The sequence below is a fragment of the Ceratotherium simum genome, chromosome Y, assembly GCF_057802395.1.
Source record: "Ceratotherium simum simum isolate JZ-2026a chromosome Y, ASM5780239v1, whole genome shotgun sequence".
Classification (NCBI taxonomy): domain Eukaryota; kingdom Metazoa; phylum Chordata; class Mammalia; order Perissodactyla; family Rhinocerotidae; genus Ceratotherium; species Ceratotherium simum.
Window position 1 is genome coordinate 10,776,974 of NC_141941.1, and position 72,089 is coordinate 10,849,062.

Sequence of the window (72,089 nt, forward strand, 5' to 3'; positions counted from 1 at the left end):
TACCTTGCAATAAACTTTGTCATTTTTATTTAGAATTGTTCTTTCCTTTATTTTTGTGGACATATTTTATATATTATGAATGTTAATCCCTTCTTGCTATATATAATACAAATATCTTCTTCTTTTTATAGAAACCAATCCTTCCATTTTTCTCAGGACTTTCCAGTTTTAACACTAGCAGTACTGCACCCTGGTAACTTCCTCAGTCCCATAGCAAAGCATAACAGTTAGTCCCAGGACCACAATTTGTCTTTAAGTAGTTTGTCTAAGATACAATTTTTCAGATTGAAATCAGAATCACCAGGAGATCTTTTTTTTTTTTTTTAAAGATTTTATTTATTTATTTATTTTCCCCCCAAAGCCCCAGTAGATAGTTGTGTGTCATAGCTGCACATCCCTCTAGTTGCTGTATGTGGGACGCGGCCTCAGCATGGCTGGAGAAGCGGTGCGTCAGTGCGCACCCGGGATCCGAACCCGGGTCGCCAGCAGTGCAGTACGCACACTTAACCGCCAAGCCACGGGGCCGGCCCCAGGAGATCTTTTTAAAAATACTATTGTCCTTATCCAATTTCCAGAAATTCTGATTTTATCTGTCTGGCTGGAACCTCAACCTAGGTATATTTTAAAAGCTCCACAGGCGATATTAATGTATAGCAAAGTTAAAAAATCACAAATCTGGGCCGGCCCCGTGGCTTGGTGGTTAAGTGAGCGCGCTCCACTGCTGGCGACCCGGGTTCGGATCCCGGGCTCGCACCGACGCGCTGCTTCTCTGGCCATGCTGAGGCCGCGTCGCACATACAGCAACTAGAAGGATGTGCAGCTATGACACACAGCTATCTACTGGGGCTTTGGGGGGAAAAAATAAATAAATAAAATCTTTAAAAAAAAAAAAATCACAAATCTAGTGTGTTGCAATTAGAAGTGTTTAAATGTAACAGAACATATCAAAGTACATATATAGTATACATGTATATATTTTCTCTTACAATGAGTAGAGAAACTTTTGAAAGCCACTGGCCTATGGTGAGTTGTGCAGTCTTTAAATTTCATATAATCAAATCAATCAATTTCCACTTATATTCTGTGTTTCTCTTTTCTTCATCTTGTTCAAGAAATCCAGAGCTTTCCCAGGACCTTTAATACCAACTCCTTAATCTTATATTAAATTTAGTTGTTTGTCACTTCGTTCTGTCGTCTATCTTGAATTTAGTTTTGTGTATATGAGGTAAGGATTTCATTTCATTTCTTTCTACATAGAAAGCCATTTGTTTTAACATCATTTGTTGAATACTTTACCCTTTCTCTATTTGTGGTGCCAATTCTATCATATACTATGTTTTTATACTTGTATGAAAATGTTTCTTTGTCTCTGCTCTGGTACACTGATTTATTCATTTATTCCTACATAAAACCATACTTTTTGTGTGTGTGTGTATGTGTAAGGAAGACTAGCCCTGAACTAACATCTGTTGCCAATCCTCCTCTTTTTGATGAGGAAGACTGGCCCTGGGCTAATATCCATGCCCATCTTCCTCTACTTTATATGGGACTCCCTACGCCACAGCATGGCTTGACAAGTGGTACGTCGGTGCGTGGCCGGAATCCGAACCCACGAACTCTGGGCCACAGAAACGGAGCCCAGGCACTTAACCACTGGGCCACCGGGCTGGCCACAAAAACCCTACTTTTTAAATTACTATAGCTTTATTATAATTTTTTTAGGTTAATTCCTTCCTCACCTCAATTTTAATCTCAATTTTATTTTGGTCTTAGAAACATGAACATAAATCTAAAATAAAATTTTCATATATCACAAGATATCCTAATGGTATTTAATTCTTTGATAAATTGCTGCAATTAGTTCATCTATGGTTCTTACATTTTTCCTTAACAAACACATGATGGTTGCTTATAATCTTCTTTTCACGTGAGATCTAGTTTTGATACTGAGTTTAGTTCCTTACATGAATTAGGTAGCATTCCCTTTTTAACTTAACATTATTCTTATGTGAATATTTAGGACAAGAATCATTGTTTTCTTATAGGTGGGCTAAGCTCTGCTATAAAGCCTGCTGTGTGTGTGTGTTTGTGGTAGGGGATTAGATCATTTTTCTATTTACTTCCATTAATAAGTTGTTATAGTTTTCATTTTTATTTCTTCTTGGTTCCATTCAGAAATCTATATTTTTATATTTAAAATGGCCTCTTTGTCAATTTCAAATGTATTCTTTTGTGTGTGTGTGTGTGAGGAAGATTAGCCCTGAGCTAACATCTGTTGCCAATCCTCCTCTCTTTGGTGAGGAACATTGGCCCTGGGCTATCATCCATACTCATCTTCCTCTACTTTATATGGGACGCCACCACAGCATGGCTTGATCAGTGGTGCATAGGTCTGCACGGGGCTCCGGACCTGCTAAGTCCAGGGCGCCCAACTGGAGTGTGTGAACTAAACCACTACGCCACCAGGCTGGCTCCTCAACCATGTTCTTTATAAGGTGATTCAAAATATTCATGAGTTTCTGAATCATCAAATATATCTATTACTATTATTGTCTTTGAATTCTATTTTTTTTTTTTTAAAGATTTTATTTATTTTTTCCCCCCAAAGCCCCAGTAGATAGTTGTGTGTCATAGCTGCACATCCTTCTAGTTGCTGTATGTGGGACTCGGCCTCAGGATGGACGGAGAAGCGGTGCCTCGATGCGCACCCGGGATCCGAACCCGGGCCACCAGCATTGCAGTGCGCGCACTTAACCACCAAGCCACAGGGTCGGCCTGAATTCTATTTTTATTAGTCAGTCCTGTAAGCAATTAGTCCATTTTTATAATTCTTTTAAAATGTTAATGTTCAGTCTTCTTGATTATTTTTGTTGTCTATTTTATATATCTCTGCTTTATATCTTATTTTCATCCTTAATGTCTGCATCTTTTGTTGTTTACAGAAGACTGTTAATTGTCTAACATCTTTTTCTCTATAATTTTATCTATAATTTTAACAGAATCGTGTTTGGACACATGGCTTTGTAACTAAAAGTCATGTTTCCCAGTGCCCTACACTACTTATTGTCACCATAAAACACAGTTCTAATAGAATGCAATAAGAGCTATTATGTGTCTTTTCAGGGTCTTGCCTTTAAAATAATTGTGCGCACAATCCCTTGAGTTCTTTTATACTTTCTGACAGCTGGTAGGTGATAAGAGCCTTTTACAACTGCCTTAGAAAGGCAAATAAAAAGGCTGAAATTGAGTTGGGCATTGCTGCTCACCAACTTTGGACAGTTCATCTATCAGGCACAGATTTGTGGGGGAAAATAGAGCTATTTTTCTATATGTGTAAACAGTTTATCTTTTGATAGATTCGGCAGTATGTTTAATAGAGGTATGTCGCATCCTAAATTAGTATTTTTCAACTCCCAAGTGTTCTTGCTTTAAATAAGAGAGCTGGAAGGCTGGATAAATCATACACGTCGTTTACATTTGGCTCTTTCTCTCAACTATCTGAATAATCTTAATTCAGCTGTTTTAAATTAGATTAAGAAATATGCTGCATTCCTAGGGGAAGATTTTTTTTTCTCCTGAGTTCACCGTAGTTGTTTCAGCTATGGTTCTAAGAAAGCAGCTCATCCTGGACTTCAATCAAATGCTGTATTGTCTTTTCAATATCTGAGTCATTTTAGAGTTCTTGCTTTTCAGAATTTTGAACATCTGGACTTTTTAAATGCATTTTCATAAGGTCTTCTTTAATTTATTGATGTTTTCCTTACAAATTTAGATTCTTTGTTTAATACTCAAGAAGGTTTTCTCAAATGTAGACAAAACAACATCTAACTCCATGATGTCATTGATTTTCTTTCTTTTAGACACCCAACATGTACACAGAAATATCTAAGCCTATGGCTTCATTTCTCAATTTCTTCCTTTTGCCACTAGTCGTCTCATTTTTCTGAGTTTTCTGTTGACTTTCTGTTGCCAAGGTCTCTTTTTCATCAGAGGACTCAGCACTAAGGGGCCCATCTTTTTAGGAGTAACTAATTCAGCTGTTTTCTCTACAAAGATGTAGCTACAAAGATGTTGTAGCTTCAGGTTGTTGTGTAATTTTCTGTGTTGTTTTAACTTTTCTTCTTACATCACTTTCTTCAGTGCTTTCAGATTCATCACTAGTGGGATTGAGTTTTCTTCCTTTTTTTGTGCTGCTTCTACAGACTTGTTTATATTTGCTTCATTTTCAGAAGTGTTCAAATTTCATTTTGTTTCTTTTCCTTGAGGAGTTGAAGTGATAGATGATTCACAGTGTTTGGAGAATTCATCATCATCATATATAGCAGTGGTGTGTAAAGGAAGATCTGCTTAGAATGCAAGAGTAAAAGGAGACAACTCAGCACACTGGGCTGGGCATATGGCAGGAGTGGAGAATCTGTGGGAAGGGATGTAGGTGCCCAGTAGTGGCAGAGTTGAATTGCTGCAGTGGGGTCAAAGGTTTCATAAGGTTCTTCATCTTTCTCATTTTTACTGTCTGCCCAAGCTTGAGATATCATTATTATCAGAAAAATCAAATACATGAAAAGGTTTATGCTTTTGGACAGATTTGTCTTCCATGGAATGTATTCTTTCTAAAGTGTTCTTTGGATACTTTGCACCTGCACACCCCAGGGACAACATGTGTTTATCTATTTCAATCTGTGTAAAGATTCCATGCAGGACTCATGCAAGGTGCTTGCTTCATTTAACTACTATGTCTCAGGGCAGAAAACTGGTTAGGTAGTACCCAAAACATTGAAAGTCAAATGAACATGCAATGTCACCAGGAACAAAAGATTATAGTTAGGACAAATAACAGATAGGCTGAGAGCCCGGAAGCAAAACCTGGGAGTTACTTTCAGAAATAGGGCTTTGGAAGGCTCCCATATATAAAAGAATCTAGAGGCCACGTGCATGCCCACAACATAATAAACACTCAGAAAGAAACTAAGAAGACCCTAGGCTTTGACTTTTGGTTTGATCTTTAGACTCAAAATAAATGAGGAAAGGCTAAGACAAAGTTGTAAATGGCTTGCTGAATATTGAATAAGTGCCCCAAAACAGACCCAATCAACACCAGAGAGTATTTTCTTTTTGTTCATTTTATTGTTTTGCTTTTGTTTTAGTGTTTAATGAAATTTCCGTCAAATCACCATGTAGGCACACAATAAATATTCGGGAACCACACAAAACAAAAATATACAGTCTTTAAAAATAGTATTAACAAGTCACTAAACAGGGGCCTGCCCTGTGCCCTAGTGGTTAAGTTCTGCTATGCTTCGGCAGACGTGGTTTGATTCCCGGACACGGACCTAAACCACTTGTCAGTGGCCATGCTGCAGCTGTGACCCACATACAAAATACAGGAAGATAGGCACAGGTGTTAGCTCAGGGCAAATCTTCCTCAGCAAAAAAAAAAAAAAAAAAAAGCCACTAAACAAACAAGTACAATAAAAACACAAATAAAAACAAACTTGAACGAGACACAAGAATATGACTTCCAGAGTTACCACATCATAATGTTAAAAATGTCCAGTTTTCAACCAAAAATTACAAGGCATGCTAAGAAACAAAAAAGTACAGAAAAAACAGAAATTAACAGAAATTGTTGTTAGGGAAGAACAGACATTGGAATTACTGGACAAAGACTTTAAATCAACTACATTAAAGGTGCTCAAAGAGTTATAGAGAAACATGGACAAAGGACTAAAAGAATCAAGAAGAGCAGAGTCTCACTGGGTAAAAACTACAAATGGAGACAGAAAGAATAAAAAGAAAAGAAATAAAAATTTTAAAGCTGGAAAGAATATTAAGCAACAAAATCAGAAGACTGACATTATCCATTTCAGGACTTACCATAAAGCTACAGTGATCAGGACCATGTGATATTCATGAAAGAACAGACAAGTGGATCAACAAAACAGAATAGAGTGCCCAGAAATACACCACATAAATAGTTAACTGATCTCTGACAAAGTAGCAGAGGCAATACAATAGAACAAAGAGAGTCTTTTCAAAAAACAGTGCTGGAACAATGGAACATCTACATGCAAAAAAATTAATCTAAACACAGATCTTACAACCTTCACAAAAATTAACTCACAACGGATCATAGACCTAAATGTAAAATGCAAAACTAGAAAACTTTAACGATAACATAAGAGAAAAACTAGATGATCTTGGGTACGGTGATGCCTTTTACGTACAACACCAAAGGCACAAATCACGAAAGAAGTGATAACCTGAATTCTATTAAAATTAAAAATTTCTGCTCTGCAAAATACAGTATAAAAAGAATGAAAAGAGAAGCCATAATCTGGGAGAAAATATTTGCAAAAGACATTTGAAAAAGAAAATTTGTTATCCAAAATACAAAAATTCTTTAAAACTCAACAATAAGAGCAGCCGGCCCCGTGGCGTAGCGGTTAAGCGTGCACACTCCGCTGCTGGCGGCCCAGGTTCGGATCCCAGGTGTGCACCGACGCACTACTTGTCAGGCCATGCTGTGGCAGCGTCCCATATAAAGTGGAGGAAGATGAGCACGGATGTTAGTCCACGGCCACACACACACACTAAATAAATAAATAAATAATGAATAAAATAAAACTCAACACTAAGAAAATGAACAAGGGTCTCATTAAAAAATGGGCCAAAGATCTGAACAGACACCTTCCCAAAGAAGACATAAAGATGGCAACAACCATATGAAAAGATACTCCACATCATATATCATCAGAGGTATGCAATTTTAAAAAGATGAGATACCATAACACAACTATTAGAATGGCAGAAATCCAGAACACTGACAATACTAAATGCTGGTGAGCAACAAAAGTTTCATTAACTGCTGATGGGAATGCAAAATGGTACAGCTACTTTGCTAGAAATCTGGTCAGTTTCTTACAAAACTAAATACACTCTTACCATACGATCCAGCAATTGTGGTCACTGGTATGCACCCAAAGGAGACGAAAACTTATGTCCACAGGAAAACCTGCACACGGATGTTTATAGTAGCTCTATTTATAACTGCCAAAACTTGGAAGCAACCAAGATGTCCTTCAGTAGGTGAAAGGCTAATAAACTGTGATAAGTCCAGACAATGGAATATTATTCACTGTCAAAGTGAAACGAGCTACAAAGTCATGAAAAACATGGAGGAAACTTAAATGCATATTACTAAGTGACAGGAGCCAATCTGAAAAGGCTACACACTGTATGATTCCAACTATATGACGTTCTGGAAAAGGTAAAATCTATAAAGACAGTAAAAAAATCAGTGGTTGCCAAGGAGTAGGGAGGAGGGATGAATAGGCAGAGCACAGAAGATTTTTTGGGCAGTGAAACTGCTCTGTATTCTGCTACTGCAATGGTGAATACATGTCATTATATATTTGTAAAACTGGTAGACTATACAACACCAAGAGTAAACCCTGATATAAAGTCTGAACTTTGGTGAGAATGATCTATCAATACAGGTTCATTAATTGCAACAAATGTATCCCTCTGGTGCAAGATGTTGACAATGGGTAGGCTATGCCTGTAAGGGGGTAGGAGGAATATGTGGAATCTACCTGCCTCTCAATTTTGCTATGAACCTAAAAATTATCCTCTAAAAATACAATATATGTAAGAGAGGAAAAAAGAACAAGAACTGAAATAAAAATTAACTAGAGAGCTCAAGAGAAGAGTCATCAAACTGGAGGACAGGTCAATTGAAATTACACAGTCTGAGCAGCAGAAAGAAAAAAAGAATAAAAATAAATACCTAAGAAATCTGTGAAATACATCAAGTATACCTACTACATATAATAGGAGTCTAAGAAGAAAGGAGAGAAGAAAAGGAAGAATATTTCAAGAAATAATGGCTGAAAAAAATCCAAAATTTGACGAAAGGCAGGAATCTACACATCCAAGAAGCTCAAGAAACACTAGATTGAATAAATGCAAAAAGATCCTCACCAGATACATTATCATAGAAAAAGAGGGGCAACTCCTCACTTATAAGGATCCTCAGAAAGATTAGCCACCACTTTCTATTCAGAAATACTTTAGTAGGATGACATATTTAAATTACTGAAAGAAAAAAAAAACCTGTTAACAATGATTTATAACCAGCAGCTATTGTTGAAAATGAAGGAGAGATTAAGACATTCCCAAATAAAGAAAAACTGAGCGAGTTAAATGCTAGTAGACCTGTCCTACAAGAAATGCTAAGAGAAGTCCTTCAGGCTCTTATAAAAGGACACTACCAAGTAACCTGAAGCCATACAAAGAAATAATGAATGCTTGTAAAAGATAACTACATATGTATAACATACAGTGTACTGTCTACTTGGTTTGTGTTATTTTTCTTATATGACATAAAAACAAGTGCTTAAAAATAAATATAAATCTACGTTAAAGGGCATATAATGTATAAAGATGTAATGTGTGACAACAACAACATGAAGACAGAGGAGAAATGGAGCTGTTTTATAAAAAGAAGTTTTGTACACTATTAAACCTAAGTTGAGGGGACGGCCCCGTGGCTTAGCAGTTAAGTGCGCATGTTTCCCTACTGGTGGCCCGAGTTCGGGATCCTGGGCATGCACCGACGCACCGCTTCTCTGCCATGCTGAGGCAGCGTCCCACATACAGCAACTAGAATGATGTGCAACTATGACATACAACTATCTACTGGGGCTTTGGGGAGAAAAAGGAGAAAAGACAAAAGGAGGAGGATTGACAATAGATGTTAGCTCAGACCCAGTCTTCCTCAGCAAAAAGAGGAGGATTGGCATGGATGTTAGCTCAGGGCTGATCTTCCTCACACACACACCCACAAAACCTAAGTTGATGTTAAATCAAACTAGAGTGTTATAAATTTAAGATGTTAATTATAATCCTCAGGGTAAACATCAGAAACATTATTTATATATAATATATTAGTATTATATATAAATATGTAAATGAGAGGAATTAAAACACAAGAACTTAACTAAAAAGAAGGCAGTAATTGATAAAGTAACAAAAGAGGCATAAAACATTTAGGAAAAAATGGCAGAAGTAACACCTTTTAAATTGGTAATTAATTTAAATGTAGATGAATTAAACTCTCTAATTAAAAGGCTGAGATGAGGGGCTGGCCCAGTCGCATAGTGGTTGTGTTCGGTCACTTAGCTTTGGCGGCCTGGGGTTCACAGGTTTGGATCATGGGTGCGGACCCACACACCGTCCATCAAGCCGTGCTATGGCAGGAGTCCCACATACAAACTAAAGGAAGATTGGCACAGATGTTAGCTCAGGGACAATATTCCTCAAACAAAAAGACTGGCACAGACGTTAGCTCAGGGACAATCTTCCTCAGCAAAAAGAGGAGGCTTGGCAACAGATGTTATCTCAGGGTGAATCTTCCTCACAAAAAAAAAAAAAAAAAAGCGAGGATGAGCAGAATGGATACACATAATAATATATGGTCTATTAGAGATTCAATGTAGATCAAACATACAAATAGGTTGAGAGTAAAAGGATGGAATAAAACATTTCATGCCAGTAGTAAACACCAGGGAATTAGAATGATGATACTAGTATCAGACAATGTAGTCTATGAGAAAAATTGTTACACGCGTCAAAAAAGGACATTACATATGGATGAGTCAAAAAATCAAGAATACATAACAATTATTAATTTATACATATCAACAGAGCCCCAAAATAGACGAAGCAAAATTGGACAAAACTGAAGGAAACAGATAGTTCTACTATAATAGTTGGTGACTTTAATACCTTACATCCCAAAGTGGTTAGAAGACCCAAAAGAAAATCAATAAAGAAATAAAGGACTTCAACAAAACTATAAACCAACTACACCTAAAAGCTACATATAGAACACTCCACTGCAAACAGCAGAATAAACATTCTTCTCAATAGTACATAGAACATTCTCCAGGATAGACTATTTGCTAGACCACATGAAACTATCAAAAAATTTTAAAATAGTGAAACCATAAAAAAATCTTCTTGTACTGTAATACAGAGAAACTAGAATAGTTCCATTTCATTGTGGTCAAAAGAATATATTGCTTAATTTCATTCTTTTAAATTTATTGAGGGCCGGCCCCATGGCTTAGAGGTTAAGTGCACGTGCTCCGCTGCTGGCGGCCCGGGTTCGGATCCCGGGTCCGCACTGATGCACTGCTCCTCCAGCCATGCTGAGGCCGCGTCCCACATACAGCAACTAGAAGGATGTGCAGCTATGACATACAACTATCTACTGGGGCTTTGGGGGAAAAAAATAAATGAATAAATAAAATTATAAAAAAATAAATAAATAAATTTATTGAGAGGTTTTTTTTTTTTTAAGAACCTAGCTTAAAGTCTGTCCTAGAGAATATTCCACGTGCACTTGACAAGAATGTACATTCTTTTGTTGGGTGGTGTGTTACGGAGATGTCTATTAAGTCTATTTGGTTTATAGTACAGGCAGACCTGACAGATACTGCAAGTTCAGCTCCAGACAACTGCAAGGAAGTGAATACTGCAATAAAGTGACTCACATGAACTTTCTGGTTTCCCAGTGCATATACAAGTTACGTTTACACTACACTGTAGTCTGTTAAGTGTGCAACAGCATTAAGTCTAAAAAAATAATATGTATACCTTAATCAAAATACACTGTATTGCTAAAAAATGTTAACCATCATCTCGGTCTTCAGCAATTTGTAACCCTTTTGCTGGTGGAGGGTCCTGTAAAAAAATACAGTTATCTGCAAAGTGCAATAAAGACAAGCACAATAAAAGGAGGTATGCTTGTATTGTTCAAATCTTCTATTCCTTTGTTGACATTCTGCCTAGTTCTTCTATTCATTACTAAAAGTAACGTATTGAAGTCTCCAAATGCTATTGTTGAACGAGTTCCTCCGTCATTACTGACAGTTTTGTTTTTTTTGTGTGAGGAAGATCAGACCTCATCTAACATCCATGCCAATCTTCTTCTTTTTTGCAGAGGAAGACTGGCCCTGGGCTAACATCTGTGCCTATCTTCCTCCACTTTATATGGGACACCACCACAGCATGGCCTGGCAAGCAGTGCATGGTGCACACCTGGGATCTGAACCATCGCCACCAGCAACGGAGCACGCGCACTTAACAGCTATGCCATGGGGCCGGCCCCTGACAGTTTTTGTTTAACTTGTTTTGTGTTCTGTTGTTAGATATATACATATATATTTATAATTATAGAGAATGCAGCAAAGGCAGTGATCAGAGGGAAATTTTTACCTGTAAAAGCCTACATTAAAAAAAAAACAAAAACCCAACTCAAGTCAATAACTAACTTTATACCTTAAGGAATAAAAAATGGAAGAGTAAACTAAACCCACACCTGGCAGAACAAGGAAAATAACAGAGTAGAGCAAAATATATGAAAGAGTATATAAAAGCAACAGAGAAAACCAATGAAACCAAGAGCTGGTTCTCTGAAAGTAAACAAAATTGACACAGCTTTAGGTATACTGAAAAAAAGGAAAAAAGAAAGAAGAATCAAATGACTAAAACAGAAATCAAAATTGGAACATTCAACTTTTCCAAAAAATTGAGAAACGTCATAATTCATACCACAATGCCTGCAGTACCACAATACCAGTCAGACAAAGATACCACAAATAAATGACAAATCAACATCCCTCATGAATACGGATGCAAAAACCTCAATTAACCTAATCTAGCATCATATTAAAAGGATTATATACTATGATCAACTGATATTTATCCAAGGAATTCAAGGATGGGTCAAAATATGATATCAATCAATGTAACATACATCATTCTAGGCTGAATTATCCACCACTCCCTCCACATTCATGTTGAAGTCCTAACCCCCCCAGTGCCTCAGAATGTACTGTATTGGGAGATATGGCCTTTAAAGAGGAAAAATTAGAGCAAAATCGGGCCATTGTGTGGGCCCTAATCCAGTCTGACTGCTGTTCTTATAGGAACAGGAAATTTGGATACCAGGGATGTGGATGGGAAAAAGAAAACAGCAGCAATGCACACAAACAGAGAAAAGATCTGAGGACAAAGCATCACGTAGCCATCTGCAAGCCACGGAGAGAAGCCTCAGGAGACACCAAATCTGCCAAGACTTGGATTTTTGACTTTCAGCTTCCAGAACTGTGAGAAAATAAATTTTTGTTGTTAAACCACCTCATCTGTGGTACTTCATATGGCAGCCCCAGCAAACTAATACAATCTTACATCAATTAATGCAATATATCATATCAAAATAAAAAACAAAAATCACACAACCACCTGAATAGATGCAGAAAAAGCACATAACAAAAGCCAAGACTCTTACGTGACAGGAACACTCAAAAGACAGGAATAGAAAGGAACTTCCTCAATCTGATATAGAACATCTATAAAAAAAATACTAACATTATACTTAACACAAAAGATTGGATAATTATCTTCTAAGATTAAGCATAAGAAAAGAAGATTTACTCTTGTCACTTCTATTCAACATTGTACTGGAATTTCTAGGTAGGTAGGCAACAAAAGGTTCCAGTTATTATACAAGAAAGAATAAAAGCAGCATGATTGGCAAGGAGGAAGTAAAACTTTATTAGAACATACTTTATATTTAGAAAATCCTAAAGAATCTGCTAAAAGTCTGTTAGAATTCATAAATGAGTTCAGCAAGGTTGCAGGATACGTGATCAATATATAGAAAAAATCAACTATATTTCTACTGACTAGCAATAAAAATCCAAATATGAAATTGAGAAAACAATTCAATTTACAATAATCATCAAAAATAATAAAATATTGTAAATAAATTTAACAAAAGCAGCACAAAATTTATACTCTGAAAAATATAAATTATTTTTTTAAGTAATTAAATATCTAAATAACTGAAAAAAAACATCCCATGTTCACGGATAGGAAGATTTAACATTGTTAAGATAACAATACTTAACAAACTGAGATAAACTTAATGTAGTTCTTATCTCAATCCCAGTTGGCTTCTTTGAAGAAATTGACAAGTGTATACAAAAATTTATATGAAATTGCAAGGACCTAGAGGAGCCAAAACAATCTTGAAAAGAACAAAGTAGGCGGACATTCACGAATTTAAAACCTACTATAAGCAACAGTTATTAAGACAGTGTGGTACAGGCACAAGGAAGGACAAATAATGTCTTAGACTTCGCTTTATTTGTGTACTATTAAGGTATGAAATAGAATTGAGAGTACAGAAATAAAGCTATATAGCTATGGTCAACTGATTTTTGACAAGGGTACCAGCACTATACCATGGAGAAGGAATAGACTTTTCTTTTTTTTTTTTTCTGTGAGGAAGACTAGCCCTGAGCTAACATCTGTTGCCAATCTTCCTCGTTTTGCTAAGGAAGATTGGCCCTGGGCTAATATCTGTGCTCATCTCCCTCCACTTTATGTGGGACGCCTGCCACAACGCGGCTTGGCAAATGGTGCCTAAGTCCACACCCAGGATCTGAACCTGCGAGCCCTGGGCTACCAGAAGTGGAGTATGCAAACTTAACCACTATGCCACCAGGCCGACCCCAGCAACAGACTTTTCAACAAACGGATCTGAAACACCTGGATACCCAAATGAAAAAGAACTGCTGGACTCTCACCTCAAATCATAAACAAAAATTAACTTGGATGGATCAACAACCTAAATGTAAAAGCTAAAACTGTAAAACTCTTAAAAGAAAACATAAACTTAAGTCTCCATGACCCTGTATATGACAAAGGATTCTTAGATACGCCACCAAATGCATGAATAACAACAAAAATACATAAACTAAACTGCATTCAAATCAAAACTTCTGTGCTTCAAAGGACACTATTAAGAAGTGAAATCAGATGGGCCCCCAGGTGTAGTGGTTAAGTGCACACGCTCAGCTGTGGCAGACCAGGGTCTGGATCCCGGTTGCCCACTGATGCACTGCTTGTCAAGCCATGCTGTGGTGGTGTCCCATATAAAGTGCTGGAAGATGGGCATGGATGTGAGCCCAGGGCCAGTCTTCCTCAGCAAAAATAGGACTGGCGACAGATGTTAGCTCAGGGCTGATGTTCCTCATAAAAAAAAAAAAAGTGCAATCAACCCACCAGACAAAATATTTGCAAATCTTACTACTGCTAAGGCTCTTGGAACCCAGAATGTGTAAAAAACTCTTCCAACTCAATAAGACAAATTAACCAATTAAAAAATGAACAAATAATCTGAATAGACATTTTTACAAAGAATACATACAAATACACAATAAACACATCAAAAGATACTCAACATCATTAATCATATGATGGAAAATACAAGTCAGCACCACAATAAGGTTTCACTTCACACTTAACTAGGGTCAGTAAAATAAAAATGTAAGATAACAAAGAAGTGTGGCAAGGACAGGGAAATCAGAATTCTCACACACTGCTGGTGGGAATGTAAAATGGTGCAGCCACTTTGGAAAAAGAGTCTGATAGTTCCTCAGATGATTAAACATAGTTATCATGCCAAGTGATTCCACTCCTAGGTAACTAAAATATACATCCACTCAAAAACGTGGAGATGAATGCTTGTAGCATCATTATGCCTAAGAGTCAAAAGTCTGAAACAATCCAAATGTCTCTCAAATAGCAAATGGATAAACACAATGTGGTGTATCTATACAATGCAATACTTGGCTATAAAAAAAAAATGAAGCAGTGGTACATGCTACAACACACAAGGATGAAAACATGCTAAGTGAAGATGCCAGTCACAAAAGACCACATATTATATGATTCTGTTCATATGAAATGTCCAGAATGGGGAAATCTATGGAGATGAAAAGTGGATTAGCGGTGGTTAGGGCTGGGCAGGGGTGTATGGTATAGGGAGAGGGTAATAGCTAAAGAGTGCAGGGTTTCTTCTTAAGATGATGATATGTTCTAAAACTGATCGTGGTGATTGTTCCACATATCTGTGAATACACTAAAACACCACTGCATTGTATACTTTAAATTGGTGAACTGTATGGAAGTTAATTATATTTCAATAAAGCTGTTTTTTAAAAAGCCTCATATGTCTTAAAGCAGAAATACACAAACACGCAACTATAACTGGAGATATTAATAACCCTCTCTCAAACTGATAAATAAGTAAGCAAAACATCCATAAGGATATAGATGACTTGAGCAGCACCCTCAATTTGGACCTAATTGATAAAGAACATTCTAACAAGAGCACTATATATATACCCACTCTTTTTAAGTGTATACAGAACACTCACCAAAATGTACCATATTCCGGGCCACAAAATTAACACTAACAAAGTTTAAAAATATAAATCATAAAATGTGCTTTTGTGGACTATAAAGAAATTAACTTATAAACCAAGTAACAGAAAGATATCTGGCAAACTCCCAAATACTTGGGAATTAATCAGCATACCTTAAATACTCATCCATCACAGAGTCTTTAAAGGTATTTCCTTTGAGACAATCTCAAAGGAAAAAAATTACATAAATTCAATATGAAAATGGTACATTTCAAAATATATCGGATGCAACTAAAGCAGTACTTAAAGGGAAATTTATAATACTAAATGGATATGTTGGGAAAAAACTCTTAGCTTCCAACTGAGGAAACTAGAGAAAAGAAGAGCAAATTAGAGCTAGACAAAGTGGAGGGAAGAGATTTCTTTTTAAACATAGGAATCAATATTGACATAAGAAAACAGAGAAAAAAATAAAAGCTTACACTTTGATAAGATGATTAAGTTCATAAACCTCTAAGCTAGCTGAGTAGGGAAAAAAAAGAAAGAACATACAAATTACCAATATCAGGAATGAAACAGGTTGTAACACTATAGACTGTACTATACCAAAAGGATGATAGAATCTCAATAATTTTATTCCAATACATTTACAACTTATATCAAACGCACAAATTTTTAAAGACAAAAAACTTCTAAAACTCAAGAAAGCTGAATAATCTGAATAGCTTTACATCTAGGGAAAAACCATAAATTGTAGGTAAAAATGTTTCCACATTCACAAAAAAAAAAGGGTGTGTGGGACTTGGATGGCTTATGTGGCTTTCAGTGAATTCTTTCATTCACTTAAGCAAGAAGTAATACTAATTCTACACAAATTCACCAAAATGTTGAAGAGGCAATACTCCCCAACCCATTCTAAGAAGTCAGCATTAACTGATACCAAAATGAAACTAAGTCAAAAAAAAAACCCAAAAAACTAGAGACCCAAAAAACGCCAATAATGTATTAAACAGGTACATCAAGTATGCTGTTCCAGGAATGAAGGGCTGGATTAACATTAAAAAAATTAATCAACATAATTTGAAAAACTAACAAATAAAAAAAACAGTCTGGATAGACGAAAACCCTCAGCAAACGAGAAATAAAAGCAAACCTAACCTAAATTTAGTCTAACCAATCGTTTAATTTACACAGATTACTCCTGATCCCTTTCCTCCTCTCATTAACATTTCAAATTCTACATGAAGTAGATTTAGTTTCCTATTCTACAAAAGTACTTTTTTCCAGGAAGAATTTACTTCTAAGATCTTGTCATTTGAACAACTATAGGACATTCAATTAATGTATTTGAATAAACAAAGGTGGTTACAGTTTTTTAGAAGAAATAATCCCTTTCTGTAAAGAAGGAGAAATAATAACTACAGTTTAGGCACATTAACACATGAACAAGCATTTTTTAAATTGTCACTCCTGAACATGGAGGGACAGAAAGGTCAGTGAGAATATAATTTCTTATCCCCATTGTTTCCATTCCCAGATCTAAAATTCACAGCATTTTAGATTTGTTTGTAGCATTTAAAAGCAAAATGAAACAAAGAGGTGCCCCTTTGTGAAACTTGGTCATCTGGCACGCTTAGAATCCAAATAATTTCCACTGCTACCATTAGTAGTAGTAATATCCTCAATCTGTTAAAATTTTCCTTTTAAGTAAAAATCCTTTTATCTTGTAATTAACTTTTTGTTTGGGCCCTTTTGCTCACTTCTCTTACCCATGAGTTCTAAAAAGTTGATTTTACTTATGTCAGAAAGAGGTCCACATTGGGCCGGCCCTGTGGCTTGGTGGTTAAGTGCGCGCGCTGCAATGCTGGTGGCCCGGGTTCGGATCCCGGGTGCGCATTGAGGCACCACTTCTCCGTCCATCCTGAGGCCGAGTCCCACATACGGCAACTAGAGGGATGTGCAGCTATGACGTACAACTATCTACTGGGGCTTTGGGGGGAAAAAATAAAATAAATAAAATCTTTAAAAAAAAAAAAAAAAAAAAAAGAAAGAGGTCCACAATGACAAATAACTGAGAAAAACATCACCCAGAGTACTACCTTCACTGTTTATGACTTTTCAATGAGAAAGTATTGAGAGAAATGATAGGAAAAGCTAATATTTTCTTAGTCTCTGCTTATAATTTGAAACCACCACCTCCGTCCAACACATTCCATTTTTGAAGATTTAGACCCTTCCATGGTCATAATCACAGAATGAGCAACAGATCTTTCACTCCCCATAATTCAGTTACATAGTCTTTCGCACAGAAATATTTTATACAAAGCTAAATTCAAAAGTATTATTGAATTCTTAGGGAAGATTATTTAAAAACCTCTAAATGTTCTCCCAATGATCTTATCGTGGGCTAAGTCCTACTTTAAATATGAATTTATGATGTGTAGCATTTAAGTGATTTGTTAGTAAAGCACCAATAACACATCCTAGGCTGTGTCCTAGTTACAGTGTAGAAACCAAACTTAAAAGTGCTGTGTTCATTGTATTCTGTGCTCATACAAACATAAATATTCCCTAATCTCCTATAGAACTAAAAAATTTTAATTGCAAATGCTTTATTTTAACCTTGGCTAAAATTACAGTTGAAACCAAAGGCCAATGATTAAAAGATTTGCTAGGCAGATACCAACCAAATTTAAGCTGGTATAGCTACACTAATAACAAGTAAGTTTCACTAGCCAAACACAGATATTTACTTCATTAGTATAAAAGACACAGTCTGCCCAACTTATTTTCAACATATGAAAAGAAAAGACTGATACAACCAAAAAGTGGAATTGATGAGTCCTCCTATTATAGAGGGAGATCTCAGTAAAAGAACAAGCAGTACTACCACAAGCAGGACAAAACAGTAAGAGCACAAGTAATAAAACAGGCAGGAAAAAAAAAGTCAGGACAAATGAAAAGCTTTTGAATGGCACATCTATGAAGCTTTATCTCATAGGCAAATATAAAGCACTACACCCACCAACTGGAAAATACATTGTCCAAAAGAGGCAGTGTGATTTCACAGTTAACAGTATAAACTCTGGAGCCAGATGACTTAAGTTTGAATTTCAGTTATGTTGCTTATTAGCTGTGGGACTTGGGCAAACTTATCTTCTTTGTGCCTCTGTCTCTTCAACGGTAAACTAAGGACAAAAGTGCCTAGTTCAGTGGGGTTTTGGGACAAACACACTATATATAAACAACTTAAAAGAGCGCAAAGCACAAGGTAAGAACTCAATAAATGCTTAATAGTAGTTTCTTCAGGCACAGGTTAGATTACAGGAATTCTTACTGTGAAATTTATGGAAGGACTACAGTGGCTCTGTGAAGCTCCTGAAATCATATGGAAAACTGTTCAACTAAATGCATTTTTACAGGGGAATAAAACCACATTTTTCTTCTTAAAATAAATTTATGACCCATATGACTCCAATAGCCTTAAGGTTACAACTGTCTTTATGCTTTTTAAAAAAAAAAAATATAATCAATACCAGAAAAGATTTATGTGAGTCTCTGTGTATCATATCATAACAAATTATCCATTTTTAAACATATGTTATTATAGACTGGCTAGTTCATGAACAAGTCATTTGTGAGTGGATTCACAATCATTCAATATATGTGGAATAACAAAAACAGATCATTAAATACAATTACAATTTACCTTCCTTGGCAAATTGCTTATAATATCAGCATCTTGTCTTCTGGAAGCTCTTATTTTTTTGAAATGTGGATCACAATCACCAATATGCCCACTTTGACAACTGCTAATAACTTCAAGTGAGTGTTTTAAGAAAGAAGACAAAAATACTCAGTATATGATAGCAGCAAAAAATTACTAGTGCTACAATCCATGTTATGACCATATAAATTAAAGAATTAAGATAAAACAATATAAGATTCAGAAGGATCTTTCTTACTTATCCAGAATTAGTTGGTAAAACCATATTTTCCAATAGGAAGAGACTTTGGCTCTAAGGAGTAACCAATGAAAAATAAGTACAGGGCATCAAAGGCAGAGGTAAGTAAAACTGGTTGAAGCTTCCTGTGTTCCAGGCTAGGAACTGTGTTCCAAGTAAGGGACAGGAAATGTTCATCCATGTAAATGAGTACTCATGCTCTAAAAGATAATTTAATATGAATCTATTTATTTTCATTCTAAATTTTAAAGAGAAGGCAACATAAACATGGGGTAAAAAGGGAGCTGATTTTCAGAGACTTTGTGTCTTCAAGTTTTTACTGGTGCAACAGCCTTCAAACCTGGAAATACTCAAAGAATCATGAAAAAATAAGAAGAAAAACTTTATTTCAAACAGGTTCAGTGGTATGTGTACTATAGCAAAGGTGGTGTAACAGCACTTTCATTTCAAACCTGAACTGATGTACAAATTTGACACTTTAGCAATTATTCATTTCTGCTAAAATGCATATTAAATGCATCAATATGCCCATTTTCACAGTTATTGTAGACCCTATTACTTATTTTAGTAATAAGAGGTTAAATTTTCATCACAAGAAAATAAAAATAACTTTATAGTTTCTACTAAGGTAATGAACTGTGAAATATTACATGCCCAGGTTCTTAAGAGATACGCCGACTTCATCCAAATGTATTATTTAACTCATATTCTTCAGTCATCATCTACTGTTGGCTTGATGGTTACTCCTCTTCTTATCTGACCCCAACCAATTAAACTGCAAAATGAAAATAAAAGAAATTATGAACTTCCAATCCATTTCATTAGCATTATCATAAAATCTTGACAACTGATTTTACTTTACTCTAAATTCAAACTTGTTCCTATAATATCCCTCTATAAAGAAAAGTCCATATTATCTTCTCAGATTCCTAGAGCCTTAGACATGGGTTTTGTCCAGCATGAACAACAAGAAAAGGAAATAAGTTGCTGCCATAAGTATGCTCATCTTTCTCTAAAAAAATATACCCACAAGGGGCTGGCCCCGTGGCTTAGCGGTTAAGTGCACGCACTCCGCTACTGGCGGCCTGGGTTCGGATCCCGGGCGCGCACTGACGCACCACTTCTCCGGTCATGCTGAAGCCGCATCCCACATACAGCAAACAGAAGACTGTGCAACTATGACATACAACCATCTACTGGGGCTTTGGGGGAAAAAACAAAGGAGGAGGATTGGCAATAGATGTTAGCTCAGAGCCAGTCTTCCTCAGCAAAAAGAGGAGGATGACCATGGATGTTAGCTCAGGGCTGATCTTCCTCACAAAAAAATAAATAAATAAAATAAAACTGTTTAAAAAAAAAAAAAAACATATATATATATATATATACCCACCAAATCAGAATCAGCAAATAAAGCACTTTAGGTCCCCTTAAGGAACCATGCCTATAGACAAAACACATCAGCCTAATTAAAAAAAAATGTCATTATAAATCCTTTTTTCTTTGAAAAACGCCTCTTACAACAGATTATAATGCCTTTAGAGGGAAATAAGCAAAGGAAACTAAGGGCAGAATTAGAACATATAGCCAATAAACAGAAGACTTTGGATAGCAGAGGAACCAAAAAGTCTGCTCTGGTGATCAGACTGGATTGCTAAAACTTTAGGTTCTACAACAAAGAGGACCTAAACATCAGTAAAAACTACAATTCTTAAACAATACAATGGAAGGAAGAAAGATAGCAAAAATGTGGAATTTGAAGTTTTCAGGCCCTTGTTCTCCCACAGAAACAGCAAGTAAAGAGCATACTAACCAAAGCAGTTTTGCAGATCTGCAGCAACCAAACACATAACCAACAAAAAAAATACACTCGAGTTGGAAGGAAATTTTGTGCGATTTGCTTACACAGTGCATCATAGTGAGAGGAAGCTAACCAATCCCTGGTTCCTTCCATGAGACAGAAGGGAAAAAGTAAAACTCGTTTTCAAACTTCTATCTTGCCCAGGGACTGCTCAAGGGATTAGTTTCTGTCTTGCCTGTCTCATAGTGCTGAGACAACTGTGCAACTGTTGTTTATCAGGTGCTAGACTCCTGAAAGCAGTAGTGTAGTAGTACCATGGTGAGTAAAAGCTTCAGAGGGACTGCAGACTGTGGATGTCTTAGGGCAAGAGATTCTGAGCAGAGGAATACAGTAAAAGAAGCTCAAATGAGAAGCAAGGGTGACACCTGGGGAAATTAAGACATTTAAAGTGGCTATGTATACAGGAGAATTGGGAAGAACAGACACCACTCCAGAAAAAATGCATGCCCAGAAAAGGCCTGAGAAGACCACAAGCCTTCATACTTGGTTGATTAGCGAAGGTCTTTTCCTGCATGAAGCTAGTCTGCAAGGACTGGGAGAGGTGGCCGTTTTTTCAAATGCCCAATTTTAAATAAAAGACAACAAGGCATACAAAGATACTGAGAAACATGAAACGTTGCCCATTCAAAAGAAAAATCTTTAGAAACCAACCCTAAAGAAACACAGGCCTTGGACTTACTTGAGAAAGGCTTTAAAACGAGGGTCTTAAATATGCTGAAAGAGCTAAAGGAGAACACAGAGGGCTAAAGGAAATAAGATAAATAATATATAAACAAAATAAGAATTAAACAAAGAGAATTTATAAAAAACTAAACAAATTCTGGAGCTGAAAAATACAGAACAACTGAAAAACTCACTAGGAAGGTAAAACAACAGACTGTAATAGAATCAGCAAATAGATTGGTGACCTTGAAGACAGGTCTGATTTGAAACTATTGAGTCTGAGAAGTGAAAGAAAAAAAGAATGAAGAAAAAAGTGAACATCAACTGAGGAACTTATGGATACCATCAAAAGGATCCTACATATATATGGGAGTTACAGAAAGAGAAGATAGACAGAGGAGCGGTACTGGGCTTACATAAAGAAATAATGACTGAAAATTTCACAAAATTGAGGGAAAAAATGAACGGATAAATTCAGGAAGCCCATAAAACTCCAATTAGAATAAACCCAAAGAGAACCACATCAAAACACATGGTGATATGTCTCAAGTAAACAGAGAGAGACTATGAAAACAACAAGAGAAAAAAGAATCAGTATATATGAGGGAGCTTTCACAAGATTATCAGTGGATTTCTCAGCATTTACCTTGCAGGCTAAAGGACAGTGGGATGATATATTCAAAGTGCTGAAAGAAAAAAAAAAATCAACCAAGAACACTGTATCTAGCAAAACTGCTTTCAGAAATGAAAGATAAATGTAAACAAAAGCTGAGCAAATTCATTATCACTAGACCTGCTCTATAAGAAATGCCAAAGAAAGTCCTTTAAGTTGAAATGAAAATTGATGGACAGCAACACAAAGACCTATGAAAACAGAATGCTCACTTGGTAAAGGGAAACAGACAAATACAGTAACCTGTATTACTTAATTTTGGTGCATAGAACCTAAATCACAAATACATTAAAAGTAATGATAAATCTATGTTATGTTAATGGGTATAAAATATGTAAAGATGTAATTTATTTGTGACATCAGTAACAGTAACTTCATAGATACATCTTTAAAAGGAGTAGAGTTTTTGTAGGTGAAGTTTTTTCCAGCTGTTAGCAGTTTTGAATCGGTTATAATTTTAAGATGTTATATGTAATCCTATAATAATCCCCACAAAATCTATCTATATTCACAAAAGGAAACAAGCAAGCAAGCAAAATGTGTTACTACAAAAAAATCAACCCAACACAAAGGAAGGCAAGAAGAGATGAAATGAGAAACAAAAAAGCCACGTACAGAAAACAAATAATAAAATGGTAATGGTAAGTCCTTCCATGTAAGTAGCTACTTTAAGTGTATACAGATTAAACTGCACAATAAAAAGACACAGATTGGTGAAATGGATAAAAAAACAGGATCCAACCACATGCTGTCTACAAAAAGACTCACTTTAGAACATGCACAGGTTTAAAGTGAAAGAATGGAAGAAAATATTTCATGCAGAAAGTAGGGGTGTGGGGGGTGCCCCGTGGTGTAGTGGTTAAATTTGGCAGGCTCCACTTCAGCAGCCCAGGTTTGCAGGATCAGATCCTGGGCAATAACCTTCAGCACTCATCAGCCATGCTGTGGAGGCGACCCACATACAAAACAGAAGAAGATGGCTGCTAACAGATGTTAGCTCAGGGACAATCTTCTTCAAGCAAAAAAAGAGGAAGATAGGCAACAGATCTTAGCTTAGGGCCAATCTTCCTCAGGGGAAAAAAAAAAACATCAGTGATTATGATAATATCAGACACAATAGACTTTAATGTAAAAACTGTATGAGAGACAAGTACATTAGATAATGATAAAAGGGTCAATTCACTAGGAAGATATAACAATTAAAACATATATGCACCAAACACTAGAGCTCCTAAACATAGTAAGTAAATGTTTACAGAACTTAAGGAGAAACACACAGGTCTACAATAAGAGGAAACTTCAATAATGCACTTTCAATATGGACAAAACAAGGAGACAGAAGGTCCGTGAGGAAATAGAGGACATGAACAACACTATAAATTAACTGGGCCTAACAGACATACACAGACTACTTACTACAGCCAAGAAAAGCAATACAGTCATGCATCACTTAACAACAAGGCTACATTGAGAAATGCGTCATTAGGGGATTTGGTCATGTAAACACCACACAGTGTACTTACACAAACCTAGATGGTATCCCCTACTACATACCTAGGCTACATCATATTAATCTTATAGGACACCTGTAGTACATAGTCCTTCACTGACTGAAACACCTTTAGGCGGTGCACTTTTTTCTCAAATACCTACGGTATACTCTTCAGTACAGATCATATGTTAGGCCATAAATCAAGTTTTAATAAATTTAAAAGGACTGAAGTAAAAAATTTCCAGTTCCATTTCTGATAACAATGGAATAACCTAGAAATGAAAAGCAGAAGAACAACTGAAAAATCTACAAAAGTGTGGAAATTAAAACAACACAGTCTTTGACAACAAATGGGCCAAAGAAGACAGCACCAAATACATTAGAAAATATCTTGAATGAAATGAAAATGAAAGTATAACATACCAAAACTTACTGACAGCTACTATGAAAATTGGTATGTGTACGGTTCCACATAAATTAAAAACAGAATCACGCTACAATCCAGCCAATTCCGCTCCTGGGTATATATCCCCAAAATTATTGAGAGTAGAGACATGAAAAGATACAGATATTTGTATACCTACAGTCGTAGCAGCATCAAGCACAACAGCCAAAAAGTGGAAGTAATTCTCGTGTTCATCCATGAATGAACTAATAAACAAAATGTTTTATTTACACAAAATAAGCCCGTAACAAAAAGACAAATATCGTATGATTGTACATTTATGAGGTATCTAGAGTAGTCAAACTCAAAAAGCCAGAAAGTAAAATGGTGGTTGCCAGGACTGGGTGATAGGGAGACTGAAGGCATTGTTCAATGGGCACAGGGAGTTCTATTATGCAGGATGAAGAGTTCTGAAGATGCACGATAGTTGGCAGTTGTACAACAATGGCAATGTACTAAATACCAACGAATGGTACTGCTACTTAAAAATGTTAAGATGGTTAATTTTATATGTGTATTTTAGCACAATTAAAACCAACGTAAGGAGATTATTCAGATGTTTACTTATTTCTTTTAAGCAATATATTTTAGAATTTCAAGCCAAGTGTGAAATTTTATTTGGATAGAATTCTCTTATAATATAGTGGGCAGACAGAAAAAGATTCTGTTTTCAAAACTTGTCCTAATTCAGGAAATGTGCCATTCATGCTAAATGATAGATCTTTGAAAGTTTTATATTATTTATACTTATTTAATACTGTGGAAATCATGTTCATAATAGAGGAAACAGTAAAGTCAAATGAACATAAATCACAACAGAGCAGGACTACTTACTTAAACGGTAACAAAACTTCACTTTTTAAATATTCCTACTAAGTTAGATAAATCTGCTAGATGATAAATGATAAGAGATCATCATGGGGCATAGTATTCAGGTAACACTCAATAACTAAGGTAGGTAGTGCAAAAAGAACCAAGAGCCAAGGGTGACTAATAATTATGGGGCCTCTCACTTTGAGTTTACCTATTTTCTCTTATTAGAAGAAGTACGAGAAAACATTAGACAGATTGAAGCAGGCTTGTATTGTTTAAACATCAATTCACATTAAGACAGAGAGGTAAAAGAAGTTCCATATTAAAGAGACTATAGAAACAGAAAAAATAAATGAAATGTGTGAACCTGAGCTGGAGCACTGAAAATGCAATAAAGGAAAATATTGAGACAAGTGACAAAATTGGATTATACGGTGCAGGTTTTAGTATTTTATCAATGTTAAAATTCCTGAACTGGGCCAGCCCAGTGGCATAGTGGTTAAGTTTGTATGCTCTGCTTTAGTGGCCTGGGGTTTGCAGGTTCAGATCCAGGGTGCAGACCTACACACCACTCACCAAACCATGCTGTGGTGGCGTCCCACATACAAAACAGAGGAAGATGGCCACAGATGTTAGCGCAGAGACAATACTCCCTTAAGCAAAAAGAGGAGGACTGGCAACAGACATTAGCTCAGGGCCAATCTTCCTCACACATACAAAAATTACTGAACTGGTTTATAAAAGAATATTCTTATTAGGAAATACTCACTGAAATATTCACAGGTCCAGGAGACCTAACCTATTCAGTAGCTTAGAAAACAACTAAGTTACATGTTTATATATGCACATGTATATGAATATGAATACTGTATATAAATAAAAAGTCAAAGAAAACTGAAATATTGATTCTAAAAACTTTATATAGATGTGTCTGAGATTGAAGGAAAGCCAGCTGCAGTAAAAAAGTGAACTGTAGCTTTTACAAATCAGGTTTAGAAATACAGGTTTCAGTCTTCCAAATATATAGATCAGAGTGAAAGCCACCAGAACTACTCAATTCAAGGAAAACTGTGTGTGTGTACATTTACCATCAAGAAATAATACACCACAAGAAAATATACCGTTTTTCTGAATTAGACAGTGGTAAAGCTGAAAAACTTACCGCCAATGTTTCTCAACTCTTCGGCTGAGGGCAATTTTTTCTCCTACTTCTGTGCATACAGGATTAGTGAGAACTATTTTACCCAAGTCAGCCTTAACTGCACTAACTCTTCCTCCGGTCGACAAGGATCCTATGTTCACCATAAGCACTTCATTCTTAGACAGCTTCTGCACCTGGGGGAAATAAATTGAGAAAAAAATAAACCCTTAAATTAAGAGAATGCTTTCCAAAATAAAGTTAGAATTACCAAATACTGTTGGAACTAAGCAAAATATGAAAAAAAAAAAAAAATTCTGCAGAAATTACATAATGGGATTTGAATGATATACATCTTACAAGTATCAAAAGAAAGGTTTATTTAGCACTCATTGAATTCATACAAGGTCTACCTCTAAAATAAGCTACTGAGCATAGCAGAGATCAATCAACATAGCGCTTAAAAAATTCTGAAGAGGCTTATGGCAGAAAAGGTTTACAAAATTCCTGAAAGATGCAGTAAGACAAGAAAAATACAATAGTTAAGTGGGCTCTGGAGGTCTAATTCCATTGATGTAATGTAAACTAGGTACTTCAATTTTCTGGCCTCTGTAAAGTTCAGTAATACCTACCACATACTTATTAGCTGTTATACTTCTAATAATGACCATATAATTACTAGAACTATTAACTGCTCTATTGTTTACTGCTGCTGTCTACACTGACAGCCTAATGCTCAAATTCAGATAGGTATTTTTAAGGGCTTCCTGTTTCATTAAAAGTGAAAGAATAAGAAACATAAATCTTTATTTAAAGAACTCCAAAAAATGCCAAACAAGTTTTATAAGTACATGACTCACAATCAAAACAATTTCTTTCGTATTGCTTTTTCATGACCATGATTTTTTCCTAATATGAAAAGGACTTTATGACCACATACACACAGAATTTTGAGTACTGTAATGGGAAGAATATATTCAATCTGAAGGTGCATACATGAAGGACAGGTTAAATTTTAAGCACCACATCAACCATTAGTAAGAAATAAAGAAAAACTGAAGAATAGAATTTGATGGTGGTAATAAGGTAGAGAATAGACTTTGTTACTATAAAAAGCCCAGTATTAAAAAGCTAATATAGAACGCTATATTGCTCTTTTGCCACTTCTCTCCCAAGCTTATCATATCTTCAGATCTTTTAATGTCAAATATGTTTAATGTATCTCACATTCTTTTGTAAACGGTATTTTCCTACCACTCTCAAAAAAAAGACCTCTGTAGTGCAATTGCTGGGACAACGGTTGCACATTTAAAATTAGCAAATTGATCTACAAAAATATGTTAGAGGGGCTGGCCTGGTGGCCCAAGCGGGTAAGTGCGTACGCTCTGCTGCGGCGGCCTGGGGTTTGCTGGTTCGGATCCCAGGCACGCAATGATGCACTGCCTGGCAAGCCACGGTGTGGCGGTGTCACATATAAAGTGGAAGAAGACGGGCACGGATGTTAGCCCAGGGCCAGTCTTCCTCAGCGGAAAAAAAAAAAGAGGAGAATTGGCAGATGTTAGGACAGGGTTGTTCTCCTCACAAAAAAAAAGAAAATATGTTACAAACTTATACTTTCTCAGAAACTATGAGTGCTTATTTCCCTTCTTTGCCAAACAAATCTTAAGTATTTTTTTAGTCACATGTATAGTAGGAATAGTAAATCTTTATATAGTCACATGCTGCATTAATAATGTTTTGTTCAAGATGGACCACGGTGGTCCCGTAAGATAAGTGCCATAGGGGTAGCCTAGGTGTGTAGCAGGCTATACCATCTAGGTTTGTTTAAGTATGCTCTACAATGTTTGGACAACAACAAAACTGCCCGACAACACATTTCTCAGAAGATGTCCCTGCCGTTAATTGAAGGATAACTGTTATATGTGATGCAAACACTTTTTTCATTAAAAAAAAAAAAATCTGACTTGGTTTATAGCTGGTAGCCACATAGAAAATTTCAAATTATTGACCTTTTCTTTTTTTCCTAATTCCATTTTAACTACAAAAGAATGAAACAAAACTGACTGAAACATCGTGCGCTCTGTTTGTGCTTTTGAAGCACAAAAAGCAATTTACCTTTGCTGCTTTTTTGTCTCCTTCTGTGCGTACACCAAGAAGCCGTCTAAGTAGGAAATAGGAAATTTCTAATTCTGTGAAGATCTCTGGCAAAGCTCCAACTGCACCAAGTACCTGCCCCACCATTCTGTCAGCCCGGCACAAAGTGGGGTCTATTTTTGTTCCAACTCCTAATATAAAATAAGATATATTATATATTCCATCTTCTTATTCCTCAAAATGTTTGCAAAAGTAAAGTTAGTCCAATCAGTACAACATGTATCTACACACTTTAACCCAATTATATTATGTTCACATCATATTAATGGTTACATAATCAAAACCTCATAAAACTCCCATACAAAATCCTTGCTTTATCCAAAAAAAAACAAGAACATTAGAAACAAGTGTTGCTGGAAACTTAAGAATAAAAATATCCTCTTGATTTAAATTATAAATAAAGGCAAATGAGATACTTGCCTAACTCAAAATCAATTTCATTTAAGATAGTCCACCTTAATGAGGACTGAACAGTTACAAAGTTCATAAAGACTAATTTGCAGAAATAAAACTGCTAAGTGTTGATGCTGGTTGGCAAACATACAGGGTTGTCATTGCACTGTTTTACCTATATGTTTGCAGACTGGTGCAATAAAGTTACATGAAAATGTTCCCTGAATTTCTTTGTGCATAAAAAAATCATCCACGTTCACACACACTAAGCTTTTATTACGAGAACAGAATGCAGAAAATAAATATATAGCAAATAAAACGTCAATAAAATGGCAGAGTAAAAGCCTCCCAAAACTGTCTTCTCCATAAACCCAAGGAGAAAACTTGACAAAAATGTCGAATCACTTTCAAAACTCTGGAATTTAACCAAAGACTTACTGCAATTTGTGGAGCATTTATTAAAGAAAAGTGCTGAATCTCAGCAAGAACAGCAAGCAACATTTTAACTTGTCTTAGTCCCATCTCTGTTCAGCAGCCCTGTGACAGCACTGTAAACAACCTGCATTTGTGGTGACAGCCAGCAGGCTAGCAGCCACTGTAGAAAGCACAACAGGGCTGGAGCCCTTTTAAAGCCTCATGTCCCAAGGATTATCACTTGATTTGTCTGACGCTTCCCTGAAAGATTCCACTTTCAAGGCTGTCTACATGACTAGTGTGAACAGTCTTTTTCCCAGGGAACTGAAGGTGCAACAACATCCTAACAAGCTTAAAAGGAAACACTCTGGGGGCTGGCCTGGTGGCACAGCTGTTGTGTGCACACTCCGCTGCCACAGACCAGCATTCGCAGGTTCAGATCCTAGGCGCGCACCAATGCACTGCTTGTCAAGCCATGCTGTGGTGGCGTCCCATATAAAGTAGAGGAAGATGGGCACGGATGTTAGCCCAGGGCCAATCTTTCTCAGAAAAAAGGAGGATTGGCAATAGATGTTAGCTCAGGGCTGGTCTTCCTCACAAAAAAAAAAAAAAAAAAGGAAAAACTCAGGATATCCATGGGAGCTTTGAAAAGTCTGACATTCTTACAAATCTAGAAGATAATGTGCATGTGTAGGGCTGTGCATATGCTCAACAAAGTACTGAGAGTGAGTTAAGCTATTCACAGGTGGCCTGAAGCCGGAAGTGAAGGATATGGCAGAGTTGTTAACTGCCTGGCTGAGTGCTGAAGGCATGCATCAACATACACACACATCCGTTTAGTAAAGACCAAGAGACATCACTAAGTCTGCTTCTAGGCATTAAGGAAATCTCTCTCTGTTCAATCACTAGCTAAGCACTAAGCTAACCAAGTATACAGTTCAGTGGGCACACATGAAAAGAGACAGATGTTACAGAATTCGTTCAGACAGGACACTAAATAAACAGCGACTAGTAGAACGAGGAGCAATAAACCCTCAGAAGAGAAGAAAATCTAATTTCCACAGTTGCCACTGTTTTGACATGAGTTCAGCCATGTTTTGCTGCTCCATTGACCTACACCCACCAGCACAAAAAGAAATATAAAAGCTGCTTTCTGCATGGTAGAAACTGGCCCTTCTCCCATGGAGATATTTGCAGTGTAAAAATTTCAAGGCCTTTCGGGCACTGCAGCCTGGGGCAGACTGGCCATCTGTGCCGGACTGGGACGATAAGCAAGGTAAACAATGCACATACACAACTACTGGGCTGGGACGACAGCCGGGGTGGGGCTCAGTACACGTATGCCACTGATAACCATTTGTGCATGGAAATACTGGATGCTTGCTCTGAAATAAGCTCTGTAACTGCTTACTCTAGGAACTATTGATGCTATAAAAACTACTGGAGACTGAGACCCAGTGAGAGTTCCACCTGTGGAAGGGACACCTTGCCCAGCATGTGTGATTCCCGCCCAGCCGTGTCAATTGACAGGACTCTCCCGGCAGTGGGGCGTGGATGTTGTTGAGTAATTGATTACTGTGAAGTAATTCATCTGATGTGTTCTCTTTTCGGTCAACCTGGTGTTTCTCTTTCCGGCTGATTTGTGTCATTTCCCTTCAGTCGATCTGGTGTTTCCCTTTCCGATTGATCTGATGTTTTCCCCTCTTATTATATGACCTATTCGAATCTGCTGCTATCTCAGCCGATGTGCATGTTTTCCCTTTCCAGTGGAGCTGCTGTTTTTTCCCTCTTATTATTTGACCTAATGGGGTCTGTGTGCAGACCATCACATCACCTGTACTATCCTCTATATAATAAAATATACCTTCAGTCCATTTGCTTGGAATGGAAAGTTTTTTTTACATCTCTGATTGAATCCCCAAACCTCTCATAACAGCCACATTGTATAATTTAAAATGTTCTCAACAGAAAATTATGACATGCAAAAAACACTAACTATGGTCCCCATAAAAAAAGAAAAGCAATTTTCAATAACTGTCCATGAGGAACTAGAGATCTTAAACTTACTAACAAAGCATTTAAGTCAGTTTATTTTAAATATATTTTAAGGACTAAAGAAAACTGTGTCTAAGGAACCAAATAAAAGCAGGAGAACGATGTCTCACCAAGTAGAGAGCATCAACAATGAGACAGAAAGTATAAGAGAACCAAATAAACATTCTTGAGTTGAAAAGTATAGTAAGTGAAAAAAACACTTCAACAAAGAAGCTAAACAGCAACTGTAAGCAGAAAGAAGAATCAGCAAACTTGATGTCAGATTGAGATTATGCATCCTGAGCAAAAGTAAAAACCAAAAGTGAACAGTCTCAGAGACCTGTGGAACATCATCAAGTATACTAACAAAATCATAATAAGAATCCCAGAGAGAGAGAGAAGAGAAGGGACAGAAAAAAAGATTTAAAGAAATAATGGCTGAAGACATCTGAGATTTGATTAAAAAAGGAAACAACAAATGTTAATTTATTCGTTCAAAAAGCTCAACAAACTCTTAAGTAAAATAAATTCAAAGGGATCTACAGTAAGAAATATCACAAGCAAACTGTTAAGTAACAGGAGCAGCATCCTGAAGATCATTGTGTTCTGCAAAAAGTGATACAATTTTGGAAAAGATTGGTTTACACATGAGTTTTCCTTCACCATCTTTGGAAATAATACCAGGTCTGACATCTATCTCCTGGCCCACCTGAAACATATAAGTGAGCTATTACAACACTTGGGACAACACAAAAACCATTTACATGTTAACAGTCCTAAGTGGTAGACTGCTAAACCGAAACGGCCCTCCTTCTGTTTGCAAAAATAACTTTAAACATTACTTTAAAAAGAATTAAAATAAAAAATGTAGAAGAAAGTTACAAAGTAACAATCACTCAATTATTAAGCAATTACCTATAAGAGATAGGAGACACAATGAAAATATACAAAGAAGCCTGAATAATATTTACAGCTGATTTCTCATCAAAAACCAGAGCCCAGATGAACTAAGATGATATTTTCAAAGCTTACTAAGAAATATATAGCTAAAACACGTAAAACCAAAAGACAAATTCTTTACCCAACATTTTCTTCCTTAATCCAAAGGAAAAAGACAATAGAACCTCTCTCCCAAAGTCTTGACTTTACTGGACATTGGTAATAAACCAAATACTAAGAAACTAGAAAATCCATAAATTACTATAGCAATTCCTTAAAAAACAGCAGTTATCTTATCTTTTATTGTCAGCCCCAGCAAAAACATGATCTCATGTTATGGGTACCTTTCCAGTTGTAAAGAAAAAAGCAAGCAAAAACAATGTAAATAAAGACTACAGTGATATATTTTAAATTCTAAATCATAAAACTTTTTTACAGTTGAACTTACCTATACATGAAACCAAAATGTATTCTTTATAAATATAAGGTTTGTCACAAATGTAAGAATATCTTATAATCTAAAATCAACAAGTTAATATATGTATATCTGCCCATCCCACTTCTTCATGTCGAATTAAAATATCTAGAGACATATATTCTTAATCCATTTCACACAAAAAGTAACATGAAGAGCCACTACTAAAGGTTACAGATGAAAGTAAAATTCTTACCAATAAGACCCCCAGGAGCAGCATACTGAAGATCATTGTGTTCTGCAAAAAGTGATACAATTTTGGAAAAGATTGGTTTACACATGAGTTTTCCTTCACCATCTTTGGAAACAATACCAGGTCTGACTTCTATCTCCTGGCCCACCTGAAACATATAAGTGAGCAATTACAACACTTGGGACAACACAAAAACCATTTACATGTTAACAGTCCTACGTGGTAGACTGCTACACCAAAAAGGCCCTCCTTCTGTTTGCAAAAATAACTTTAAACATTACTTTAAAAAGAATTAAAATAAAAAATGTAGAAGAAAGTTACAAAGTAACAATCACTCAATTATTAAGCAATTACCTAAAAGAAATCTTAAAAGACACATTAAAAAACAAAATGGTAAAACAACATATCTATTTTTAAATTAATTTTTAGATTTTGTTTTACCACATTTTTTTCTGGTTAAGAAGACAAATTCAAACAAAAGTTTACCTTTAATACTCCTTTTAAAATACTACCACCAGCCACACCACCTTTAAGGTCATCAACCTCGCAACCAGGTTTGTTGACATCAAAGGACCTAATAACTGGGAAGAGAAAAGGAAAGAAACCATAAAGCTTATCCTGTTATTTTAATTAGAAGAAATATTATTCAAGTTAGCTTTTCTACAGGAGTAGCCACTTGAGATCTGCACCTTAGAGTTGACTTTGTGGGAAAATATTATTATTCCAATGTTAACTATAGTCTTACTTACAGTGGAAAAGTGAAAATAACTTGATTAGTAGGTGACACGTTTATCCTCTGTCATAATATGGAGTACAATGTAACTATTACAAAAGAACACAAACATTGTACGTATATAATTATGTGAAGTATGACTGTTCTGGGATAATCATGCTCCCCCAATCTCCCAATTCATGCTGAAGTCTTAATCCCTGGACTCAAGATACCTGAGAATGTGACTGTATCTGGAGATAGGGCCTTGAAAGAGGTAATTAAGTAAAATGAGGCTACTGGTGGAATCCTAATCCAATATGGCTAGTGTCCTTATAAGAGATCTAGACACACACCAAGTGTGCACACCCAGACAGGAAAGATTATGTGAGGATAAAGCATCATGTGGCCATCTGCAAGCCAAGGAGAGGCATCAGGAGAAACCAAATCTGCCAAAACCTTGATCTCAGACTTCCAGCCTCCACAACTGTGATGAAATAAATTTCTGTTGGTTAAGCCACCCATTAGGTGGTATTTTGTTATGACAGCCCTACCAAACTAGTAACAATGACTCTCACATACTATTAAGTAAAAAAGTAGCTATAAAATTAATCTCTAGGGTACAATCCCACTGTCATTTACAGTAGACTGTACAGGGTCAGATAGGTTTTGATTACAGAGATGGTGTGGAAATATACACATTTTCATCAGTGCTGTGGGAGTGAAATTTTCTTTATATATCTCTATATACCTTCTACGACTTCTGTAACAAATATTTAGTTTTAAAACTACAAAAATAATTCTAAGACTATGTAACCTACAAGAACAACAGAGATCCTTAAAAAATGGTGTGCATCACGATCACTCGATAGAACATTTCCCCATAAAACACACAAGAGGTCTGGATGAAAGCCCAGAAAGGCTGAAACATTTCTTTCAGACAGGCTCCTATAAACTTGTGTGCAAGAACCACAAACTTACTCAAATCATATCAATACTGGTACAGTAAAATTAAGGTAAAAGGAGCATCAAAATCTTTATTACAGTATGCTGAAATCATTTGTACAGAAGTTCTCATATCCTATTCCTGATTAAACCATAACTCTCCATAAACAGTACTATATTACTCAAATCTTGATCACATAATATACTATATACATAGCAAAAAAAAGTTAATATTTCTATTTTCTTCAGGATTCTGTTTCTCATCCACTATAGCAGTGCCAATAAAATCTTAGAATAAATCACTGTTACTGATCCAATATAGCATTGCCAACACAATCTTACAATAAATCTATCTTAATATAATAGACATACTTTCATTTCACTTCACTGAATTCAAAATGGAATGTTGCCCTTGGTTTTCATAAACTCATTCTCTATTTTAAAATTCAAAAAAGCATATGAAGATTGTAATTTATTATCACCTCTACACAAAGAGCAAATAATAATAAACATCCTTAAAAGTGAATCAATAATGTGGAAAGATCGAGTCAACAGTTAAAAGGCCCACAAACAAGTAAGTCCTTACCAATAAGTCGGGGTTCTGAAGTAAAGTCTCTTAGAGGCACTGGAATTTTCTTTACTATATACTCACAGACAACTTCAATATTATATTTCAGCTGAGCAGAAATTGGGATAATAGGAGCTCCTTCTGCTACTGTACCTATACAACAAAATTCATAAAGATCGAAATATATCAGTTTTTCAGAAATTGTTCTGCACATCTGTTTCATAAAACTGTTAAGATTACTAAAATAGCTATCTAAACACCCCTATTTAAATGTTAGCAACATAAGGACAGTGATCATTCTATTTAGAAAAATAACAAAGTTTTGTTTTCCCCTCAGAAAGTGAACACTACATTATTCTCTTTAAGTAAAAAATTATGGAGTTATATCAATATCTATAATACAAGGACAAAACTGTTTAACAGAATAAATACCGGCACAACTGGGAAAGAAACTTTGACAGCTGAAACGATTTCCAATATCATGTAATGTATCCCCCAATAAACATCAAGAGAAAAAACAGACCCTTTGCTTATCAAAGATTGCTGGCACTATAAAATTTGCTCCTTATGAATTAAATGACAAACTGGTCCAGGAATGAACCAAACAGAATGAGATTTTGTAGTAATCTTTTCCATATTATCACAAAATGAGATTTTGTTGTAATCTTTTTTCTTACCACAAAATCTGATTAATAGAGCCAAACTTTCTAACAAGTAAAAAAGACAGGAAATCAAATGTCAAAAATAATACATATCATGTCTTATCCAAGATGAAAACATGTTTTAGAGAAAAGGACACTATAAAGATTAAAGAAACCATTGTCAGTTCCAGTTCTGGAAGCAGAATAATTAGAAAACAAACTAAAAATAAGAAAGACAGTTTCATTAGTTTTACTATAACTGACAAAGGGTTTTTAAAACATCTGATTGGTGTTTGCTTCTGCAGCATATACTCTAACACTGGACCGATACAGAGAAGATTACCACAGCCCCTATGCAAAGGTGATGCAAATTCTTGAAGTGCTGCACGTTTTTATTATCATGATAAAGAAGTTGTTCTATCGTACAAAAGAAAAAAAAAAAAAGCAGCAATGTGTTTATGTTTGAAGAAAAACCCATTTGGTATTTGTTTATAGACTATAACTTCTTTTCTAGCTAATATGTACTTTCAGCATATCAAATTCAGAAACAGATTTCACTGCCTCTATCAAATGGCTAAAAGCAACAAAAGTGTTAGGTAGTAGGCAAGAATAGGGCTCACAAACCACAAATACACTTTGTTTTCAAAAATTACATTAAGGTATCTGGATTTAATGCCTCTCAAAGCAGTTCATACATTCATTAAATATTACAGCTTCTTACCTTGTACAAATGCAAGGATCTGTTCATACTGTTCTTTAGCCTGACTTTCTTTTACCAAATCAATTTTATTTTGTAAAATCAAAATATGTTTCAGCTTCATAATTTCTATGGCAGCCAAGTGTTCAGAAGTCTGAGGTTGAGGACAAGATTCATTACCAGCTAAATTGATGATGAAGAATTAAAACAAACAAACAAGATGAGTAAGAAGATTTAGCTGGCACCTAGTAAACAGACTTTTGGATGTCCTACTCAAAGCAAATTCCTGGACACCACTGGCAGGTGCCTTTGTGCCCCTGTTAAACCTCCCCTGATTCTCTTAGCCTTTTATCTCCTATTCCTGACCCTAAGTACAATGCTTGGAATTAACCAATCTGGCTTCTTTCAGAGTCTATTCATGGCTTTTACTCAGGCATAAAATATACCCCTCTGGTTCTATCCAGTCCTCGGATATTCTGGCCCCATCTAGCTCCAGAGCAGTTAAGAGGGGGTAGTTGCTTAATGCCGTCTATGAAATATAATTATCCAAGACTACAGATGTAGACAACCACAAAGATGGCTCCCAATGAACCCCAAGTTCTGGTATTCACACAGTTGTGAAATCTTTCCCTTTAAATGTCGAATGGATCTAATGAATTACTTCTAACACAGAGAATATTGCAAAAGTGGTGGGATGTCACTTCTCAAATTAAGCTACAAAGACTCTAGCTTTCAACGTGGAAGCTCTTTGTCTCTCTCAAAACTACAGCTGTCATGTCACAAGGTCAAGTTGGGCAACTCATGGAGAGGCCAATGTGAGTAGAAACCAAGGCCTGAGGGAACTTAAAAGCAGACTCTCCAGTCCTAGACATGTCTTGAGATAACTGCAGCCCCTGCAGACACATAACTTAACCTCATGAGACCTTGAGCTACAGACAGTAAAACTCCCGAGCCACAAAAACAAGGATTAAATGTTTGTTATTCTAGGATACTAGGTTTGAAGTAATATGTTACACATCAATAGACAGCAAATGCAGCTATTTATTAACAAAAGGGAAAAACACTATCTGCAAAAATAACAATGTATGATAAAGAAGTATGTTTTGTTTAGTACCCCAATGATTATCTTCCCCAAGTTGTGATGTTCAGTTACCTTCTACGATACTCATGTGGCCTGTTTCTTGAAAAGTATAGCCTTCTGTAGTAAAGCATTTGGCCTTCCCCAAAATGAAGTCTAGCATTTTCCTTGGGATTCTTGAATATAAGCCATATCATCCTAAAAGAAGTGTCCTTATGCAGGGCAGGGGCTAACTACACCAGATTTTAGGGTAGGGCTGCCACACTCAATAGTCTTAAAGAGGCTGGCAATACCAGAAAGACCAACCACGTGATTTAGGGTGAGGGACTGGGAACATGAGGTCTCAGTCATCTGGAGACTAAAATCAACCTATATGGGCATTCAATCACTCATGCCTATATGATGGAATAAAAACTCTGAACACTGAAACTCAGATGAGCTTCCCTGGTTGGCAATATTCCATGTGTAATGTTACACACTGATAGTGAGAGAATAGCCCCTGCCTGTACAGAGAGAGGACAATGCAAGCTTCAGGTCTGGAACCTTCTTGGACTCTGCTCTACGCCTCTTTCTTTGGCTGACCTAAATTTGCATCCTTTTCCTGTAATAAATCATCACCGTGATTACAACAGCTTTCAGTTACATCTGTGGGTCTAAAAAATTATCAAACCTAAGGATGTTTTAGGGAACTGTCTGAACTCTCAGTTGGTGTCAAAAGTAAAGGCTGTCTTATGTGGACAGAGTACTCTCTCTGTATTTGGCCCTGAACCCCACAAAGATTCCAATAACCAAATCTCTTAAGAGCTCAGGAAGAAAGCACAATCCTAGCTTTGAAAAACTCCACACAGGCCTTGACTTCAACCTTTCATATGAGGTTTGCATCTAAAAAGCCCCATTATGTCAATATTGCAGAGGAAAGCCTAGAGACATTAAAAAATAATGAAAAAAAGGGAAAAGAAACCCCAAAACTCCCCATATAGTTCTATACAATAAATTCTAAATAAAACAGTAAGAAAAATGCACTGTTGACTTAATGATTTTTTCTGCAAACTGACCACAAGAATTCTCACAAGATATCAGCTCCAGGTTCTCCTTGTTTAGTATTATATGATAGGTGGCAGGCATAGATGTTAACTGGATGATCTGTTATTTTCCATTTAGGGCCCCTAAAGGCCCTAGTTCCCCTTTAAATATTCCATCTTGGATTGGCTCCACATTAATTTGTCAAACCAATTCGGATATTATTTACCTATCAACAGAAGAGCTGCATCCATCACTGCGGCACCGTTCAACATAGTAGCCATCAAAATATCATGGCCAGGACAGTCAACAAAGGAAACATGTCTAACAATCAAGAAACAACAACCAGCTTTAAGATCAATTAACACTTAAAACACACAAGTCACAAACTTCCTAAAGTTACATCACTTCGAAAGTAATTAATCTTGCTGCAAAGTAAAGTTGCTACAAAAGTTGATGCTTCCAAAATTTGAAATGAGATTACCAAAATGACTGAAGATCATTACAAACCAGTTAGTAATGTGCAAATACAACTTCTCTAAAGACAAGACTCTAACAAGTGAGGGAAAACTCCCAAACCCAATAAAGTCAGGAAGATATAGAGACCTTATAGAATATATACTGCAAATACCATTGATTTGAAAACTAAACCTAATGAATTCTAAGAACTGTGTTTATTTGCCTACAACATAGGCTCTTCATGTCTTTTCCCCATTTTCTACTTAGATCATTTGTTTTTAACTTGAGTTTTTAAGATTTCTTTATACACTCTAGTCCCTTATCGAACATACAATTTGCAAATATTACATTTGGGGCAGTAGCTTTTCTTTTGATCCTCTCAACAGATCTTCTGCAGAGCAATTATTATTAATTTTGATGAACCGCAGCTTACCAATTTTTTCTTTTATGGACTGCCCGTAGCATACTAGCTAAAAATACCTCAAGTCCTAGGTCCTAAAAATTTTTGCCTACATTTCTTCTATGTTTTATAGTTTTATCTGATCCATTTAATATTCAGATCTGTATATACTTTGGGCATGCACGCAAAATCTATGAGTATACACAATGTTGAGTACATTGTGAATACAAGATGTTAGGTTTGAAACCAGCGTCATTTTTTTGCCTACGGACATTCAAATACTCCAGTACTCTTTGTTGAAAAGCCTAACCTCCTCCTGTAACTGCTTTGTACCTTTGTCACAAATCAGTTGGACATATTTGCCCGAATCTATTTCTGAGCTATTTCTGTTCCTCTGATGTATCCCTCTCTTCACCAGCAATACACAGTCTTGAAATCAGGTAGACTAATTCTATTTTATTCTTTTTCAAAATTGCTGTAGCTATTTCAGTTTGTGATTCCAAATAAATTTTAAAACAATTTTATCTACATCATCAAAACACTTTGCTGAGATTTTGATAGAAGTGCATTAAACCTGTGTATCAATTTGACCAGAATTAGCATATTTACTCTGTTCAGCTTTCTAATCCATAAACACAGTACATCTCTTAGATCTTCGACTTCTTTCACAGACATAATTTTCAGTTTAAGTATTCTATGCCTTTTACAGCTAAGTATTCCATCTTTTCAAGAGATTCAAGTACAGTATTTAAAATTTTGGTGTGTATGCATTTATTGCTATTATATAGAAAAACAATTAATTTTGTATATTGATCTTGTATCCTGTGACCCTGGTAAACTTGCTTACATTTTTTGCACATACCTTGGGAATGTCTATGAACATAACCATGTCATCTGCAAATGAATAAAATTCTCTTTGTTTCTAATCCATATGTCTTTTATTAACTTTTTTTTTGCTTTATGGCAGAACTTCTAGCACTCCTGCATAATGAAAATGGTAAGAGAACTATCTTTGCCTTGTTCTTGAACTTAGGATTAAACATTCAGTTTTTCACCATTTTGATGTGAGCTGATGGTCTGCTGCAGAGGTTCTTTATCAAGTTAAACAAGTTTGCCTGTATTCCTAGTTATCAGAGTTGTTTTTTTTAAAATCAACTTATGAGAATAGAACGTTTTTTCTTTAGTGTGCTGATAAAATGAACAACACTGAACGATTTGCTAATACTAAATCTGCCTTGTACCCCTATAATAAACCCTCATATAACTCTTTTATACATTACTGAATTCTATGTGCTAACATTTTCTCAAGAATCTTTGTGTCTCTATTCATTAAGGATATTGGGCTGTAGTGTTTTCTTTCTTTTCTTTTTTTGTACTGTGTTTGCCTGATTTGATACTGGGGTGATATGGCTTCATAAGATCATTGGTAACTGACTGCTCTCTCCTCTTCTGTTGTGTAGATTTCATTTTAATTCTCATATAAGGGCCGACCCTGTGGCTTGGTGGTTAAGTGCGCACGCTGCGATGCTGGTGGCCCGGGTTTGGATCCCGGGTGCGCATCGAGGCACCACTTCTCCGTTCATCCTGAGGCCGAGTCCTGCATACAGCAACTAGAAGGATGTGCAGCTACGACATACAACTATCCACTGGGGCTTTGGGGGGAAAAAATAAAATAAATAAAATCTTAAAAAAAAAAAAAAAAAAAATTCTCATATAAAGTTTAGCAGAAGTCTGCATTGAAACTATCTGGCCTGGAGATTTCCTTCCTGAGAGTTTTTAAAATACAAATTCAATTTCCTTAATAGCTATAAGGCTATTCACATTACATAATTAACACTGGGTGAGTTGTAGTGGTTTGTTCTTCGAGGAATCAGTGCATTTATCTATGCTAATTATTTGTGTAGAGCTGCTTGTATTATTCCCTATTTTCCTTTTGATATTGGCAGAGACTCTACTGATAGCTACTGTATCATTCTTGATATCAGTAATTTGTGGCTTCACTCCTTTCTTTCTTAGTCTTGCTAAGAGGTTTGCCAATTTCTAGATGTCTGAAAAACAATCTTTTTGTTTCACTGATTTTCTCCATTTTTGAATTTCTGGTTTCAATTTTACTGATTTCCTTATCATTACTGTTTTCCGTCTTCTGATTGCTTTGCATTAATTCTGCTTTCCTTTTTCTCAATCTTCAATTAGGAGGTCAAAAGAGAAATTTGAGATTTTACTCCGTTCTAATGGAAGCTTTCAGTGCTGTAAATTTCCTTCTCATAGCACTGCTTAGATATATCCCACAAATTTTTATGTATTGTACAGTAGCCCCCTTATCCATGGATTCATTTTGCATGGCTACCTGCAGTCAAGTGCAGTCCAAATATATTGAATGGAAACTCTCAGAAATAAACAATTCATAAGTTTTAAATTGCATGCCACTGTGAGTACCTTGATGAAATCTGGCACCCTACCACTCTGCTCCACCCAGGAAGTGAATCATCCCTCTGTGCAGTGTACCCACATTGCAGCTGCTACCCACCTGTTAGTCACTTAGCAGCTGTCTCGGTTATCAGACTGACTGTCTGGATGTCACAGTGCTCATGTTCAAGTAACCCTTATTTTACTTAATAATGGCCCCAAAGCCAAATTTATCGTTAGTTATTACTGTTAACTCTTACTGTATCTAATGTATAAATTAAACATTAATATAGGTACGTGTAGGAAACAACATAGTATATGTAGGGTTCGGTACTATCTGTGGTTTCAGGCATCCATTTGCAGTCTTGGAATATCCTGCATGGATAAGGGGAACTACCGTTTTTTCATTTTCCTTCAGTTCAACAACACTAGTCCTTAGGGAAATGCAATATCACAGCAACACACCACGAAAATCTATTACAACAGCTAAAAAAAAGTTTTAATCCCAAATGTATGTGCGGATGAGAAACCAGATCTCTCATATATTGCTGTTAGAAATGTAAAATGGTATAGATGCTCTAGATAGATAGTTTAGCATGTTTTTAAAAAACTAAACAAACACTTACATTATGACCCATTAGGACCCAGTAGGTACATATGCATATGTCTCAAAGAACTGAAATCTTACATCCAGGTAAAAATCTGTATATGATTACTTTTAGCAGTTTTTTGTTATAACAGCCCAAAATTGAAAGCAACCAAAATGTTCTACAATAGATGAACGGTTAAACTGTGCTGCTTCCATATGAGGGAATATTATTTAGCAATAAAAAATTACTTAAATCAACGAAATTGGAAACAGGAAATTAAGAGATAAACTAATGAAACCAAAATTGGTTCTATGAAGAGATCAATAAAATCAATAAACCTTTAGCCAGGCTAGGAAAAAAATAGGGGACACAAATGACTAAGATCAGAAATGAAAGAGAGGATATCACACTATGAATCCCATGAACATTAAAGGATAATCAACAAATACTACAAATAACTTTACACTTACAAATCTGATAACCTACATGAAATAGATCAATTTCTTAAAAGATACAACCTGGCAACACTTACACAGGAAGAAACTACTGACAATTTGAATGGGCCTTTAGTGATTACAGAAATGAATCAATAATTAATAACCTTCCAAACAGAAAGCTGCAGGCCTAAATGGGTGAATTCTACCACACAGTTAAGGAAGATATTATACTAACTTTCTACAGTCTCCTTCAGAGGATAGAAGTAGAGAGAATACTTCCTAACTCATTCTAAGAGGCAAGCTTTACCCTGTACCAAAGCCAAAGAAAGAGATTATAAGAAAGGAAAACTAGAGAAAAATATCTCTCATGAAGAAAGAGGCAAAAATTCTCAACAAAATATTAGCAAATCAAATCCAACAATGTATAAAAGAACTATATATTATGACGAAGTGGGATTTAAATCAGGTATGCAAGGCTGGTTCAACATTTGAAAATCAATTAATGTAATCCATCATACCAATAAGCTAAGAAAAAAATTGCATGATATCAGTAGATGCGGAAAAAGTAGTTGAAAAAATCCAACACCCATTCATAAAAAAACTCTCACCAAACCAGGAATAAAGAGTAACTTCCTCAACTTGATAAAGAATATCTACAAAAACACCTATAGCTAATGTTATATTGAATGGCAAGAAACTAAATGCTCTCCCACTAAGATAAGGAAAAGGCAAAGATGTCTCCTCTTACCACTGCTTTTGAACATCATAATGGCAGTCCTAGATAATGCAGTAAGACAAGAAAAGGAAATAAAAGCATACATAATAAGAATGAAGAAACAAAACTGTCTTTGTTTGCAGGTAACATGATTGCCTATGTAGAAAATGCAAAAGAGGCAACAAAAAACTCCTGGAACTAACAAGTGATTCCAGTGAGGCTGCAGACTCAAGGTTAATATACAAAAGTCAATCACTTTTCTATACACTAGGAAACAACAAGTGGAATTTGAAATGAAAAACACAAACTATTTACACCACTCCTAAAAATAAAATACTTAGGTATAATTCTAACAAAATAAGTACAAGATCTATATGAGGAAAACTACAAAATCTGATGAACAAAATAAAAGAACTAAATAAATGGAGAGATATTCCGTGTGCAAGGACAGGCAGACTCCATATTGCCAAGGTGTCAGTTCTTTTCAAAATGATCTACAGATTCACTAAAATCAAAATCAAAATCTCAGTAAATTATTTTGTGGATATCAACTGATTCCAAAGTTTACAAGGAAAGTTGAAAGACTCAGTGCAGCCAACAGAGTATTGAAGGAAAATAACAAAAGAGGACAGACACTATCCCACTTCAAGACTTAGTATAAAGCTACAATAATAAAGACAGTGTGGTATTGGCAAACAGACAAGGAACAGAATAGACTCCAGAAACAGATCCATATAAATACAGTTAACTGATCTTTGACAAAGGAGCAAAGTCAAAGATAGTCTTTCAACAAATGGTGCTAGAACTGGATATCTTCACGCAAAAAAATGCTGAATCTAGACACAGACCTTATATTCAGCACAAAAATTAACTCAACAAGTACCACAGCCCTAAATGTAAAATATGCAACTCCTAGAAACAACAGCATAAGGGAAGACCTAGATGACCTTGGATACAGAGATAATTTTTAGATATAAGACCAAAGGCATGATAAATGAGAGAAAATACTGATAAGGTAGATTTCACTAAAATTAGAAATTTCCGGGGCCAGCCTCGTAGTGTAATGGTTAAGTTCTAGCCCTCCACATCAGGGGCCCTGCGTTCATGGGTTTGGATCGCAGGCCTAGTCCTACACACTGCTCATCAAACCATGCCGTGGCTTGTCCCGCATACAAAACAGAGGAAGACTGGCACGGATGTTAGCTCAGGGACAATCTTCCTCAAGCAAAAAGTGGAAGACTAGCAACAGATGTTAGCCCACGGCAAATCTTCCTCACAAGAAAAAAAAAAAAAAATTTTTCTGCTCTGTGAAGACACTGTCAAGAGAATGAAGACAAGCCACAAACTGGAAGAAAATACTTACAGAAGACATATCTGATAACAGACTACCTACAATATACCAAGAACTCGATTATAACTCAACAGTAAGAAAAGGAACAACCCAGTTAAAAAATGGATCACAGACCTTAGGAGACAAGTCAGCAAAGAAGATAAACTGATGCAAAATAAGTACATGAAAAGATATTCCACATATGTCATTAGGGAAAGGCAAAGTAAAAAAAAAGATACTACTACCCTTTTATTAGAATGGCTAATGGCTAAAAACTGACAATACCACATGCTACAGCATGTGGTATTGTGGAACAATAGGATGTGGAACAATAGGAACTCTCATTTCTGGTGGGAACGCAAAATGGTCTAGCCATTTTTAAAGAGTTTGGTGCTTTCTTATGAAACCACACATACTCTTATCATCTGATCTAGCAAACATACTCCTAAGTATTTACTCAACTCAGTTGAAAACTTATACCCACACAAAAACCTGCCTGCAGATGTTTACAGTAGCTTTATTCATAACTGCCAAAACCTGGAAGCAACAAATATGTCCTTTAGTAGATGAGCGGATAAATAGGCTGTGATACATCCAGACAAATGAATATTATTCAGGGCTAAAAAGAAATGAGCAACCAAGGCTTGAAAAGATGTGGAAGAAATTTAAATGCGTATTACTAGGTGAAGGAAGCCAATCTAAAAAGGCTAATGCTGTATACTTCCAAGCATATATTTTTCTGGAAAACACAAAACTACGGAGACAATAAAAAGATCAGTAGTTACCAGGAGTTAGGAAAGAGGGTGGGATGAACATGCAGGATATAGAGGATTTTTAGGGCAGTGAAAACTATTCTATCATAGTTAAATGGTGAACACATGTCATTATAAACTTGTGCAAATCAACAGAATGTAGAACATCAAGAGTGAACCCTAACATATACTAGTGACTTTGGATGACAATAATGTGTCAAAGTAGGTTCACCAATTTAAACAAATGTACCACTCTAGTCGGTTGGAAATGGGGGGGGCTATGTACACGTGGAGGCTGAGAGTATACCAGAATCTCTGTATCTTCTGCTCAATATTGCGATGAATCTAAAACTGCTCTAAAAAATAAAGTCTGTTAAAAACAAAAAAAGGAAATAAAGAATGAACATACTGACATGCTCAACAACCTAGATGGATCTCAAATACAGTACGAGTGTTAAAAAAGTCAATCTCAAAAGGCAATATATTGAATTCAATTTACATAACATTTTAGGAACAAGAAATTTATAATTAGATAACAGATTACTGGTTGCCAGAAATTAGCAACAGTGGAAGAGAATGGTTACGTGAGCATAAACAACTAGCATGAAAAATCTTTGTGGTGATGTAATAGTTCTGTATTTGAAAGGCAGTGGTAGTTACAGGAATGCACACGAGATAAAATAAGGTAGTTGTACATAGGCACTTTAAACCCATGTCAACCTCCTTGTTTTGATGTTGCACTGCAGTTTGATACAATACTGTAACTAGGGAGGAAAAATGGGTTAAGGGCTATATGCTATCTTTCCAACTTCCTTTGAGTCTGTAACTATTTCAAAATGAAAAATAAAAAAAAAATAGAGAGTAGAGCCTTTGGAAAATGAAACATAATATTACTTGTGCCAAGATTTACAATTTTAGGTTCCCGGTGCTTACAACAAAAAAAGGCAATATTTTAACAACATACAGGTGTTGAGTTATTTTAGTTTTTAAGCTTTTAAAATTTATGGGAAAGAAGCTTAACAGATTTTTGATATGCTTTCTGTGGTAAAACCGCGATCAACTGAAGTAAATTAGATTGCTTTGCACAAAAAACACAACCGTATTATCAAAATTGGACAGACACACAAAAAAGAATTTGCTTAAGGATCTCTAGCATCTTAAAAAACTAAGTGCATTTGCCAGCCTCGTGCAGAGAAGGAAGCACTCAAAAACAAACAAAAGTACACTACACATTCAGAACTGTTACCATTTTCAAAAATTGTATGTTCAAGTTCTCATTGTCTGAACTTTCCTTGGGTAACCCTAACACCCATATATATCACTTGGTGGATGTAACTCTTCTCTTATGAAGAATCAAGACACGCAATGACATTCTAAAAATAGATGGAGACAATTCAACGGATTAAAAAGAAGAGCAGAAACAACAATGGGTGAAAACAAAAGAAACCTGGGAAAAAGAGACCACCAAATGTAATAATTTCATTCCATTAATATGGCAATTCTTTAGAGAACCCACACGCACATCTTTTAATTAGGTTTAAATAAGTGGTCTTTCAATTTATCTTTACTCTAACAACATACACTTAAAAAAAGTTATTAAGCAACCATTGTAAACTGTAAATCTCTAACCCTGCAAATATTTTCTACCAGCTTTGTTACTCACATTTTGGCAAAAACGGACCTGCATCAAGCTTAGGTGTAAATCACTGTTTAATATCTCCATTAAATACCTCAGAAAGCACAGAGAAAAAAGTGTGTTTAGCACAAAAACGATCACCTGACTAGTCTGAAGTTCCCTTTGGTCCCTGGAATGTCTGTAGGAAATTCATCAGGAGTACTACTTCCACAGGATCTATAGCATTCTGGCCGAGGACAACTTGCATCATCAAGCTTATAAATCTAAATTTCAATGAAAAGACAGAATGTGTCATCTGAATATTTGACAACTAAAGTAAAGCATTTTCTACTTCCACAGTATATTATGTACCTTGGCATTAGCATATCCAAGCTTGATAGTAATATTTCTTTCCAGTTCATTTTTGAACCTGACAGTGTGAACTCCAGAAATAGCTTTTACAACTGTAGATTTTCCATGAGCAACATGACCAATTGTACCTACAAAGAACAAAAAAATTAATTTACATGCATCCAATTACATGAATTATTTTATGTATAAACCCGTATTTTATGTATAACAAACCCGTAACTCACTGTAAATATTTCAATCTATAACCAAGAGTGATTTCATTTTTTCCTTCCACGTATCCTTTTCTACATAAAACATCTTCTGAAACATGATTAAAGAGAACTTTCCATGTACCTAATCACCTTGTCTAAAAACCATACTTTGGGGCTGGCCTGGCAGCATAGTGCTTAAGTTCGTGGCCTCCCCTTCATCGGCCTGGCATTTGCCAGTTCGGATCCCGGGTGCAGACCTACCCACCGCTCCTCAAGCAACGCTGTGGCAGCATCCCACATACAAGGTAGAGGAGGATGCCCGCAGCAGTTAACTCAGGGCTGATCTTCCTCAGCAAAAAGAGGAAGACTGGCAACGGATGTTAGCTCACGGCCAATTTTTCTCACCAAAAAACCCACAAAAAAAAAAAACAAAGAAAAAAACCCCCATACTTAGTGTAACACGCTATCCAACTTATTAATCTCAAAAAAAGATTTCCTTCAATTCAAGTAAATACTCACTGATAAATATACAAAATTCTGTATGCTAAGAAATTTTCCAAGTTTGTGTAAAGTAAGTATGTATGAAAATCCAATACAAAAAAGGAACCCATGAAAATTCAAAAACAAATCCAGTTTAATTACAGTAATTAAATATACTTTAAGAATGCCATAACGTTTTATATTTTTTTCATAACTCTACAAGTCTTATTTGGTTTTACTGTTCATACACACCCTAAAATATGTGAAGTTTACAATCAGCAACTAACTTCTGAATTACAAAGAAAGCAATTAAGCAAAATATTTACTTAATAGCTTATACATCAAATACTTTTACAAATCCTGTTCTTAGAATAATCCTGTGCAACAAACATTTTCACCTCTTCCTTAACCTTCTTGTATGCATACATAATACTGCGTGTTTATGACACCCAGTCCTTGAGACAGGAATGGAGAGCAGTTTTGTGTTTCCCAAGAAATCTAGAAGGTGCTTTACTCATTAGTGATCAAATCTATTTCTTATACATCTGAAGCCTCCTTTATTCAATTAATTGTACAAGAAGAGATGAAAACTCATTGTCAGAGAGCAGCCAGGTCAGGCCTCCAGAACTGCGGTACTCTACGCATTCTTACCTATGTTAATTGTAGCTTGTCTGCTGATAACTTCGTGTGAGAGAGGAGTCAACTTGGTAACATCCTACAATGAAACATTTTAAATTACTACTCGTAAGACAAATCAGAACTTTTCATTTCACGTTTTGCATCTCGCCACCATCTATACAGCTCTCTACTGTTTACCAAAAACAGCACCTTTCCTGTAAAACCTGTCTTTATTCCAGAGACAGACTTGCAGGGTTAGAAGTCCTAAAATGTCCACTACCATCCGTACTCACCGTAGAACACCTGGAAGACGGAGTCCCCAAGTTTTAGAAGAATTAGCATGGAGAAGAGTGTAAACAGTTCCTTCCCAGACCTTTAAAGGTGCAGATCTTAATATGTTTAACAGACGTTTTTCCCAGAACTTCAGAGGTAAAGACCTTAACAACATTTAACACAATGATTTTCCAGGCGAATCCTTTGGGGGCTCGAGGCCCCAAAAATCTCCCATTCCCACACCCAAATCGCAGACTTCGGGAGGTGCAGGCGGCAGCGTCAGCGCTGCTTAGGGCGCCCGACTCCCTCCTAACTCCGGGTTCCGAGAGCCTGGCACTACCTCGTCTCAATGACTCCCGGGAGATTCGGTCATTCCCACTCCTGAGCTCACTTCGCATCCTCCCAGAACGAACACTTACCAAGTTAGCGAGATCCTGGCGAGAAAGATGCGGCTGTCCCACAGCCATTACACCTTCGCCCCCCGCCATCTTGTCCAAGGAGAAAAAAGTTGCCCCGGCTGCTGCCTGACCTTACGCAGGCCCCCTTTGTGCGGGGCGTGGCCTCAGAGGCGGGAAGGCTGACTAGACCCTAGCACCGGAAAAGGAGAAGGACCACTACAATAGGGCCTCACTGCTTGGATTTCTTTCTTCTGGGTTTTCCCGACAGGCTGACTAGAAAACACGAGACAAAGTTTTGGGATGTATTCGTCGCAGATCTCTTGGCTATTTGTACAGGCAAGGCTGAAGACAGCCCTAAAAAAAGCCCCCTTCTGGGAGGGAGCTGCAACCGCCGTGTGCGCTGGTGAGAGAGAAGCAGTTTCCGGTGGGGGTGGCCAGGAGCGTGTAGCGGTGGCTTGCAGTGTGAGAGCTTTAAGAGGAAATATTCTTTACCACTTTTCGTAACTTAATAAGGCGAGGTCAAGTGGTGTCCGGCCAGCCCTTAAAGGGGATCTTGGCTAGCCACGCTCACGGCGTCGCGCGCCCCTTGACGGGCGGCGTGGAGAGAGCCGTAGCGGGGAGGTTTGGTTAAGTGCTCAGCTGCCCAGGAATGGCAAGAGCAAAGTCCTTAATTTGTCCTAAAACTTATAGGGCAAGGCAAGTGTTTGTGGTGACATTAGACTGCAGTTAAAATGGATTTACCATAGCTGTCTTAAGAGCTCCGAAAGAAGGTTTTTAAAACGTTGATTCAAGAAATTCCTCTTCTTTATTGGAAAGATTACCAATAAGGCGGCGTTTCTTATTTTTTCAAGTCAGACTGCTTCTTCCATTGCATGTTTAAAAAGAAAAGATGAAACAGTTCAAAAGTAGCTGTCGCTGGGTGGCAAACTCGTGATTGATATTTGTTTCCCAGAAATTTTGCACTGTAATGTACCAAAAATACTTGGAAGAGCCCAGAACTGGCTTACCTAAGGTTCCTTGCAGTCTTGTATTGACACAGAAACGTCCCAAGGTAGTAAGGTGATCGCTGTTTAAGAACTTAATTTTAGAACAATAAATAAGCTCGGAGCCTAAATTAAATATGGTCTCTATTGCTAACCATAGGTCCAACACCCTGAAGATGTGCTTCTGGTAACATAAATTACTGGGGGCTTTCTCTCCATTTCTTTTGTGGTGCAAATAGTATATAGCGGCTCTTCACTGTCATAGCTTACTTCAACACTAAGGCACCCACAGTTACGACTTGTGTGCCTATATGTGTATGCATGTACTTGGTTTGTCTCGAGTTTTAAGTATAATGTTACCTTCAATTGTCTATAGAGAATACAAAATGATTTTATTTGAATTTTTCTTTTTATTTTATTCATTTGCAAAGCAACGTTATCTACGCTGTTTCAAAGTAAATATATTCAGTTAAAATGGTAACATTCATTTTTTTACTAATAGTTAATGTTCAGTAACTTGCAGTATCTTTCTGGCTTCTAGCATACCATACTCTTGTTGGCCTATGTTCTCCTGGATTACTCCCTAAGGTTGGTGTATGCTAAGGACGATTTCTTTTACTTTCTCTTTTGTTTATGTTCAGCCTTTGGTGATCTCATAAATAACCGTCCGTATGCTAATGAATTCCAAATTTTTACATCTCCAGCCTTGATCTTTTGACTGATGTGTCCAAATGCCTACTGGACAGCTCCACTTGGATGTTTAATAGGTATCTCAAAGAACATAGCCCAAACTGAATGCCTGATTTTCCTTACCCACTGAATTCTGCTCTTGCAGTCTTCTCCATCTCAGGAAATGACAACTCCATTCTTCTGATTGCTCAGCCAGAAAGTTTGCTGTCATCCTTGAAATGTCTCTTTCCTTACTCCTGCGTCCAGGAAACTCTGATCGCTCACTTTCAGAATATTTGTAGAATCTGACAACTTCTCACCATCTTTGTTACAGCCAATACATCTCACCTGGATTGTTGCCCTGTCCTCCTTATCCATATCCTTGCTTCCACCCTTGTCTGCCTAAATTCCATTGTTAACCCTGCAGCCTGAGAGTTAAATTATAGGGTACTGCTTCTTAAAACCTTCTGGTGAAAGGTCAAGGTCCTTATAATGGTCTACAAGGCTTTACACAAGTCTAGTCCCTCTTCTCTTTCAATAAATATTCAAAATACACCTCTTACTGTGATCTTCCAAATTAAAATGGAATCACTCTTCCCTCCTAATCCCCCTACTCTCCTTTGTTATTTCTCATGCTGTTTATCACATTCTAACAATCTATCTATTGTGCTAATTTATTCTCTAACTTCCTCACTAGAATATAATCTCTAAGTACTTAGATTAGTATTTGGCATGAATTAACTGTCTATTGCTGTGAAAAAATCACCCCCCAAATTTAGCATCCTAAGGCAAAAAACATTTATTATCTCAGTTTCTGTGAGATGAAGAATCTATGATTCTTCTGGCTCAGTGTCTCCTGTAAGGCTGGAATCAAGTATCAGCCTGGGCTGTAATTATCTCAGGCTCAGCTAAGGGAGGATCCACTTCTAACCTCACCTACATGGCTGTTACTAGGCTTCAGTTCCTCCCTGGCAGTTGGTCAGAGATATTAGTTCCTTATCATGTAGCCTTGGCTGATGTGAAGTTGTTCTGTGAAGTTTACTTATTAACTCATAGCTTAGTGTTCAAACTGTGCAGTGCTTTGTGTATTCTGGGATTTAAAAGTTTTTTTTTTTTGTTATGCATGATATCAAATCTACCAGTATGTGAGTGGAAATTAAGATTTTATGTAATATTTCTTCAAATAAATATCTCCTATAAACCAAAAAAAAAAAAACACCCCACATTATGTGTTACAGGGTAACACATAAGATAGCAACTGGCTTGCTTCAGAGAGAAGGAGGGACAGACCAGCAAGGAAGAAATCAAAGTCTTTTTGTATCCTAATGTCACTGTTGCCGCATTCTGTTTGTAATAAGCAGATCACAGGTTCTGCTACACTCAGAGGAAGGAGATTACTTAAAGGTTTGAACACTAAGAAGCAGAGACATTGGGAGCAATTTAGAGCCTGCTTATTTAGAGTGAAGTGTAAAAACCATCCTTAGGAACACTCCATTCAAACCCCTACACTAAGAAACTTCATCAAACTGTAGCATGAGTTCTGGCAGTCTGAGGCTGCATCTCTGGGACAATTCAGCCCCCTTTTAAGTTCTTATCTGTAGAAGCTCAAGGCTGTGGAAAGAATTTACCATTTGTTCTAGCCAACACCTGAAAACAGGCCGGTAACCTGCCTTTGTAAGAGCATTTAGTGAAAAGAGTCTATTTACAATTGTGAACTCTCCCTCTGTCCCTTGAGATGTATCTATATCTCTTATAACCTAGGAGTGTCTTTCTCCAGAAAGCTGTTCCTTTGAAATTAGTCATTGGGAGAGATAGGGCCACTGTCTCCCAGTCTTTGTGGGAGGATAAAATCCTAATTTTGATAATTGCCAGCTAGTAGGACATCTGGACTAATCACACTTAGACTCACCAATTCTTTGTAATTTTTTACTCCTTGACTCTGAGTTTACACTTGTTCAGCACCTCTTCTCCCTCATTTTGTCTTTAAAATGCCCCTACTCATCTCTGCACAAATCAGAATGGAGCTTACCTCTTTCACTTACAGTCAGTGGTTACTGAATAAAATCTGTTTTCTCAGTTTAATGTTCAGCTTTGTTTATCTTGACAGAGGGTTTCATAAATACTCTGGAATGAATAAGTTAATTACTACAGTAGTTTACAAATTAACAATTTATGGAATTGTCTCAATATGAGTAAACAATGCAACAAATTGCAGAAGAATATTTAGTATGTTAATCAGTGTAGTTACATGGTGTAGTGGAAAGAGCATAGAATTAGAGACACAAAGGAGAGTGAAAGCACTGATTGCCGTGGCATGGTCTTTTGTTCTTCCTTTTCTCCCCTCCTCTGTCCTTAGATTCCAAAGGTATCCTTCTGTCGCCTCTACTACTGGAACGCATTTTTCTAAATGTGCTCTTTTTCTCTCTCCCTTTTTTTCTTCCTCTGTCTTCCTTTGGATTTAGAGATTACCAACTATGAACAGCATTCCTTGACACTCCAAAGGCTCTCTTCTTTGAACGTGTCCCCATGGCCTCCCAAGTTCTCTAAGCGTGTTATAATGTGTTGAGAACTGTGTATCCAAACATGAATGTTTCTGGATCTCCTGCAGGCAGCAGGGGCAAAACAATTATTCTAACAACTGCCAGGCAGATATTTGTTGGTTTGTTGGACTCTAAAGGTAAATGTGAAATAGTCTGTAACCTTCTTTCCAGGAGGAATCTCTGGACAAGTAGCTCTGTCAATTACCAATTTATTTTCCTTAGGTAGCTCCATTCATTGGTTATCTAATACAAGTCAAAATATTTCACAGTCTTTTCAATAAGGTTAATACCTATCTCATGAAAGGTAGTCTTCATGTTTTTTTTTTTTTGCACAGATATTTACAGGTTTCTTATATTTTCCCTGTCCTCCCCATCACTAGGCTAAAGGATGGGATTAGGGCCCATGAGAATGGAAAAGAGAGGAGATAAAAGGGCAGATTGGTAAATTTAATGAGCCCCTGCCAATGGAACTAGCCAGCCCTGGTGGTCAAGATTCAGTGCTTTCACCACGGTGGCCCAAGTTTATTTTCTGGTCAGGGAACCACACCATTTGTCTGTGAGTTATCATACTATGGCAGCTGCATGTTGTTGTGATGCTGGAAGCTATGCCACTGGGATTTCAAATACTAGCAGGGTGGACAGGTTTCAGTGGAGCTTCCAGACTAAGAGAGACCAGGAAGAAGAACCTGGCCACCCACTTATGAAAAAATTGGACGTGAAAACACTGTAAATAGCAGCGGAGTATTGTCTGATAGGGCACTGGAAGATGAGAGGTTAGTGCAAAAAGACCAGGCAAGTTCTGCTGTGCTGTACACAGGGTTGCTAGGAGTTGGAATTGACTAGATGCACTAACAAAAAACCCAGTATGACTATTTGACTCAAAAGAGATGGTCAAGAAAAGAAGTCCCTATGATATCACGCATTCTACAATATTGTATACAATTGGATCCACTAGGTGTTAAAAAAAACCTAGTCTGATAATCTTTGCCTTTTGAGTACGTAATCCATTTACATTTTATTATTGATATGGTTAAATCAATATCTGCCATTTTACTATTTATTTTTTATACGTATCAATCCTTTTCTTTTTCTTCCTTTACTGACTTAGGCTGCCTCAAAACTGTTGTTGAGTCAATCTTGTGAATTTTTCGTTTTACAGTAGTCTCCCCTTTTCTGTGGGAAATATGTTCTAAGACTCCCGGTAGATGACTAAAGCCATGGATGGTAACAAACCAAATATGTACCATACTTTTTTCCTATGCGTACGGTAAAGTTTAATTTATAAATTAGACACAGTAAGAATAACAACAATAACTAAAAATAAAATTAAATAGTTATAACAATATACTATAAGGAAAGTTATGTGAATATGGTCTCTCTCTCTCTCTCTCAAAATATTCTGTTTTACTGTACTCACCCTTCTTGTGATAATGTGAAATGATACAATGCCTACATGATGAGATGAAGTGAGGTGAATGTTGTAGGTGTTGTGGCATAGTGTTAGGCTACTGTTGACCTTCTGACTATACATCAGAAGTAGGATCATCAAGCCATGAACATGTCAGTGGTTGGATGTCAGGAGCAGACATTGTTGATGGTTGGGGATCCAACAAAGGGATGTTTCATATCCTGGGTGGGACAGAGTGGGATGGCACAAGATTTCATCATGCTGCTCAGAATTGTATACAACTTAAAACTTATGTATTGTTTATTTTTGGAATTTTCCATTTAAGATTTTTGGACCAAAGTTGACCATGGGTAACTGAAACCACAGAAAGTGAAGCCACCGTTAATGACTGACTACTGTACTTATTGAAATCCTCAACTCCAAAATATCTGTTTGGTTTTATAATTTGTGTCTCTTTATTGATATTTTTTATTTAATGAATTGCTGCTCATATTCCTTAAATCTTTAACTTGATTTCTTTTACTTCTTTGAACATATTTATGACAGCTGTGTTCAAGTCTTTGTCGTCTAACTCTATCATCTGTACCCTCAAGGATGTATTTCAATATATACCATAGGCTAGTCATAAAAAAGTCTCAGTAAGTTAAAAGGATGGGAAGAATACATTTTTTTTTTATTTCTAAAATCAATAATGTAAGGAAATTTGGAAAAACCACAAATATTTGGAAAGCAAATAATACTTTTCTAAATAATCTTTGAGTAAGGAAGAAATCACATCAGGAAATTATAAATTTTTTTGAATGAAATGAAAATAAAAACAAAATGTTTCAGAATTTATAGGGTCCAGCTAAAGCAAGAACTGAATAAAAATTTATAGCATTAAATGGCTATAAAAAATCTCATATCAAGAATCACATATTACATGTTAAGAATCTAGAAAATTCATAGTGAGGTAAAACCAGATCAAGCAGAAAAAAAGGAAATAAACAGTGGAAATAAATGAAAAAAGGAAATTAAAAACAAAAGAGAGGGGCCGGCCCGGTGGCGCAAGCGGTTAGGTGCATGCGCTCCGCTGCGGCGGCCCAGGGTTCGCTGGTCGGATCCCGGGCGCGCACCGACGCACTGCTTGGCAGGCCATGCTGTGGCGGCGTCCCATATAAAGTGGAGGAAGATGGGCACAGATGTTAGCCCAGGGCCGTCTTCCTCAGCAAAAAAAAAAAAAAAAAAAGAGGAGGATTGGCAGATGTTAGCCCAGGGCTGACCTCCTCACAAAAAAAAAAAAAAAACAAACAAACAAACAAAAAAAAAAACAAAAGAGAAAATTAATAAAAGCACAAGGTGGTTCTTGCAAAATGTCAACAAAATTGATGAACATTTGGCTACCCAAACTGTGGTGATTAATTTTTTTTATTGATGTTTTAATAGTTTATAACATTGTGAAATTTTTGGTTCTACGTTTTTGTTTGTCCATCACCATATATATGTCTCCCTTCACCCCTTGTGCCCACCCCCTACCCCCCTTGCCCCTGGTAACCACAATACAGTTTTCTCTGTCCATGTGTTGGTTTATATTCCACATAAGAGTGAGATCATACGGTCTTTGTCTTTCTCTTTCTGGCTTACTTCACTTAACATAGTACCCTCCAGGTCCATCCATGTTGTTGCAAATGGGACGATTTTGTCTTTTGTTATGGCTGAGTAGTATACCATTGCATATATATATACGTGGTGATTTATTTTATGTGTCAACTTGGCTGGGCCAGAGGGTGCCAGATGTAGGGTCAAATATTATTCTAGATGTTTCTGGAAGGTGGTTTTTTTTTTTTTTTGGTGGTTTGTTTTGGATGAGATTAACATTTAAATTGGTGGATTTTGAGTAAACAGCTTACTCTGCATAATGTGGTGTGTCTCATCCAATTAGTTGAAGGCTTTCTTAGAACAAAAGATTGATATCCTTGAGCAAGTGGGAATTCTGCCAGCAGACTGCCTTTGGACTCAAACTCCAGCTAGTCCCTAAGACTTCAGTCTCCAGCCTACTGGACTGCCCCATCAGATTTTAGACTTGTGAAGCCACCACAATAACTCTCTCTCTCTTTTTTAAAAAAAATGAATGACATATATATTTTTTAAAACAGAGAAAAATCTCTAACTAATATCGCTTGTAAATATAGATGCAAAGATCCCATTGAAACACTAGTATACAGAACCTGGAAACATATAAAAAGGATTGTACGTCACAAAGTGGGATGTATGCCAGGAATGCAAGGTTGGTCAAACATGAAAATCAATGTAACATTGATTACATTACATTATTAACAATCATTATGTTAATAAAAAACACGGAAAAACACAAGATCATTTATGTGTGCGCACACACAAAAAAGCATTTGACAAAATCCAACATAATAAAAATACTTAATAAAGTATTAAATATTTACATGATAAAAATACTTACATAATAAAAATACTCAACTAACTAGGAATAAAGGAGAACTTCTTCAAGCTGCTAGAGGACATTTGTGAAAAAGCAGCACCTAGGACCATGGTTAGTAGTGAAAGACTGGAATATTATCTCCTAAGATCATGAACAAGACAATGATGTCCACTTTCACCACTGCTATTTAATATTGTATTGGAAGTTCTAGCCAGGAGAGTTAGGCCAGAAAAAGAGTAAAAGGTATCCAGGTTGGAAAGGAAGTTGTAAACTATCTGTATTTGCAAATTATGTGACCTTATATTTAGAAAATCATAAGAAATTCACACAGAAAAGTATGGGAGCTAATAAATGAGTTCAGCAAGGTTGCAGGCTACAAGGTCAATATACAAATATCAATTGTATTTTTATAGACTAGCAATGAACATCCTGAAAATAAAATTTAAAAAATATTTCATTTACAACATTATTGAAAAATAAAATACTTAGGAAAAAATTTAAGGAATGTAAGACTTGGACACAGAGAACTGCAAAACACTGAAAGAAATTTAAAATAACCCAAATAAATGGAAAGACAGCCTGTGTTCATGGATTGATTTATTGTTAAATACTCCCCAGAGTGATCTACCGGTGCAATGTAATCCCTGTCAGCTAGCTGCTAGCTAGCTTTTTGTAGAAATTAACAAAGTTGTCCCAAAATTCATATAAAAATGCAAAAGACCTAAAGTAAAACCAAACCAAACCAAACAAGAAACTCTTACAAAGGAAAAATAGGGGCTGGCCCAGTGGCCAAGTGGTTCAAGATCCACGCTGTCCTCTTTGGTGGCCAGGTTCACGGGTTTGAATGCGGGGCATGGACATACCTCACCCATCAGCCATGCTGTGATGGTGACCCACGTGCAAAATAAAAGACAACTGGCACAGATGTTAGCTTAGGGCTAATCTTCCTCAAACAAAAATGAAAACAACAACGAAAGAGGAAGACTGCCAATGGATGTTAGCTCAGGGTGAATCTTCCTCACATGCATTCAAAAAAGGAAGAATAAATTTCTTTAATTCTCACTTCCAATTCAAAATCCATTGAATAAAGACTGTATGATACTAGTGTAAGGTTAGAACATTTAGGTGAATTAAGTAGAATTGAGAAAATTCTAAAGCTTCTAAGGATTGCCTGTGAAGGTAGACTAGGTAGAAGTCTTGTGACATTTAGATAGAGAGAGGAGACCTCATGATGTATATCAGAAAAAGTTGGGGGGGGGGTAAACTTTGGATTCACCAGTTAGCAAAATCTAAAAAGTTTATTTGAAAGGAGGTGTTGATAATAAACATTTCAAAGGAAGCACAGTGTATGTCCAATACAATATTAAAGATCTATCTTTTTTTTTTTTTTTAAAGATTTTATTTATTCATTTTTTCCCCCCAAAGCCCCAGTAGATAGCTGTATGTCATAGGTTCACATCCTTCTAGTTGCTGCACGTGGGACTCGGCCTCGCGTTGGACGGAGAAGCGGTGCCCTGGGGCGCGCCCAGGATCCGAACCCGGGCCGCCAGCATCAGAGCGCACGCACTTAACCGCTAAGCCACGGAGCCGGCCCCTATCATTTTGTTGAGATTCTAACTTTACTTTTTAACTATATGTAACTTTCTCTGTTATTGGAAGTTGATGTCCTTCATCACAATTCCCACTCCTGTTTCCAGTCACAGGAGAGTGTAAAAAATGACTGCCTTGGATGAAGGGTTGACTTATTCAAGTTCCACAAACCTAGGATTAGTAGTTTCAATTTACTTAACATAAGAATTAAAATATTCTTAACAAATCATCTAGTTCAATTGCTGCCAATAGCTTCTTGTTGCCTTTAAGATAAACAAATTCCTTACCATAGTGTCTTTAGTTAAAATATAGGTTTGGTTGCTTCAACAGTAGCAAATTGTTTCTTCCTCACAAAAATCTGGGCATACTCAGTCCCTAGCTGGTTTAGCAATGCAACCATTTCAGGGACAGAGACACCTGCAGAGTTGCTCCACCATTTCTAGGGTACTGCTGAGAGGACTTACCATCATGTCCACATTCAGCCAGTGCAAAGTGAGAGTAGGAAAGGGAAGGACATTCCCTAGCCTAAATGAAACCAGAAATGTTTACATATTGCATTTGCTCATGTTCCATTTGTTCAAACTTAGTCATATGGTGGTACCTAGCTTCAAAAGAGGCTGGAAAATGTCATGTTTATTCTTAGTGGCTAGTGCTCAGCCAAGAATTGGGAATTACATTTTTATGAGAGAGGAGGGTATGAATCCTGCAAGACAACAGTTTCTGTCACAGTCTACCCCTTTAGTTAAACAACTCTCCATGAACACACATAGAGCATTTTTACCACATATTCTATATATTCTCATCTCCAGGAAATATAACCTCAAATTCTCATAGAATTGCTTCATCTACCTCAAAATTCAATATCTCTGGGTATTACTTAGTGTCCTCCCTCCAATAGGAATTCAGCTCCCACTTCTGACAAATTATAAACGAAAACATAAATTATCTCTACTCTTCAAACAATATATATCTCTGGAGCAGGAATCATAAAATTGCATTAAAAACTCCAATATTGGAAAGACAAGAATGGATAAGACCCAGGTCATATGGGTCCATAGCAAATCGATCCTGATGAAATCCTGCTAGGGAGTAATTATGAAAGCACCCTATCCTGGTAGTGCTTGGGATCTGTTAGCCCATCCAGTTGGCCTTGATTATGCTCTCTGGAAGGCATTTCCACCTCTTGTCATTTCATCCTTGTCTTTTCACAGGGAAAATTCTTTTTGGTTCATCATCCTCTGTGGACAAATCTGAAGTCACTGTTAGAGAATATAGTCAATGTGTGGACAGTGTGGCTTTTGCAGCCCATTTCCTGCTGGTGTAGAATTGGCATCACAGGAATTGTATTAGAGATCAAACTACTCTATGCCTTACAAGGCTGGGCTTATGGTTTCTTTTGCAATAAAAATTCCCTCAAACATTTAGGCTTCTGGTAAAAAAACTGAGAAAATTCCGTTTCATAAATGAACACATATATTGTTCATTGATTTTCAAAAAGGATCCCAAGGTTATTCAATGGGGCTTAAAAACTTGTTCTTAATAGTGTTTTTAAAAAAATGGTGCTGGAACAACTTGATATCCACATGGAAAAGAATGAAGTTGGACCCTTACCTCACACCATACCCAAAAAATAAGCTCAAAATTGAACACAGACGTAAACTTATAGAAGAAAACATGTGCAAATATTTTTCGCTGTAGATTATGTAATGGTTTATTAGATATGACATAAAAAGTACAAGCAACCAAAGAAATGAAAGCTCAATAACATTAAAATTAAAAACTATTTTGCATCAAGGGACACTATCAAGAAATAAAAAGACAACTCATATAATGTAAGAAAATATTTGCAAAGCATATATTTGATGAGGAACTTGGATCCAGAACATATATTAAAAATTCTTACAACTCAAGCCCAAAAAGACCACCAAATTAAAATATAGGTAAAGTATTTACATAGACATTTCTCCAAAGAAGACATACAAATGGCCAATAAGCACTTGAAAAGATGCTCAACATAGTCATTAGGGAAATGCAAATCAAACCGCAGTGAGATACAACTTCACATCCGCTAGCATAGTTACAGTAATAATTTTTTTTTAAACCTCAGCAAATGCAAGGTAATGAGTATGGGAAGAAAGTAGAACCCTGGAATATTGCTGGTGGATATGTAAAATGATGCAGCTGTTGTGGAAACCAGTTTGGCAGCTCCTCAAAAAGTTAAATATGGCATTACCTTATGATCCAACAATCTACTCCTGGGTATATATGCAAAGGAATTGAAAACATATGTCCATTCATAACTTGTACACAAACCTTGTTAGAAGCATTATTTATGATAGCTAAAACTGTCAATAAACCAAAATGTTCAACTATTGAATGAATAACCAAAATGCGGTATATCCATACATTGGAATATTATTCAAGCGAAAAAAGGAATGAGGTACTGATACACGCTGCAACACCCATGGACCTTCCAAACATATATACCAAATGAAAGAAGCAAGTCCTAACAAACTACATATTGTATGATTCCTCTTATGTGTTATATCTGTCTGTAGAGGCAGACTATCGATTAGCTGTTGCCAGGGATGACGGTGAAAGAGTAATGGGAGAATGACTGCTAACAGGGTAGAGGTTTCTTTTGGGGATGATGAATTGCTCCTCAATTAGATAGTGGTGATGGTTGCATAACTTTGTGAATATACTAAAAACCACTGATTTATACACTTCAAAATGGTGAATTTTATATTAGTGAATTATATCAATTTAAAAAATAAATGAAAATCGAAATTGATCTTTATAATAAATAAAGGAATTAAAATTAGTAATTAAAAATCTTCCTACAGAACAAAGTTTAAACCCAGTAATGAATTCTATCAAACATTGGAAGAATAAAAAAAATCCACCACAAACTTCTGGAAAACAGAAAGGAAGGTACCCTTCCCATCTCATTCTATGAGGACTATATTACTTTGATATAAGGATTAAGTGCACCTGGGCATTTGGATCTTCATGGTGTGATGAAAGCATCATAAATCTGGATTATGGTGATGGCTGTATACTTTTAAAATTTAGTAGTTGTTGCATTATGTGATATGTAAAATTATAACCCAATATCTTTTTTTTTGGTAAGGAAGATTGGCCCTGAGCTAACATCTGTGCCAATATTCCTCTATTTTGTATTTGGGTTGCAGCCACAGCATGGCTTGATGAGCGGTGTGCAGGTCTGCACCTGGGATCCAAACCCACAAACCCCAGGCCCTTGAACCAGAGCACGTGAACCTAATCACTATGTTACCGGGCTGGCCCCATCAATACCATATTTTTAAAAAAGTGTTAACTATAAGTTCATAGCTGATTTTTTTAAATTAAAAATCAAAAAGAAAAGAAACAAAACCACTGCCTTCTGAATGTTCTTGCCACCTTATGCATAGCATGGAGTCTTCAGCTCTAATTGCAGCACTGCCAGGGTGCAGAAGCACCAGGACTGGCCATCTTCCTTTTTTTTTTTCTTTTTCCCTTCAAGAAGATTTTATTTCTCCATCAAAGCCATTATACAATTGTTCACTAGAATAGGATGAAGAATAGAGGTCTGTAGAAGCCCACCAGTGCTTTCTTTCTTGGCTGATGTTAATCTATACTCCATTGTCTTCTTTTCCAGCACATTTTTCTCCATCTTATTCATAATGATATATTTTTTTAATTTTTTGTTTATTGCAGTAACATTGGTTTATAACATTGTAAAAATTTCAGGTATACATCATTGTACTTCTATTTCTGCATAGATTACATCATGTTCACCACCAAAATACTAATTACAACCCATCACCACACACATGTGCCGAATTATCCCTTTCACCCTTCTCCCTCCCCCCTTCCCCTCTGCTAACCACCAATCCAACCTCGGTCCCCATGTGTTTGTTTATTGTTGTTATTATCTACTACTTAATGAAGGAAATCATACGGTATTTGACCTTCTACCTCTGACTTATTTCACTTTGCATTATACCCTCAATGTCCATCCATGTTGTCACAAATGGCTGGATTTCATCGTTTCTTATGGCTGAGTAGTATTCCATTGTGTATATATACCAGAGCTTCTTTATCCATTCGTCCCTTGATGGGCACTTAGGTTGCTTCCAAGTCTTGGCTATTGTGAATAACGCTGCAATGAACACAGGGGTGCATGTACCTTTACAAATTGGTGTTTTCAAGTTCTTTGGATAAATACCCAACAGTGGAATAGCTGGATCACATGGTAGTTCTATCCTTGATTTTTTGAGGAATCTCCATACTGTTTTCCATAGTGGCTGCACCAGTGTGCACTCCCACCAGCAGTGTATGAGAGTTCCCTTCTCTCCACGTCCTCTCCAACACATGTTGTTTCCTGTCTTGCTAATTATAGCCATTCTGACAGGCGTGAGGTGATATCTCATTGTAGTTTTGATTTGCATTTCCCTGAAGTTAGTGATTTTGAACATCTTTTCATGTGTCTGTTGGCCATCTGTATATCTTCTTTGGAGAAATGTCTGTTCAGGTCTTTTGCCCATTTTTTAATTGGGTTGTTAGTTTTTTTGTTGTTGAGATGCATGAGTTCTTTATATATTTTGGAGATTAAGCCCTTATCAGATGTATGGTTTGCAAATATCTTCTCCCAATTTTTAGGTTGTCTTTTTGTTTTGTTGATGGTTTCCTTTGCTGTGCAGAAGCTTTTTAGTTTGATGTAGTCCCATTTCTTTATTTTTTCTATTGTTTTTCTTGCCCGGTCAGATGTGGTGTTTGAAAAGATGTTGCTAAGACCGATGTCGAAGAGCGTACTGCCTATGTTTTCTTCTAGAAGTTTCATAGTTTCAGGTCTTACATTCAAGTCTTTAATCCATTTGGAGTTAATTTTTGTGTATGGTGTAAGGTAAGGGTCTACTTTCATTTTTTTTGCATGTGGCTATCCAGTTTTCCCAACACCATTTGTTGAAGAGACTTTCTTTTCCCCATTGTATGTTCTTGGCTCTTTTGTCAAAGATTAGCTGTCCATAGATGTGTGGGTTTATTTCTGGGCTTTCGATTCTATTCCATTGATCTGTGTGTCTGTTTTTGTGCCAGTACCATGCTGTTGTGGTTACTATAGCTTTGCCGTGTATTTTGAAATCAGGGAGTGTGATACCTCCAGCTTTGTTCTTTTTTCTCAGGACTCCTTTAGCTATTCGGGGTCTTTTGTTGTTCCATATAAATTTTAGGATTCTTTGTTCTATTTCTGTGAAAAATGTTGTTGGAACTTTGATAGGGATTGCATTGAATCTATAGATGGCTTTAGAAAGTATGGACATCTTAACTGTGTTAATTCTTCCAATCCAAGAGCATGGAATATCTTTCCATTTCTTTGTGTCTTCTTCAATTTCCTTCAGAAATGTTTTATAGTTTTCGGTGTACAGATCTTTCACCTCTTTGGTTAAATTTATTCCTAGGTATTTAATTCTTTTTGTTGCAATTGTAAATGGGATGGTATTCTGAATTTCTCTTTCTGCTACTTCGTTGTTAGTGTACAGAAATGCAACTGATTTTTGTATGTTGATTTTGTATCCTGCAACTTTACCATATTCCTTTATTACTTCTAAAAGTTTTCTGGTGGATTCTTTAGGGTTTACTATATATAAAATCATGTCATCTGCAAATAGTGACAGTTTCACTTCTTCCTTTCCGATTTGGATCCCTGTTATTTCTTTCTCTTGCCTGATTGCTCTGGCTAGGACTTCCAGTACTATGTTAAATAGGAGTGGTGACAGTGGGCATCCTTGTCTGGTTTCTGTTCCTAGAGGGATAGCTTTCAGTTTTTCACCATTGAGGATGATATTAGCTGTGGGTTTCTCATATATGGTCTTTATTATGTTGAGGTACTTTCCTTCTATCCCTATTTATTCAGAGTTTTTATCATAAATGGATGCTGTATCTTGTCAAATGCTTTCTCTGCATCTATTGAGATGATCATGTGATTTTTGTTCTTCATTTTATTAATGTGGTGTATTACGTTGATTGATTTGCGAATGTTAAACCATCCCTGCATCCCTGGAATAAATCCCACTTGATCATGGTGTATAATCTTTTTAACGTATTGTTGTATGCGATTTGCTAGTATTTTGTTGAAGATTTTTGCATCGATGTTCATCAGTGATATTGGCCTGTAATTTTCTTTTTTTGTGTTGTCCTTGTCTGGATTTGGTATCAGGGTAATGTCAGCTTCGTAGAATGAGTTAGGGAGCTTCCCCCCCTCCTCAATTTTTTGGAAGAGTTTGAGAAGGATAGGTATTAATTCTTCTTTGAATGTTTGGTAGAATTCACCAGGGAAGCCGTCTGGTCCTGGACTTTTATTTTTTGGGAGGTTTTTGATTACTGTTTTGATCTCCTTATGGGGATTGGTGTATTCAAATTCTCTACTTCTTGATCCAGTTTTGGAAGGTTGTATGATTCTAAGAATTTATCCATTTCTTCCAGATTGTCGAATTGGTTGGCATATAGCTTTTCATAGTATTCTCTTATAATCTTTTGTATTTCTGAGGTGTCTGTTGTAACCTCTCCTCTTTCATTTCTGATTTTACTTATTTGTGCCTTCTCTCTTTTTTTCTTGGTGAGTCTAGCTAAAGGTTTATCAATTCTGTTGATCTTTTCAAAGAAGCAGCTCTTGGTTTTATTAATTTTTTCTATTGTTTTTTTGGTCTCTATGTCATTTATTTCTGCTCTGATTTTTATGATTTCCCTTCTTCTACTGATTTTGGGCTTTGTTTGTTCTTCTTTTTCCAGTTCCTTTAGGTGCATTGTTAGATTGTTTATTTGAGATTTTTCTTGTTTGTTGAGAGAGGCCTGTATTGCTATAAACTTCCCTCTTAGAATCGCTTTTGCTGTATCCCATAAATTCTGGCATGTCGTATTTTCATTTTCATTTGTCTCCTGGTATTTTTTGATTTCTTCTTTGATTTCTTCGTTAACCCAGTTGTTGTTCAGTAGCATTTTGTTTAATCTCCACGTATTTGTGGCTTTTCTGATTTTCTTCCTATAGTTGATTTCTAGTTTCATACCGTTGTGGTCAGAAAAGATGCTTGGTATTATTTCAATCTTCTTAAATTTATGGAGACTTGTTTTGTGGCCTAATATGTGATCAATCCTGGAGAATGTTCCATGTGCATTTGAAAAGACCGTGTATTCTTCGGTTTTTGGATGGAATGCTCTGTATATATCTACTAGGTCCATCTGTTCTAGTGTGTTGTTTAAGGCCAATGTTTCCTTATTGATCTTCTGTTTGGATGATCTATCCGTTGGTGTAAGTGGAGTGTTAAAGTCCCCTACTATTATTGTGTTACTGTCTATTTCCGTTTTTATGTCTGTTAATAATTGCTTTATATATTTAGGTGCACCTACATTGGGTGCGTAGATATTTACAAGTGTTACATCCTCTTGTTGGATTGTTCCCTTGATCATTATGTAATGCCCTTCTTTGTCTCTTTTTACAGTTTTTGTTTTAAAGTCTATTTTGTCTGATATGAGTACTGCTACCCCGGCTTTCTTTTCATTGCCTTTTGCGTGGAGTATCTTTTTCCATCCCTTCACTTTCAGTTTGTGAGTGTCTTTAGGTCTGAAGTGTGTCTCTTGTATGCAGCATATATATGGGTCTTGTTTTTTTATCCAGTCAGCCACCCTATGCCTTTTAATGGGAGCATTTAGTCCATTGACGTTTAAAGTAGCTATTGATAAGTATGTACTTACTGCCAGTTTTTAACTTTTTTTTTCTCAGTGTTTTAGTATTCCTTCTCTGTTCCTTACTTCTTCTATACAGAATTGATGGTCACTTTAGTTTGACCTCTGTCTGAAAGCTGTACTCTTTAACTCCCCTCCTCCCTCCTTTTATGTTTTTAATATCATATCTAACCTCTTTTTTGTGCATTTGTATCCATTACGTTCTTATCATGGAAATAGATAATTTTTCCTATTTGTGGTCTTCTCTTTTCCCCTTAAATCAGTCCCTTTAACATTTCTTGTAGCACTGGTTTCTTGATGACAAACTCCTTCAATTTTTGCTTATCTGGGAAAATTTTGATCTCTCCTTCCATTTTGAATGATAACCTTGCTGGGTAGAGTATTCTTGGCTGTAAGTTTTTTCCTTTTAGCACTTTAAATATATCGTGCCATTCTCTTCTAGCCTGTAAGGTTTCTGCCGAGAAGTCAGCTGATAGCCTTATGGGGTTTCCTTTGTATGTAACTTGACATTCTCTTGCGGCTTTTAGGATTCTCTCTTTATCTTTAATTCTGGACATTTTGATTATGATGTGTCTTGGTGTGGGCCTCTTTGGGTTTATCTTGTTTGGGGCTCTCTGTGCTTCCTGTACCTGGATGTCTGTTTCCTTCTTTAGGTTAGGGAAGTTCTCATCTATTATTTCTTGAAATAGATTCTCTGCCCCCTTGTCTCGCTCTTCTCCTTCCGGGACACCTATAACATGGATGTTAGTGTGCTTGATGTTGTCCCAGAGGTCCCTTAGACTGTCCTCACTCTTTAATTCTTTTCTCTTTTACCTGTTCAGCTTGGGTAATTTCTTCTAGTCTTTCTTCCAGCTCACAGATCCGTTCTTCTGTATCCTCTACTCTGCTTTTGAGTCCCTCTAATGAATTTTTCATTTCCAGTATTGTATTCTTCATTTCTGATTGGTTCTTTTTTATATCTTCCATTTCTTTGTTGACATTCTCACTGAGTTCATCTATTCTTCTCCCCAGATCAGTGAGCATCCTTAACACTCTTAGTTTGAACTCTCTGTCGGGTCGGTTGCTCATTTCTGTTTCACTTAGTTCCTTTGTTTGTTCTGTTCCCTTACGTGGAATATATTCTTTTGCCTCCTCATTTTGCCTCTTTCCCTGTGCTTGTGTCTATGTATTAGGTAAGTCAGCTATGTCTCCTGCTCTTGGATAGGTGACCTTATGTTAGTGATGCCTTAGGAGGCTTCCAGTGTTCTTCTCTCAGTTCTCAATGTTCCACGGGTGGCCCCTATGTGGGCTACGTGTGTCCTTCTATTGTGACCTGTTAGCTCTCCCTATAGGCGCCCAGGGAGGCTGAGTTATGCTCCTGGCCAGCTGTTGTAATGCTCAGCTGCTTGTAGTTGTTGTGGGCCCTTCAGTCTCTTTATCAGGTGTGGGGCACCCCAGCACAGTTGGCTGGCCATCTTCTTTACTCAGCTGGGTACCGCTTTTTGTCCAATTTCTAGTTGAGATCTGGTGGGCAGTCAGCTTATTTAAATAATGATATTCTTTCGTTCCCATCCAACAGTACCCTCTCTTCCCTGGGTCACTTACGGTACCTGCATGTCCTCAAGAGCCCAATTTTATCAGGAATCCTTTCAAATCAGTTTAGTCAGAATCTCCCATTCTCAATATGTGACCAAATGACTCATCCCCCGTCAATCCCCAAGTGATGTCTGATCACCCTGGCCTGCCTTCAGCAAGAGTTCTGTTAGGTCAGTTTAGCTGAATCTCCCCTACTTCAAAACCCCATTCAATAGTCCCTATACCTATTGAGATAGCCCAAATAAAGTCTTCCTTACTGTTCTTTAACGAGTGTCAACAGTAATTTCTTCTATAACAGATATGGTGCCAATGAATTGGATAGCATCAGATTCATCATTAGACTCCTGGACCTCTCACCTGGGATCTTAAGTGTGCACCTTTGAAGCCTTTGTCTTCACTCCTGACTTATTGATCAGGGATCCATTGGTAAAACTGACTACTGAGCCAGTGGTCTGGATGATGGTCCATAGAAGAAAAACAAACATAGATTTTAATTATTAAGATTCTGAATATACTCTAGAAGCTGGATTATAGTCCTAGACTTCTTTGAAGGATAACTATTGGGCTGCGAGTATTGTCTGCCTGGCTCTCTGTCTTGAGTAGGGATAACTCCCTGAACCTTGCATTGAAAAATTTTCCAGGCTCCTTGAAATGTCTCTCTGTTCTCTCTATTTGATCCTGCTTCTCCTCTGGGAATTTCACTAGCCAGGGATTGTAATCTGCTTCTCTTGTCTTGCCTAAACTCTGTTCTTTTCTGTTTGACCTAATTCTCTTGTCTTCTTGAAAGGTGCAGATGTTCCTTTCTCTAACAACTTTTGGGTCTTGAGCTTATGCCGTTTCATCTATGTTCCAGGAAAAAGCTCTAACTGACAACTTTCCTGGGCCCAACTGCTCAGAACCTGCCCAGACCACAACCACAAGAATGACACCTGCACAAACAGGCAGAGAATACTAAAGTAACCTGCCCTCACTAAAATTGTAAATTCCCCTCCTCTGGGAGGGATGAAGCAGCCATGTTAGATAATATGATGTATGTAAAGGCATGATTTCAAACCACGCATGTGCAAGCTTATGCCCACGTCAACATGTGATGGTGAAACTTCCCTTTGACTACTCATCTCCTACCCCCAATAAAGCTACCCACCTCCCCAGGCAAATAAAATTTCTTCTTTATGTGACAACTACTTCTGTTGTAGTCTGATTTAACTTACAAGAAAGGGACTCACATTTGGTCTGGTAACAGGAACATAGTCAACTGAACGCTGCTTCTTGAATCTCTGTGGTCTACCCATTTCCTTTCCTGTGGTGATGATTTTCTAAGCACAATTTGGAAAACTTAAGATCTTCCCAGACTGGATCCTCTAAGACCTTTCCCTTCCCATTGCTTCCACGCATCCTTCCTCCTTTTACCACCTTCAATCTTGCCTTCATTTTCCTTGAATCCTTTCATCCATCCGTCTTCAAACCCCTATCTCCGCCAGCCCTCCCAGACCTTTTCCTTTCTCACTCCAGCCCCTCAACAACCTGTAGTCACATGAACTTCAGGCTCCTAACCCCTTCAGAGGCTGTCACAGGATTCATGATCCCCAAAAGCAATGATCTGAGGCTGAAAAGAAAAAAGACTAGTTGGATATAGACTAGATATTTTATCCACTCCTATGACCTTTGGAGATATCTGGACAGCCATTTGATGTCCCTTCAATATCTTGCCTCAGATTTAGTTCATAGCTTCCATAAGATTAAACATTAGGGCAAAAGAAAATCTTAAAAGACTCCTCCACAAATATTGGTAAAACATATTAGCCCTTATATTAAGTAGGTAACCTCAACTTGTCCCACTTGCCAGAAACACAATTTGATTAAAATTTTAAAGACAATAGTGTTTGCATCTGTTTATATATATATGTTTTTGTATATATGTATGTTACAAATATGTAGTATTTCCTTACCTCTGAATGGTATTACAAAATTAATTTATAAAATCCCTTAAAGTTCTTTACAAATTGGCTTAGAGATAAATGAGCATTTATATAAATTAAATATTCCTAAAAGTTTTAGAAAGATAGGAACTAACCAATTGCTTTTTAATATGGTTGGTTTAATAGAAACACTTGTATCTTCTGAGTAATCAGCATTAAATATGATATAAGCATACATGTTTATTGTTCTCACAGTGAGAACCTGTTAGGACTCCTGGTGGTGAAACTCAGAAAATGTGATCTTTTGTTGAAAATTGGTCATTTCAGAAAGTAGTCACATCTTGCAGGCTGCCTCGTGCAGGGGAAGATCTTCAGGTCTTCCTGAAGGCTTAAGGTCCACTTAGGTATTTTCTGTCTTTCCTGTGCCTGTATGTACTCCTTTTTTCCCCAGTTCCCACATACACATGACTGTTAATGTCAATTTCCCTGAGAGTTGTGCGCCTGCTTCTCAGGCCCTTAGAATTTTATTGTTTTCTTCTGTCCGTAATCTCTTGCCCACAAGCACCTGCAGCTCCCACAGGCCCACGGCACTGACCACTACTTTCAGCAGCCTCATGTCTAATATCCAAACTATGTGACAGCTCTTGTCCATGCTCTAAGTTGAGTGAAGCAGAAACCAGTCTCTCAGGTAGCCCCTGGACAAGCCAGAATGTTGCAAGCAAGTTCTATTATTTCCATCCTGAGTGCACTGTGCTATACTGAACCAGGAAAGTGGTGGGGGAAGGGTGAGCAAAAATGCTATGAAATATCCTACTGTTCTGAGTGTGCTCTTTTCTTGGTTAGGCATTTGCTTAGTTGCTGCCACTTCTTAACTGGTTTCTATGGTTCCCACAGAGCTCTTTTGTCCTTGTTTGTTGACCAAGGAGAAAATCTTTCAATAAATTGGGAAAAAAGAGAAAAAACAAATGCCAAAGAACATAAAAAAGATCAGAGAAGTTCAGAAATGAAGAGAGAAATAGAACTGAGTGGGAAAGGAACAGGAGGAAATAATGAAATTTTAGACTTTAAAGTTTTAACTCTCAAACATTAATTTTCAAACTTATCCAGAAAATTGCACAGATATACATAACCATCGCTTATTTACAAATTAGTCTATGATTAAACCTTTTATTTGACTTACTTTCTACTCTACTATATTTATAAATAAAATATTTATAAAATTGATATTTCTAAAAATAGGAAAAAAATCTCATATATTGTGAATTTTAGAACTCAGTAGTGTAATCAGATAACAAAAAAAGATCTTAAGTCTTTTAAAAATTACATTTTTTTCTGTGTTCAGGTTTATGCACTATTTGATATCTGAAAATGCTCTATCACTATTGCACTTAAATGAGAAGGAAAATAGAATTTCTAAGCATATTTTTTTTGGTAGATCTGAATTTTTGACGTTTGTCATTTTCCTTTTCTCTGAAGAACTTTTAAAAATATTTCTTGCAAAGCAGGTCTACTGGCTACAAATTCTCTCAATTTTCATTTGTTTGAGACAGTCTTTATTTCTCCTTCACTTTGAAGGGTAATTTTCTGGAGATGTAATTATTGTT

At 36.6% G+C, this 72,089-nt stretch overlaps 1 protein-coding gene, 1 non-coding gene and 1 pseudogene across 2 annotated transcripts; 1 reads left to right on the top strand and 2 right to left on the bottom strand.

Annotated features, from left to right (window-relative positions):
* Positions 1-3,406: 3,406 nt before the first annotated feature.
* LOC147911650 (centromere protein U-like) lies at positions 3,407-4,659 on the bottom strand (annotated as a pseudogene).
* Positions 4,660-19,957: 15,298 nt separating this feature from the next.
* On the bottom strand, positions 19,958-49,714 carry LOC147911651 (eukaryotic translation initiation factor 2 subunit 3, X-linked-like). Its single transcript, XM_087427907.1, has 12 exons — positions 49,646-49,714; positions 48,987-49,050; positions 47,665-47,792; positions 47,455-47,576; positions 38,818-38,912; positions 36,515-36,673; positions 35,171-35,305; positions 33,417-33,511; positions 32,934-33,078; positions 28,444-28,613; positions 26,353-26,525; positions 19,958-20,021 (listed from the first exon to the last, which is right to left on the bottom strand). Exons 1-12 carry the CDS (start codon positions 49,712-49,714, stop codon positions 19,958-19,960), a joined length of 1,419 nt encoding a protein of 472 aa, XP_087284033.1.
* On the top strand, positions 36,083-36,187 carry LOC147911652 (U6 spliceosomal RNA). The gene has a single exon (XR_015550825.1). It is a non-coding gene; the product is annotated as a U6 spliceosomal RNA (small nuclear RNA).
* Positions 49,715-72,089: the final 22,375 nt, after the last annotated feature.

Bases quoted from the DNA above. Each gene is read 5' to 3' on its own strand.
- LOC147911651 (XM_087427907.1), bottom strand. From the start codon at position 49,714: ATGGCGGGGGGCGAAGGTGTAATGGCTGTGGGACAGCCGCATCTTTCT. The intron at 38,913-47,454 runs GTGATCGTTTTT...CTTGATTGTTAG, and splicing joins GGGAACTTCAGACTAGTCAG to ACATGTTTCCTTTGTTGACT. The intron at 28,614-32,933 runs GTAAGAATTTTA...ATTTTATATTAG, and splicing joins TGCTCCTGGGGGTCTTATTG to GAGTTGGAACAAAAATAGAC.